The sequence below is a fragment of the Gigantopelta aegis genome, chromosome 7, assembly GCF_016097555.1.
Source record: "Gigantopelta aegis isolate Gae_Host chromosome 7, Gae_host_genome, whole genome shotgun sequence".
NCBI classification, from domain to species: domain Eukaryota; kingdom Metazoa; phylum Mollusca; class Gastropoda; order Neomphalida; family Peltospiridae; genus Gigantopelta; species Gigantopelta aegis.
Window position 1 is genome coordinate 31,562,330 of NC_054705.1, and position 60,948 is coordinate 31,623,277.

General features: G+C 37.1%; 2 protein-coding genes across 6 annotated transcripts in view; one reads left to right on the forward strand and one right to left on the reverse strand.

Moving 5' to 3' along the window:
• Positions 1–20,335, reverse strand: part of LOC121377345 (2-aminomuconic semialdehyde dehydrogenase-like) — a 25,783-nt gene extending 5,448 nt beyond the window's left edge. Inside the window, exons 1-8 of the mRNA XM_041505297.1 lie at positions 20,130–20,335; positions 15,144–15,344; positions 10,576–10,787; positions 8,814–8,980; positions 7,336–7,406; positions 4,768–4,872; positions 1,605–1,770; positions 5–118 (exon numbers count right to left, since the gene is read on the reverse strand). Coding sequence (XP_041361231.1) covers positions 5–118; positions 1,605–1,770; positions 4,768–4,872; positions 7,336–7,406; positions 8,814–8,980; positions 10,576–10,787; positions 15,144–15,344; positions 20,130–20,296 — 1,203 coding nt within the window. The 5' untranslated portion in view covers positions 20,297–20,335. The remainder of the gene's footprint in view (positions 1–4; positions 119–1,604; positions 1,771–4,767; positions 4,873–7,335; positions 7,407–8,813; positions 8,981–10,575; positions 10,788–15,143; positions 15,345–20,129) is intronic.
• A 6,246-nt stretch (positions 20,336–26,581) lies between these two features.
• On the forward strand, positions 26,582–60,707 carry LOC121376835 (ras-related GTP-binding protein C-like). Of its 5 annotated transcripts, XM_041504620.1 has the most exons (12): positions 26,582–26,593; positions 27,327–27,463; positions 29,793–29,887; positions 32,033–32,166; positions 33,704–33,903; positions 35,470–35,584; positions 36,510–36,652; positions 37,645–37,683; positions 41,538–41,561; positions 48,134–48,273; positions 51,066–51,218; positions 59,472–60,707. In XM_041504620.1, the coding sequence occupies exons 1-11, from the start codon at positions 26,591–26,593 to the stop codon at positions 51,206–51,208; spliced, it is 1,173 nt and encodes a 390-aa protein (XP_041360554.1). In that variant the 5' UTR covers positions 26,582–26,590; the 3' UTR covers positions 51,209–51,218; positions 59,472–60,707. The 5 variants fall into 5 exon arrangements, with proteins under 5 accessions (XP_041360554.1, XP_041360553.1, XP_041360556.1 ...); XM_041504619.1 differs by lacking the exon at positions 59,472–60,707 and having other exon boundaries at positions 51,066–51,947; XM_041504622.1 differs by lacking the exons at positions 41,538–41,561; positions 59,472–60,707 and having other exon boundaries at positions 51,066–51,947.
• The last annotated feature ends 241 nt before the right edge of the window (positions 60,708–60,948 follow it).

Below are 60,948 nucleotides of genomic sequence, written 5' to 3' on the forward strand. Positions count from 1 at the left end.
TTACTTCTTCCTCCGTGTCAAATGGAACTACACAGGTGACCGGTCCGAATATTTCTTCCTGCATAAGTCGTGATTCATCTGTGACCCCTGTTACAATGACCGGTTGCATGTAGTATCCCTGAAAGTAAATAAGTTGGTGATGGAATAATTTCTTACTTAAATACAAAATAAATACACAGTGAGTCTCCTCTAAACCAGACACCCTTGGGACAAAGTAAAATGTCTGGTTAAAAGAGGTATCCAGCTTAGAGAGGTTCTCTTCTGTACAGATATTTAAAAAGGGACTATGAAAAACATCCGGTTTTGAGGGAATTCCGGTTTACAGAGCGTCCGGTTTTGTGAGGTTTTATTGTATTATAAATACAATTTGAGGACACATTTAAAGTGCATCTTCATAATAAAATGTTGTTTTGTCTGATTAATACATGTCCATTTGTACTACTAGTATATGATTTTAAAGACTTTAGTATCATATATTATAGTAATAAAAAGTAATTTTCGTTCGAACCAGTGCACCACAACTGTTCATCAGCCGTGGTATGTGCTTACCCGTCTGTGGGAAAGTGCATATAAAAGATCCCTTGCTGCATTAAGAAAATATAGCGGCTTTTCTCTGATGACTATGTATCAGAATTACCAAATGTTTTACATCCAATAGCCGATGATTAAATAATCAATGTGTTCTAGTGGTGTCATTAAACAAAACAAACTTTAAAAGTAATTTTGTCTGTTTGTTCTATATGGTCTATACTAGTAAAGTATAGGCCTATTCTCATAACATAATAAAAACATGATGTAGAAAGAAGACAAACATATGGTTATGGACCACACAGATATTGAGAGAGGAAACCCGCTGTCGCCAGTTCAGAAGCTACTCTTTCTGATTAGCAGCAAGGGATCTTTTATATGCACCATCCCACAGACAGGGTAGTACATACTACGGCCTTTGATATACCAGTCGTGGTGCACTGGCTGGAACAAAATGGGCCCACCGACGGGGATTGATCCCACACTGACCACGTATCGAGTGAACGCTGTACCACTGGGCTACATGATGTAGAAAGCAAAGAAATATTTAACCACACCTCAGAACATTTTAAACTTCCGCATTTTAGGGTCTAACATATAGTTATTTTGACATTTCTCAATAGAGAGGATACCCGCAACCACCATGTAAGCTACTTCCATTGACAAACCAGCAAGGGATCTTTTATATACACTTTCCCAAAGACAGGACAGTACATACCACAGCCTTTGATGTACCAGCCATAGGGCACAGGTTCGGATGTTGGAACAGTGGTAAAGCGCTTGCCTGATGTACAGTCTCTCTGGGATCAAATCCCATCGGTGGCCCATTGGACTATTTTTCGTTCCAGCCAGTGCACCACGACTGGTATATCAAAGGCGGTGGTATGTGCTGCTACTCTGTCTGTGGGATGGTGCATATAAAAGATTCCTTGCCGCCAATGGAAAAATGTAGCAGGTTTCCTGTCTAAGACTATATGTCAAAATTACCAAATGACTGACATCCATTAGCCAATGATTGTTGTTAAACAAAACAAACTTTTGGTTGGAATGGGAACCAACATGATGTAGATGCCTACATTTTTATTTTTCTCCGGCAGCACTAGTTCCGCTTTGGCGTGGTGACAGGTGGCGCCCTCCTCAACTGCAATGCTGACGTACCGCTTCACTTTCTCCAGATGTTCCCGGCTGATCAACGCCCCAACAAACGTGTCTTTATCTGTCGGGTCACCAACCTTCAGCTTTCTGTCAAAAACATTTTTTTTTAAAAGAAGGAAAAGAGTACTGGTCAGAAATGTGATACACCCGTCAAAAGCAGGTCATGGTGACCTAGTTATGATACATGACCTAGTTATGGTTATTCCAAATTGCAAGCAAGGTTTGACTATCCTATGTGAATCAATAAGGGGGGGGGGGGGGAAGAGGTTTCACTGATAAGAGTACATATGCTAAAAGTAATATTTTTATTGGTGTAAAATGTGTGTAATCCCAAGTAATGCCAAGTACCTAATTGTGTCAGTGTGAAAGATCAATTTACACCTGTACTGGTGGATAATAATCAAATGTACAAAAGGTGCACACAGGTGGAGGGCGTGTGTGTTAAAAAAAAAACGGAGTTGGTGCGTGGATGACCCCAAATTAATATTTGTTATCTGACATCTGAAACATTTTAAACTACGGCTATTTTATAGCTAACATATGGTTATTTTGACATTTATTTGATAAGAGAGAATTGAGGAAAGCACATTGCCATATAGGTAGTACTAAACCAAATAACTTCCAGCTGGGTCAAAGTTCGAGGTGCACCCAACTTTTGATAGAGAAGTGAAAACTACAAGTCCTGTGATTGGTGATAAATGTGAGTGTGTTGGCTGTAAAAAAGAAATATATGCAATTTTATTTCATCTAGTACCACTGTGTTCATTTTCCCAGTCATGCAGCCCATAGAGACAGACGTGATCGACTGTGCTGTGCGTTTACCCCCCCACCTGGGGGGGCTTATGCAAACCTAAGGAGCTCTGCTGGAATATCGAGTCTCGTACACCGGGTCACGGGCAACCGTGACCTTGGTGTACGGAGACCGTATTCAGAAGAAAGGAAGGTGGAGGAAGAGGAGACGTGTGCCAGCGGCGGCGCAGGGGGGGTCAAAACCGGTGGCTAAACCGCCGGCGGCGACTCCTTCTGTTCGACCACCGAACATCGCTCACCCGAGCAAGAAGACGAGAGCAGAAGAGGTTCCGGCCCCGGATGTTCCAGCTTCTCGGCCAACGGAAGAGACGGATACGGAGTTCGACACAGAGATCTGCGTCACTCCGTACAACTGACCACCTGCACCACAGCCTTCGCAAGCGCTTCCGGACTTGTCGTCGATTAAACCGGCGACGTCCGTTGAGGCGCAGGCCCGGAAGGTGGCTGTTGTCAAGAGGAAGGCGACCACTCCCCCGAGTGCCATACCAGCCAAGCCAAGTCGCCCCTCTCAACCGCCGGAGACTGACGAACAACCAGTGGAGCAGTGGTCACTGCAGGCCAGCCGTCTCCCCCAGCGTTTCCAACAACTGGTTAAGAACAACATCCGAGATGAAAGCCAACTCATCAGCAGACCCAAGGCCCTAGCGTACCAACCATTGCCAGACAATCCAGACGAAGGGGAGTTCGCTGTACATCGACTCAAGATGCGGGAGGGACACAACGCAGTTTGCGTCACCATCTGCCGGGGCGGAATATTCAGCCAAGGACTGCTACTCTTGGAGATGGACAACCCGACACTACATCGCGTTCTGAAAACCGTCGCGGGGACTCACTACCGTACCATCACCAAGGCGCTAGCAGACTCCGCCTACTGGCAGTTCCTCCCGCAGCTTGAGACCACCGGGTACATCGGATCACCATAGACGCCAACCTTTGCTAGGACAGGTATCAACCTCCTTTATTGGGCTAGTTAGACTTTAAACGTTTTCGATTGAGTTCAAAATTCTTAAGTTTATTTTTTTTATAAGTAGTCTAACACATTTTATTTTGGCGCCCGATCAATCGCTCAAAATCACCTTAAAAACCTTTCGACTATTTTGGGTCAAATGTTAGAGTCCAGACATGTTTTTGGATGCAGTTACTCTTTGTAGACTTAGGTAAAATACAGGCTTCACTGAGGAATCGAAATTCAGCCAATCAGAGCACGGCTCCCACTCGGTGTTACTTCAAGTTTGCGAAGTGTCTGCTATTTGGTCCGCGCTCGCGTTGACTTTACTAAATGGCTTTTTTCCAAATTCCACCCACCTCAAACTTACCCCCCCCCCCCCCCCCCCCCCCTGCTCCGGAGTTAGTCACTGGCGAAGTCAGAGGCTAAATCCGTAGTGGGCATGCCTGAACCTTTGTGGATAGGGGCACGTAAATATAGTTGCCCATGCCCATGTGTTAAGTAGCCTTGTGCTTGAAACATGCATGGGGTACTTGTAAAGAAAAAGTACTCAAATTTTGTGTGGAACTAGGGTAGTCATAGACACTACCAGTTATCTCAGAAATGAGCAGCTTTACTCCAATTTTTTTCTGATTCATTTTAAAGGTAGTATTTAGATCTGTGGCGTTTACATTGATTGATACACTGCAGGTAGGAGTTTTACCCACACGTTACTATTGTCGTCTATGAGATTTGATTTGGTAGTATACACCCTAAAAAGACTACTATGATAAAACAACAAGGGATTTCAGTTATTCTACATGCTATGCCAACTTATTTTTGTGCTTATAGGTTTAAGCACGCTGTCTTGGACACACACCTCAACTGTCTGGGCTGTATGTCCAGGACAGTAGGTTAGTTGTTAATCATTAGTGGTTAGTGAGAGAGAAGAGGGTGTAGTGGTCTTACACCTACCCATTGAGTCGTTATAACTCGCACTAGCTGCGAAACCCTGTACCTACCAGCCTTATGTCTGATGGCTTAACCACAACACCACTGAGGCCGGTACAGTCAGGTCTAAAAAAAATTAAAAAATTCTCGAATTTCATTTTCAACCTGGGTCTTTACTTATAAAAAAGCTTCCATATCTACAATTACAGAATACAGAATCCGATGCTAATGTCAACCAAATTATATGTATTTGGGTTCTTTCAAAATCGGAGAGGGAAGCAGAACAAATTTAGTGGAGAAGTTTTGTTACTGGTTAGGCTCAATTTTTATTACAAAACATTTAAAATATTAGCCCCGTGCCTTCACCCTTCCCCATTCACAGTTGCACAGTTCCTTACTCCACTTCCTGAATGAACCGCTCCAAGAACTTGGGATACAGTTCCCTCTGAACGAAGACTCGACTTGTACACAGACAGATTTCTCCCTGGTTTGAAAACGATGACCTGTTTGAGAGACAAAATGACTTATTATATACACAAAATCAGCAAGGTTTATAAGTGCTAAATTATAGAATTAGCTCCTCTTACATAATATCAGTAAGGTTTTTAAATGCTGAATTATAGAATTAGCTCCCCTTACATAATATCAGCAAGGTTTTTAAATGCTGAATTATAGAATTAGCTCCCCTTACATAATATCAGCAAGGTTTTTAAATGCTGAATTATAGAATTAGCTCCCCTTACATAATATCAGCAAGATTTTTAAATGCTGAATTATAGAATTAGCTCCCTTTACATAATATCAGCAAGATTTTTAAATGCTGAATTATAGAATTAGCTCCCTTTACATAATATCAGCAAGGATTTTAAATGCTGAATTATAGAATTAGCTGCCCTTACATACATAATATCAGCAACGTTTTTAAGTGCTGATTTATGGAATTAGCTCCCTTACACGCATAATATTTTTAAACATGGAATTACAGAATTAGCTCCCCTTACATAATATCATTTTTTTTAAATGCTGAATTATAGAACTAGTTCCCATTAAATACATAATATCAGTAAGATTTTTAAATGCTGAAATATAGAATTAGTTAGTTGCCCTTACATAATATCAGCAAGATTTTTAAATACTGAATTATAGAATTAGCTCCCCTTACATTCATAATATCATATTTTTTAAATGCTGAATTATAAAATTAGCTCCCTTACATACATAATAGTATCAAGATTTTTAAACACTGAATGATAGAATTAGCTCCCCTTACATACATAATATCAACAAGATTTTTAAACAGTGAATTAATTAGCTCACATTTGCCTTGGAGTGGAAGGGGAACAGCAGACATTATACAGATAAACAATAATTGGTTTCTACAAACATATTTTTTTTTTAATGACACTACTAGATCTGATTAATTTATTAATCATCTGCAATTGGATTTCAAATATTTAATATTTCTAATATATAATATTAGAGGAAACCTGCTAAAAAAAACCCAAATCATTAACAACAAGGTATCTTTTATATGCACTTTCCCACAGAAAGGACAGCACATACCACAACCTTTGATATTGTTTATTCTGTGAAGGTAATAATGGGAAGTTTTGTTAGGCTTGCCTAGCAGAATTTCTCAATTTGGTCTGAACAGGCTAAAATAAACATGCTATGTCATTGACTAGATTTTTCTTTAATCATGTAATCTATCAATAACTAAGGAGAAACACTATTATTTCTGTTTATTTTTCTTTAATCCTGTAATCTATCAGTAACTAAGGAGAAACACTATTATTTCTGTTTATTTTTCTATAATCATGTAATCTATCAATATCTAAGGAGAAACACTATTATTTCTGTTTATTTTTCTTTAATCCTGTAATCTATCAATAACTAAGGAGAAACACTATTATTTCTCTTTATTTCAGCTACATTGCATGATGACTTAAGTCAAACAAATAATTCTGTAATGTATGTATGTATGTATGTATTGATGTATGAATATCTATATATTGTATGTATGTCGAGGTTGACTGTTACATACATAGATATTAACGCACTGGCGCAGGGGATAATTAAATCCTTTCTGGCCTCACAAATTGTCCCATGCCGTTGCTGGGACTCGAACCTGTGGCACCGAATCGCCCGCAAATTGCAAGACTAACCATGATACGCTCTGAGCTATCGAAGCTTCCATAAAAAGGAAGTTCTTTAACTCAACCATATGCATGGGGCCTACAATCTACGCGGTCGATTCCGCTTACGTGCATGAAACAGTGGGCAGACCTGGCACTGGCTAGTATGTATTGATGTATGAATATCTATATATTGTATGTATGTCGAGGTTGACTGTTACATACATAGATATGTATGTATGTATGTACGTATGTATGTATGTGAAGTGACATCAAAAGTAATAGATATGTATGTATGTATGTACGTATGTATGTATGTGAAGTGACATCAAAAGTCTTAATCTGCTAGTACACATTTCTGACTTTACTTTAATCTGTCATAATCAACCAGTAGAAACAGTGGTTGCATTCATTTCAACTTTTTTTCGTGCTTATATCCAATTACGGTTCAAGCACGCTGTCCTGGGCACACACCTCGGCTATCTGGGCTGTCTGTCCAGGACAGTGGGTTAGTTGTTAGTTGTTGGTGGTTAGTAACAAAAAAGAGGGTGTAGTGGTCTTACACCGAACTATAGAATCGTTAAAACTCGCTCCGGGTGGGAGCCGGTACCGGGCTGCGAACCCAATACCTACCAGTCTTATGTCCGATGGCTTAACCACGACACCACCAAGGCAAAGTGTTCACAGGATAAAAACCTGGGGCCTAATTCACTAGCAGAGCCTATGAAACCTGAGTGAATTAGGCCCCTGATAGTGTTGTATGATGGCAATGTTACCTCTACACCCATTATCCATTACGAAACATCCGAGTTAGATTGAACTGTAAATTACCTTACAACGCTTTGAACGCATGACTCCAGATCAACGTCACTAAATATAACGGCAGGGTTTTTCCCTCCCAGCTATAGAAAATAAAATAAACATGATTGCACATGAACTGAAAATGCAGAGTTCTTTCGTCCCAGCTATAGAAAATAAAAAAAACATGATTACACCTGAATTGAAAATGACAGGGTTCTCTCCCAGCTATAGAAAATAAAATAAACATGATTGCACATGAACTGAAAATGCAGAGTTCTTCCCTCCCAGCTATAGAAAATAAAAAAAACATGATTACACCTGAACTGAAAATGACAGGGTTCTTCTCTCCCAGCTATAGAAAATAAAATAAACATGATTGCACATGAACTGAAAATGCAGAGTTCTTCCCTCCCAGCTATAGAAAATAAACTAAACATGATTACACCTGAACTGAAAATGACAGGGTTCTTCTCTCCCAGCTATAGAAAATAAAAAAACCCATGATTACACCTGAACTGAAAATGACAGGGTTCTTCTCTCCCAGCTATAGAAAATAAAATAAACATGATTGCACATGAACTGAAAATGCAGAGTTCTTTCGTCCCAGCTATAGAAAATAAAAAAAACATGATTACACCTGAACTGAAAATGACAGGGTTCTCTCCCAGCTATAGAAAATAAAATAAACATGATTGCACATGAACTGAAAATGCAGAGTTCTTCCCTACCAGCTATAGAAAATAAAAAAAACATGATTACACCTGAACTGAAAATTACAGGGTTCTTCTCTCCCAGCTATAGAAAATAAAATAAACATGATTGCACATGAACTGAAAATGCAGAGTTCTTCCCTCCCAGCTATAGAAAATAAAAAAAACATGATTACACCTGAACTGAAAATGACAGGGTTCTTCTCTCCCAGCTATAGAAAATAAAATAAACATGATTGCACATGAACTGAAAATGCAGAGTTCTTCCCTCCCAGCTATAGAAAAAAAAAAAAACGTGATTACACCTGAACTGAAAATGACAGGGTTCTTCTCTCCCAGCTATAGAAAATAAAATAAACATGATTGCACATGAACTGAAAATGCAGAGTTCTTCCCTCCCAGCTATAGAAAATAAAAAAAACATGATTACACCTGAACTGAAAATGACAGGGTTCTTCTCTCCCAGCTATAGAAAATAAAATAAACATGATTGCACATGAACTGCAAATGCAGGGTTCTTCCCTCCCAGCTATAGAAAATAAAATAAACATGATTGCAAATGAACTAAAAATGGCTGGGTTATTCTCCCCCAGCTATAGAAAATAAGCTAAACATGATTACATATGAACTGAAAATGGCTGGCAACCAGTGAAACTACCAGCCTCAATTCGGATGGCTTAACTACTACACTACTGTTGCCAGTAATTACAGAAATAATTATCATCAAATGAATCTTTGTATGAATGTTTTGAAATTCTACAACTTGATTCTGTCTTGACAGATGGATTAAACTTTTACCTCGAGTGAGAACTTTTTACAGAACGGCGCTGCAGCGATGCGAAGTTTCTCGGCAGTGACGGTGCCTCCAGTGAATGAAATGAGGGGAACATTGGGGTGTTTGACCAAGGCTTCCCCCGCCCGCGGACCCACTCCAAACACCATGTTGACCACACCCGCCGGAAGACCTTAACAAACAACACAACGGTCAAAGTCAGAAGAAAGTCTGTATGAATTTTTTTTATTTTTTATTTCTTTTATTAATTGTATACATAGAGAATACTACATGAGCAGCCGTTAAGATACTGTTTATCTTACAACGAGTTGTTTAAAAACGTATCCAACGAGCAACATTTATAAACAACGAGTTGTAAGATAAATTGTATCTAATGGACACGAATGTAGTATTCTATTTCTTACATATCTTCAAAAAACAGTTTTAAATAAATTTAAATGCCTTTTCCAACTAAAACCTATGTAAGGCCCTAGCACTTATAGTTAACTTGTGCATCACAAGACAAGTCAATTTCAGGTTAACTTGTATGTCACAGTGATTCAACCATGCTTTTTTTTTTTTATTGGTGACCTGGTCATCACCTAGGAGCAGCCAGTTGTAGGTCTTTAAAATATTATCGCACGTTAACTCTACATGTGTTATCAAAAATATAGCAAATGATGTTCTCAGCAACAGGTGTGTAAGAAAGGGCTTTAGATCACACTACTTTGGGCACAACAGATGTTTTACGTCCAGGCTACAGATTATAGTAAAACCATTGTAGGCTATGACGTCAAACTCCATAGCCTATGACAGTTTTACGATATCGTAGCACGAAGATAGCTAAGAAAATCTAGGCTCAGGATTTTAAAGGCCGGTTTCATGGCTTTTGGAGTTATTTTCAATGATGACTACAAACTGTTATTCTTTTTTGTTATTTTAAAGTCTGCCATTTCTTCCAATATAGTACAAAAACAACTATATTAAGAAAGATAAAGTTTGTTTGTTTTAACGACACCACTCGGGCGCATTGATTAATTAATCATCAGCTATTGGATGTCAAACATTTGGTAATTTTGACATATAGTCTTAGAGAGGAAACCTGTTATATTTTTCCATTAGTAGCAAGGGATATTTTATATGCACCATCCAACAGACAGCACAGCACATACCAAGACCTTTGATATATCAAGTCATGATGCACAGGCTAGAACAAGAAATAGCCTAATGGGTCCACCGACGGGGATCGATCCCAAATAGACCCCGCATCAAGTGAACAGTTTACCACTGGACTATATCCCGCCACAACATTAACCTAAAGCATTATGGGAGTACTGCTAAAGCAATACATGTCCCATACCGAACCCAACGATTTTTCTTATCTCCTAAATTTAAGGGCCATAACTCCATCAAAAATGGGTAAATTGCCATGGAAGTCAAACTTGATCTGTAACAGTACATTATAAAGCAATGCACAAAATTTCAGCTCAATATCTCAAGGCCTTCTGAAAACAAAGTCTGGAAAACAAATGTTCACATCTCCTAAGTTCAAGGGCCATAACTCCATCACAAATGGGTAAATCTCCATGAAAGTCAAACTTGATCTGTAACAGTACATAATAATGCTATACAAAAAACAGTCAGCTCAATATCTCTACGCATTCTAAAAAACCCATCCGAAAAACTATATGTGGGACAGACAGACAGACAGACAGACAGGGACAGAAGGACGAATATAAAACCTGTAGTTCCCTCTAGTTGGACCGGTATAATAATAATAAGACGAACCTGCTTCATTGAAGATTTCACACAGCTTGAATGCCGACACTGACGTCATTTCACTCGGTTTAACGACGCACGTGTTGCCAAATGCTATTGCCGGAGCAACCTTGAATGTCAGGAGGTACAAGGGCAGATTCCAGGGGGTGATGAGCCCTGCCACCCCCACTGGCTTTGTGACTGTGTAATTGAAGGCATTAGCACTTTCCATCTGAGATGACCTACAAAGCAAAGTTTGTTTCGTTTAACAACACCACTAGAGCACATTGATTTATTAACTATTGTCTACTGAATATCAAACATTTGGTAGTTCTGACACAGAGTTGGAAGAAACCCGCAACATTTTTCCATTAGCACCGTTCTCGACTTCCCTGATGTCGTAACCTGAACGTCTGTTCTCAATTTATTTCAATGCCTGCAGATTTTGGATATTCCATAATAAATAAACAATTTAGGCCACAAAAACTCCTTTCAGAACACATCGACTTATTGCTTATCACATAAATCACCAATAATGGACATCAGACGAGGTGTTCCGAATGAATTTCACTTTGGTAGACTGGCGAGGTGGTGTTCATAATTTTCCAGCAGACACCAGTCAGTTTGAGCTGGGCTCCCTGTTCCATGGAGCGATTTTAGCGCTAAGATCACCTTAAATGCCCAAGGTAGCTATGCACTTAAGGTGATCTTAGCGCCAAGATGACATTAGGTGCACACAGTAGCTATGCACTTAAGGTGATCTTAGCGCTAAGATGACATTAGGTGCACACAGTAGCTATGCACTTAAGGAGATCTTAGCGCTAAGATGACATTAGGTGCACAACACAGTAGCTATGCACAGCACATAAGGTGATCTTAGGGCTAAGATCGTTTCATGGCACAGGGTCCTGAACTGTATATGATAGTTTTTCAAAAATTAAACTTGGACATATTATATGATAATATAATGTATATACATGAAATTTCAGGCAAATGAGGCAAATGAAATTGTAAGATTAAATTTTGACTGACATTACGCTATTTTCAGTCACCAGGAGGTGATCGAGTGACTGTTGGTAGTTCTGACACAGAGTTGGAAGAAACCCGCAACATTTTTCCATTAGCACCGTTCTCGACTTTCCTGATGTCGTAACCTGAACGTCTGTTCTCAATTTATTTCAATGCCTGCAGATTTTGGATATTCCATAATAAATAAACAATTTAGGCCACAAAAACTCCTTTCAGAACACATCGACTTATTGCTTATCACATAAATCACCAATAATGGACATCAGACGAGGTGTTCCGAATGAATTTCACTTTGGTAGACTGGCGAGGTGGTGTTCATAATTTTCCAGCAGACACCAGTCAGTTTGAGTTGGGCTCCCTGTTCCATGGAGCGATTTTAGCGCTAAGATCACCTTAAATGCCCAAGGTAGCTATGCACTTAAGGTGATCTTAGCGCCAAGATGACATTAGGTGCACACAGTAGCTATGCACTTAAGGTGATCTTAGCGCTAAGATGACATTAGGTGCACACAGTAGCTATGCACTTAAGGAGATCTTAGCGCTAAGATGACATTAGGTGCACAACACAGTAGCTATGCACAGCACATAAGGTGATCTTAGGGCTAAGATCGTTTCATGGCACAGGGTCCTGAACTGTATATGATAGTTTTTCAAAAATTAAACTTGGACATATTATATGATAATATAATGTATATACATGAAATTTCAGTCAAATGAGGCAAATGAAATTGTAAGATTAAATTTTGACTGACATTACGCTATTTTCAGTCACCAGGAGGTGATCGAGTGACTGTTATTAATAGACACCCTGTATTGGGTAACTCGCAGTATTGCAGGCATCGAAATAAGTCGAGAACTATCATTCAGGTTACCAGGAGGTTACTACATGTCAAGAAAGTCGAGAACGGTCATTGAGGTTATCACATGTCAAGAAAGTCGAGAACAGTCGTTCAGGTTACCTGGAGGTTACCACATGTCGAGAAAGTCGAGAATTGTCGTTCAGGTTACCAGGAGGTTACCACATGTTGAGAAAGTCGAGAACTATCGTTCAGGTTACCAAGAGGTTACTACATGTCGGAAAAGTCGAGAACAGCCGTTCAGGTTACCAGGAGGTTACCACATGTCTAGAAAGTCGAGAACTGTCGTTCAGGTTACCAGGAGGTTACCACTGTTGTTCAGGTTACCAGGAGGTTACTACATGTCAAGAAAGTCGAGAACGGTCATTGAGGTTATCAGGAGGTTATCACATGTCAAGAAAGTCGAGAACAGTCGTTCAGGTTACCTGGAGGTTACCACATGTCGAGAAAGTCGAGAATTGTCGTTCAGGTTACCAGGAGGTTACCACATGTTGAGAAAGTCGAGAACTATCGTTCAGGTTACCAAGAGGTTACTACATGTCGGAAAAGTCGAGAACAGCCGTTCAGGTTACCAGGAGGTTACCACATGTCTAGAAAGTCGAGAACTGTCGTTCAGGTTACCAGGAGGTTACCACTGTTGTTCAGGTTACCAGGAGGTTACTACATGTCAAGAAAGTCGAGAACGGTCATTGAGGTTATCAGGAGGTTATCACATGTCAAGAAAGTCGAGAACAGTCGTTCAGGTTACCAGGAGGTTACCACATGTCAAGAAAGTTGAGAACAGCCGGTCAGGTTACCAGGAGGTTACCATATGTCAAGAAAGTCAAGAACTATTATTCAGGTTACCACATGTCGAGAAAGTCGAGAACTATCGTTCAGGTTACCAGGAGGTTACCACCAGTCAAGAAAGTCGAGAACTATCGTTCAAGTTACCAGGGGGTTACCACATGTCAAAAAAGTTGAAAATGGTCATTCAGGTTACCAGGAGGTTACCACCTTTCAAGAAACTTGAAAACGGTACTTCATTCTGCACAATGTTTTAAAAACAAAATTAAAAACAACCTATATTTTGATCAACTGTGTGCTGTTTAAATACATTAGTGTTTTCCCTAGCTTGTTTTAGCATGGTGCAGCACCATGCCTCACTAGTCTAGCACCATCTTGCCTTAATCAGTGCCACGCTGCACTGAGATTAAAAAAGCCTTTTTCAATAATTAATTCTAAAATTGCCTTGATAAAACACTAAAAAACATGTATTATTAATTAATAAAAATATCTCTGTTATACATTTTGCCATTCATTTATTAAAGCAATAACATTAATTACATTTATGATTATTTCAATTATTGTTTTTGTCTTTAATGCAAAAAAAAGTGCCCTGAAAATGGTTCAAATTGCCCCCAAAGTGTTTTGTCTACCATGCCTTACCAAATTTCTAGGGAAAACACCATACATATTACACACAGATATACCAGTGCAACGAGAACAGTGATATGAACAAAGTATTAGTATACATGTATTTATGAAGCAATTATACTGTGAATTGTAAACTAGATAAATGTGTTGTAACCTAGTAATTTAGGTCTCACTACAGAGTTCACTTCTGGGTGAGAGTTCATTCATCACGGTCCACTATAGTTCCTAATTGTGACATATATTGAGGTTCACATATTCACTTCTAGGAATTGGGGAAGAATTAAAACAATATTTATGTTTAATGGTAAGCCTTCTGGCTGTATGTTGCCCATGTTATTTTGTAATATTGTACATTGACTTTTTGGGACATGGATGTATAGCGGAAGAGACAGCCGAAGTGAATCGGTTAATGAACCACCGGTACTACAGCCAGATGCGGTCATATAGCAAAAAACCAAGACGGAAATGTTCTCAATTTTGGAGTGAAAATAAATGCTTATATAATTTATGTTCGCAATGGTGTATGTTGTTATTGCCAATGAGAACCTGTTCTATTGACAATCTTCATTTGAAATTGGGCAATTTAACATAGATTTCAATGGCAGATGACATCTGTGTAGTGAGACCATACAGAAACCTGTACATGGGTTGCCAGGCACTCCAGGTCAAGGACTTCACTGATGACAGTTTTTTGCTGATGGATAAACATTATTGCTGTCTGTTTTGGTTTTATATTTGTTGCAAAAGTTACTGATTTCAAAATGCCGTAAACAGGCACAATATTGCTATCGGTGAGCTAAAAACAAAGAAAGAAATGTTTTATTTAACGACGCACTCAACACATTTTAGTTACGGTTATATGGCGTCAGACATATGGTTAAGGACCACACATATTTTTGAGAGGAAACCCGCTGTCACCACTACATGGGCTACTCTTTCCGATTAGCAGCAAGGGATCTTTTATTTGCGCTTCCCACAGGCAGGATAGCACAAGCCATGGCCTTTGTTGAACCAGTTATGGATCACTGGTCGGTGCAAGTGGTTTACACCTACCCACTGAGCCTTGTGGAGCACTCACTCAGGGTTTGGAGTCGGTATCTGGATTAAAAATCCCATGCCTCGACTGGGATCCGAACCCAATACCTACCAGCCTGTAGATCGATGGCCTAACCACGACGCCACCGAGGCCGGTATGAGCTAAAAACATTTCATAATGCTGTAGTTAACATATTCTTAAGTTTGAACGCTGCACTATCCTTATTTCAATGCCTGTATTGGGTAGAAAGTTATACGTACGTGGTAACTTCATACAAAATGCTGGATGCAAAGAATCTAAAGTTGTAAACTGCTCGGGGAATATCCACTGCCTTGGAGAGCCAAACCGGCTTGCCCTGGTCACGTGACTCGAGTTCGGCAAATTCATCAAGACGACGCTCCAATATATCAGCAATGCGGTTTAGGATTTTTGAGCGTTGGGCCGGGGGCGTAGATGACCAGCTAAACATAAACAAAGTTAAAAGTTAAAGTTTAATGACACCACTAGAGCACATTGATTATTTAAACATCAGCTATATTGGATGTCTCGTCCCAGCCAGTGCACCATAACTGGCATATCCAAAAACAAATAATTGTTTTGGTTAACAACACCACTAGAGCACACTGATTGTTTACTGATCGGCTATTGGATGTCAAACATTTGATAATGCTGACACGTAGTAATCAGAGGAAACACGCAAAAATTTTCCTTATGACGCAAGGGATCTTTTATATGCATTTTCCAGGGCTCGAACCTAACAGCGGCACCGACGGCACTTGCCGTCATTGAGATATAAATTGCCGTAGGTGGAAAGCATCACCGATGGCTTTTTTGTGCCGTCGGTAAAGCTCCTCAACAATGGCGAAATGTATACACCTGGTGTACATTATCTGCCAATATTTAACATTTGCACATTTAAAAGATGTCTACATATAACAAGATAGCCTTTCAGTCAGGTTTATTTGCTGCAAATGTCACTTTTAAAAAAATGGCCAAAGGCAGGTTAAAAATTGCCGTCGGAGGACTGTTTCGCCCATTGCAATTCTTTTTAAAATAATCGTGGGAGACAAATTCTTAACTTCGAGCCCTGATTTTTCCACAGACAGGAAAGCACATACCACGGTCTTTAACCAGTTGTGGTGCACTGGTTGGAATGGGAGAAATGAGTTGAATGGATCTACTTGAGGTGGTTTGATCCTGCGACGCAAGCACCTCAAGCTACAGAGCTAAATCCTGACCAAAACAAAGTCAAAGTTTAATGACACCACTAGAGCACATTGATTATTTAACCATCAGCTATATCAGATGTCTCATCCCAGCCAGTGTACCACGACTAGCATATCAAAGATTATGGTAGGTGCTATCCTGTCTGTGGGATGGTGCATATAAAAGATCCCCTGTTACTGATAGAAACATGTAGCAGGCTTCCTCTCTAAGACTATATCTAAAACATTATGAAACGTTTGAATTTTGACATCCAATAGCTGATGATTAATAAATCAATGTGCTCTAGTGGTGTCATTAAACAAAACAAACTTTAACAATATTATTTGTCAAACATTTAATAATTCCTACACTTAGTCTTAAAGGAAACCTGCTACACTTTCCCCACAGACAGGGCAGCACACACCTTGACCTTTGATATACCAGTCGAGAGGCACTGGTTGAGACAGGAACAAAACCCAAATCAGAGAATGGGTCCACCAAGGAGATTTAAAAACAACAAAGAAAACCAAATCCCAGATAAAACATGATATACCAGTCATGGTGCACTGGCTGGAACGAGAAACAGCCCAATGGGCCCACTGATGGAGATCGATCCCACACCGACCGCGTATCGAGCGAACGCTGTACCACTAGGTACAGTACATGATGAAACTACACACAAAATTTCAGCTCAATATCTCAAAGCCGCCTGCAAAAAACATCCGAAAAACATGTGGGACAGACGGATGGACGGACGGAGATGAAACCTATAGTCCCCTCCGGTTGGACTGGTAGGGAACTAATAAAATGTTCCCTGATAAATAAATGTTTTTGCTGGTTTTCTTTACTTAACCACTACACCACTGTTGCCAGTAATTATATATACTGAACAAAAAAAGAAACTTCCGATTTGTACATATAGTATTTGTTGTGTTCAAGAATTCATTGTGTAATGAAATTATATAGGTAGTATTAGCTTTGAGCTGTATTATCAGGATTCATGAATTTTATCGATTATTTTTGCACTGTTAATCGTCGACAACGTGAAATTCAATTTGCACGTGCATGCATGGTTCGACATGTCCCGTGTAGTATTCGGTCAATTTGTTTTACTTGTCTTACTGACATTGTTGTCAAGTGAACGAAAACGCTTCAAAATTTGTAAAAGAAATTAACGTTTTTTACATTGTAGCATTTTTAGTATGCCAAGAATACCCAATAATTTACGCGAACGGGCGATTGGCATGCTTGATGCTGGCATGTCGACAGAAGACGTTGCAAGGCATGTTGGGAGTTCTAGTCGAGCAATACGAAATCTTCGCGTAAGATTTCGAACGACAGGAAGCACCAACGACTTGCCACTTCGTGGACGTCCGCGTGTTACAACGCGTGGTCAAGACCGCTATATCATGAACACGCATTTGCGCAATCGATTCCAAACTGCCACTGCTACTGCTGCTAACACACCCGGGCTTCATAATAACCGAATCAGTGGGCAAACTGTTCGTAATCGTCTGCGGGAGAACGGTTTACATGCACGACGTCCTTACGTCGGATGCGTTTTAACGCAACGTCATCGTCTAAATCGTCTTAATTGGGCACGTGTACACACTCGTTGGATACGGCGACGCTGGAATACCGTTCTTTTTTCGGATGAATCCAAATTTTCTTTACAACGTGGTAATGGCAGGGTGCGCGTCTACCGTAGGAGAAATGAACACTATGCTGACTGTTGTGTTCTTGAACGAGATCGTTTCGGGGGTGGGGCTTCTGTCATGGTCAGGGCAGCCATTGTCCATGGTTATCGTTCACCACTAGTCGTCATTGATGACAATTTAAATGCTCAACGTTACCGCGATGACATTCTCGCTCATCACGTCATTCCTCTGAATGATCGCTTGACGAAGTTCGTTGACGTTAGCGGGTGGGTTGGGTATTAAGTGTTTTTGGGGTTTTTTTTAACCCCTACCACACTTGGTCAAAATTTCTCCCAGTTTCTGTTAACCTATGGCCATGATTTTTGCACCAAACGACGTATCGTGGAACACTCTTTAAACGCATATATAACAATTATTCACCCGGTTTGCTTTTATCAAGTTATGTTCAAGCAAAGTTAGTTGAAGTTTCTTATTTTGTTCAGTATATTTTAAGTATGTAATTCTCATCAAATGAAATAAATAAAGTTTGTTTTGTTTAACAACACCACTAAAGCACATTGATTAATTAATCATCGGCTATTGGATGTCAAACATTTGATAATTCTGACTCGTAGTCAACAGAGGAAATCCGCTACATTTTTTATAATGCATCAAGGGATCTTTTATATGCACTTGCCACATAGGATAGCACATACCACAACCTTTAATATACCAGTCGTGGTGCACTGGCTGGAACGAGAAATAGCCCAATGGCATCAGCAAGCGCTTTACCACTGGGCTACGTTCCACCACAAATTCTTGAAGAAGCCACTGTTTACAAGAAGTGATATCCTGCATATTATATTTATTTTCTTGAGTTATTTAATCAACTATTATGCTAGATTTATAAATTAGCTTGTGGTTATTGGTCATTTAAAAAAAAAAAATTAATTAAAAACAAAAATTATTTTTAAAAAAATGCTTGAAATATGACACTTGCAGCTGAGATAATGGGTAACCAGTCAATTCGTACCATAGTCATTTCGTACCAATTTTACCATTTCGTACCCAATTTTACCATTTCGTACCCTGGTCATTTCGTACCATAGTTATTTGGTCAATTCGTACCATAGTCATTTCGGTTATTTCATACCATGTCTGTTTGGTCATTTCGTACCTTAGTCATTTCGTACCTTGGTCATTTCGTACCTCAATCATTTATACTGATAGTAAAATATCGAATTAGTGATTTAAAAAATAAACATTAGGCTAATGCAGCTATATTGAATCCCCACCCTTAAAAAAGAAAGAAACAAATAACAAGAAAAAGATGATATATTACTTTTATTACTTTTATCTTCAAACGTTTCCGTCCATCATTATATTAATTACCAACTAGCACTTTGTGTTCGAATAACGTATCAAGATCTTCTGAGACAAGCTGATCTCAGAAAACCTTAATTACCCACGAAGAAGAAGGGTGCCAGAGTCACACAGAAGGTGCTCTTTGAAAATTGGGCACTTTATAGTGACGGGAAAATCAGTGTCGGCCGCCTGTTGAAAATCTGTTCCAGATTGGTGCATGTCGCTGATGACTGACACCGCAACGCTAGTGATTTCAAAAGTGTTTTAACTGTAGCTTGAGTATAGTGCTGTGTTTTGTTATGAAATGTGAAATAAAGTTATAATGATTTCAAGATCGTGTATATTTTGTTATACTTAATCATAGACTAGACCACACAGTAATATTCTACATCGATACTGACGTGACTGTTGATTATAACGATTGTTTATCCAACAGCAATAAGGCAAGCATAGGCAGCTGTCGACAGTGGGCTAAGGACGTAAGCCTGTATAAGATGTGGGGGGGGGGGGGGGGGCGACTCTCGTATCATATGAAATGATCATCAGTGGCAACATACATATTTTCATTTAAACCTTTGCTCACTTTACAAGGTATATTTACACGTCAACTTTTATTCGTGAACAATAAAAATAAGAAGTGGCATACCATGACAAAAATAAGATACCGAGTACGAAACCACTATGGTATGAAATAACCAAACATTATGGTACGAGATACGAAATGGCTATGGTACGTAATTACTGTGGTACGAAATGACAAAAACGACTATGGTACGAAACGACTATGGTACGAAATGGATGGTGCGAAATGACTTTGGTACGAAATGACTAGTAACCAGATAATGCACCTTTAATTAAGCTTAAAAGCCAATGGGGTCAATCTTGCCTTTGCCCTCCCCCCCCCCCCCAGCACCACGTAATATTTTTCTGTCAACACAACATGACTCCTAGACAATTTGCTTGCCCCTCCCCTACCCCACCCCACCCACCCCACTCCCAATGTAAATTCCTAGCCATGTCAATGTGACGTTTACGAACCCATCAAACGCCTGTGTTGCAGCTTTTACGGCCAAGTCAACTTCGGTTTGACCACTGTCCGGAATTTTTGCCCACACTTCGCCAGTGGACGGGTCATAGCTGTCGATATAAGTCGATGTCGCCTCATACTTGCCGTTGATAAAGTTGGACACAGTTACCTCTACCATCTTTCCAGATTCCACTACAATGCCGTGACCATTTTGCGATTTTTTCATTGGTTTATCAGTGGAGGCGTGTCTGTCGCTTTGTTGACGGGGGAAAAAACAGAACGAGCGTGAAAAGGGCAATTCCACAAGACCGTAGCAGGTGGTGCTAGGATGGGGATGGGGGGGGGGGGGGGGAGGGTGACATTGGGTTTGAAAACCCGTTTTAAAGGAGAAATATCATAGGATGTTTTTTTTTTAAAGTTTGTTTTGTTTAATGACAGCACTAAAGCACATTGATTAATTATTCATTAGCTATTGGATGTCAAACATTTGGTAATTACGACTCGTAGTCATCAGAGGAAACCCGATACATTTTTCCAAAGGTCAGGTCAGGTCAGGTCAGGTCATAGGGCTTTACGTGCACATTTAGAGCAAGTAATGGATCTTTTATAAGCACTTTCCCACAGACAGAAAATCACGTACCACGGCCTTTGACCAGTTGTGGTGTACGTACTGGTTGGAACGAGAAAAACCCCAATCAGCTGGATGGATCCGAGGTGGTTAAAGCTACAATATATATAAATAATTCAGGTTTAATATTTACATTTCAAAAGCAAAGTTAATAAATAATTTTGGCATGAAGCCATAATTTTAGTTAATTTATTATTTGCTTTCTCATAATTTAAATTATCTTTATCGTCCCGTTTCTATTTCAAATCTGTGAGCACATAGCTAGGAGTGTAACATTAAATTAAATTAAATTAAAGAGTTATTTATTTATTAATTTATTTATTAATTTATTTATTTATTTATTTTTAACATCTCCGCCAGAGAATACTCATTAGCCCTGATTAAAGGGACATACCCTAGATTTTAAACACTAAGGCATAGTTTTGACTATTAGAGCCGTTTTTTGATAACCGAAATCATACTTTACTTAGATTTTATTGTTTACATTATCCATTTCCGTACATTTGAAGTGTTTTTTGTCATCCTGGTGATTTTAATATCACAAAAGGCATTTCTCATATTTCTAAAAACGCACATGCGTCTGAGAAGTAACAGTTATGGAGTCGAGTTTTAGTCTATTTTCAGAGGGTATTTCACCATTTCAAAGTCACAGACTCACGTCTCATGCGACATTTTCCCATCAGTAGCAAGGGATCTTTTGTATGCACTTTCCCACAGACAGAACAGCACATACCATGTCCTTTGACACATCAGTAGTGTGGCACTAGTTGGAACGAGAAAAAAATAATCAGATATAGATTCACTGATGAGGTTTCATCTTTGGAGCTACTTTAAGTTCCGTTCTGAAATTAAACTAAAATGCCCACCCATACACCCACGAACGATCATTTGTGGAACAGCCCTTAGATATAAATGCTGTCAAACGAATGGCTATAATTCTTATGTGCATGACCCGTGGGACAAAGTTGATTCTTATGTAGGTCACGAAACCAAGCACCATGTATTACATCTGAAATATAGATATAGTATATTATCAGGGGTCGAAATTAGCTGAAATTCCTGCCTAACATCCGGCCCGAAAAGTTACAAATACTGCCGAACCGAATCAAAATCAAACGGACCAAACATGATTGTAATGTATGTACGCTTTTAAAGTTGGGGAGGGATTTAGGTCAGTCGGATGAGCTCGCCTGAGGTGCTTTCGTCGCAGGATCGAACCACCTCAGGGAATCCATTCAACTAATAGGCTTTTTTTTCTCGAGTCCTTATGCAATACGAGTCCACCACAACTGGTCAAAGACCGTGGTATGTGCTTTCCTGTCTGTGGTAAAGTGCATATAAAAGATACCTTGCTGCATTAGTAAAAATGTATCGAGTTTTCTCTGATGACTACGAATCGGAAATACCAAATGTTTGACATCCAATAGCCGATAATTAATTAATCAATGTGCACTAGTGGTGTCGTTAAACAAAACAATCTTTACTGTTTTAATTAGCTTACTGTATTTAAGATTGTTTGACATATAGCCGATGATTAAAAATCAATGCGCTCTAGTGGTGTCGTTAAACAAAACAAACTTTAATACTTTAGTATAAAATAATCCCGATGAAATCTATAGTGTAATGTATCAACCATATTTTGCCACAGCATTCAGTTTATATACATTTATTTCTATCTGTAACTTCATAAATTTAATTTAACATACCAGATTAATTAAACAGGACTGTTAAAAAAGCTTAAACATTTGCATAAAAACAGTTTACAGTTTAAAGTTTACAACTCTGTAGGCTAGTAGGCTAAATGAGAAGGTGCAAGCGTGTTTTACCAACAACCCTTAATGTCCTACCTTTATTACAGTTTTTTATTTTATTGTGTTATTATGACCTTGATATACACAACCTTTATAACACGAGTGTCTGTTATATAGAGCATAATAATTACCTCGATCGAACGTGAGCTGTAAAGCTATTACATGCACCTTAAAAATTCGCTTGACTCGCTAACCCATTTTAACGTAATGTCACCGAAATATAGGCCTACAGAGCCATTGTAGCGTTTCCTATTAAAGGGACATTCCTGAGTTTGCTACATTGTAAGATGTTTCCGACTAATAAAATATTTCTACGATTAAACTTACATATTAATTTTTTTTTTTTTTAGAATATCATTGTCTGCATATTCAATGTGTTTCTGGACGTCTTAATATTTGTAAGAAGCCCAAACTGGATTTTGTCTTCAAATAATTTCGCACGTACGAACAAATATTTTTTAGGAAATAAAATGAACATTAACCTAGTACAAATATTAGAACGATCAGAAACACGATTAATATACAGCCACTAATATTCTAAACAAGAAAATATATTTAATATGTAAGTTTAAACGTAGAAATATTTTATTAGTCGGAAACATCTTAAAACATTGCAGCAAACTCAGGAATGTCCCTTCTGAGCAATTCTTGTTAATTTGATTTGATTTTCTGTAGTGGGTGTTGTGCTCAACCATTTTTAGCTGGTCCTTGCTCCTGGACTATTAAATGCATTTTAAATACGTTTATTTCGTTTGAATGAGCATGCTATGATATTACTGGAGTATAGTTTACAATTAAATAGTACATACTCTAAATATGGATTAGAGCAGATAAATTTTTTTTAAAAGGAGTCAAAGTGAACATCATAGGTTATTCCCTTGGACCCTTCATTTTGTATCTATTCTAAAAAAAATAGATGCATGATAATAATGAGGGGCGGGACGTAGCCCAGTGGTAAGGCGCTCGCTCGATGCTCGGTTGGTGTGGGATCGATCCCCGTCGGTGGGACCATTGGTCTATTTCTCATTCCAGCCAGTACACCACGACTGGTACGTGTATATCAAAGGCCGTAGTATGTACTATCCTGCCTGTGGGATGGTGTATATAAAAGACCCCTTGCTGCTAATCGAAAAGAGTAGCCCATTAAGTGGCGACAGTGGGTTTCCTCTTTCAATATCTGTGTAGTTCTAAACCATATGGTCAACGCCATATAACCGTTCATAAAATGTGTTGAGTGCGTCGTTTAATTTAACATTTCTTTCTTTCTTTGATAATAATGAAGGAACTGGGAAGAAATGACAATCAACAGTTCATGTTGGCAGCAGATTCTATGGCTACAAACGACCTTGAAACAAAATAGGGCCTATGTATGATATGCAAATTGAACGTTCACGTCTTTTGATCAATAATGGGTAATAATACCCCCATTATTCGTCAAACATTCATTAATTCGACATGGCATGCTACGTATCAATCTCCCAGTGACAATTCGAGGAAGTATATCCCACTCCGCTTGCAGCGTCTGGCCAAGTTCAACTGAAGTAGCCGGCGGCCGTTGACGTCGCCGTACTCATCTCCCGATCAAGTCCCAGACGTTCTCTGGGGGAAAGGTCACGGCTCATTGCTGGCCATGGTATTCTGGTAACGTTTTGCTGCGTTCTTCACGATGTAGACGCTGCATCACTAATTCAAAGTCAAACAATGCATAACATACAAAGAACAAAGGTTAATTAACAATGAGATTCAGCAAAATTAACTGTACTAATAACTCAAACAGATTTATCGACCGCTCTGTAAAGTGGCAAAACAGCGAATGACTCCCGACCACACGTGTATGGGGCTACTGCGTTTTGCACGTGTACATTTCCAGCTGTTTTAGGTTGTGCAGCCATCAACATTAAGCTGATCTCTGTTCCAATCATTGGTAATGATACTTGCATTTTAAATACCCGGCAACCCCTATTGACAATGCCGTGGAGATTGCCACGGCAGTTTTTAATTCTCCACGGCACTTTTTTGCCTTGGACTATATTCATGTTTTTTTTTGCCGTGGACATATTCTTAATTGCAGGGGTTAAATATTATACACCTACTTTTTTTGAAGAGTATATAATACATACATGTTATACATGCACATACATACATATACATACATATAAATATTATACATGCACATGCCTTCATATACATATATACATATTATACATGCATACACATACATACATACATATAAATAGTAAATACGCTAACGGACAAAAGGGGCGGCATGTAGCTCACATGAGGTGCTTAGATCGGAGCGTCGAAATCCCTCACTGATTTGGTGTGTTTTCTCGTCATAGCCAGTGCCCCACGACTGGTATATCAAAATCCATAGAATGTATTGTCCTGCATGTGAAAATGTGCATGTACAAGACACTGTCTACCAGGGAAATAATGGGGGGGGGGGGTGTTGATTGGGTGGGGGTGGTGGTCTTAACATCTCTACGCCAGTGCTCTCCTTTAAGAACATTTATCACGACTGCAGTAACATTAATTTGTACATAAACGGTACTAATAGATTATGGGTTTATTCCATTAAAAAAAAAAATAAAAAAAATAATGCTGTGAAATTTTAAATGTAATAAATCATTTTCAAAACACGAATAAATCTGCGCTCGCCTGATGCGCGGTCGGACTAGGATTGATCCCCGTCGGTGAACCCATTTGACTATTTCCTGTTCCAGCCAGTGCACCACGACTGGTTTATCAAAGACTGGTATATGCTGTTCTGTTTGTGGAATGCATATAAAAGATCCCTTGCTACTAATGGAAAAATGTAGCGGATTTCCTCTCTAAGACTATAATATATATATATTATATCATAGGAGTTAGAACAAATTTAGGTATTAGTGGTCTTTTTTTGTTAGTAACCATGAAAACGCTTCTGTAAAAAAATAATTGCACCACTTTCAGACCCTACATCCACCCTGGTATTAACCCCTATAGACTCCCCTAACAGCTGGTACCATTGGCAATTTTTTACCCAACTTGTTGAATCCAGATTTGGCTGGTAGACTAATGATTAATAAAATTAAATAAAACAAATTCTAACTCTTTTCCAACACCGTACATAGCCCAGTGGTAAAGCGCTCACTTGATATGCGGTCGGTTTGGGATCGATCCCCGTCGGTGGACCCATTGGGCTGTTTCTCGTTCCAGCCAGTGCTTCACGACTGGAATATCAAAGGCCGTGGTATGTATCGTCCTGTCAGTGGGATGGTGCATATAAAAGATCCCTTGCTACTAATACAAAAATGTAGCGGGTTTCTTCTCTTAGACTATATGTCAAAATTACCAATTAGCCGATGATTAATAAATCGATGGGCTCTAGTGGTGTCGTTAAACAACACAAACTAACTTTTCCAACATAATACATATGTTTATACAATTAACCTACAACTATATACGTCCCATCATTCTATGAATTTAAAAAAAAAAAAAAATTGTATACAATTTCAGTTTTGTTTGACGTAAGAAGAAAAGTAAACGTGTTTTGGAAATAATAAAGAAATACAATTTGTGTGTGCAATTTACAAATCAGTCGACTCGGAAATAAAATAACTTGTAGTAAATTCCACTGTATGAAAAAGGCATTAGAAGGACTATAAATTTAATAATAACACAGACACCTTTGAAACACATTTAAAAAACCCAAAACAAAACAAATACCCCCCCACCCCAAAAAAAAACCCCAAAACACAACAAAAACAACAAACAAAACAACAACAATAAAATAAAAAAACCCCAAAACCCCCCACAAACAAATGTTTTCGGGTTTATTTCAACAGTTGGAATTTTAAAAAAAATACGTTGTTAAAAAAGGTGATCCTTATACCATATGAAGTATACTTTACGTTTAACTGATAACAAAACGCTGATCACTTTGACTCAAAGGTCAATGACCATGTCTGGTTTGCGGGCAATTTCCAACAGAACCTGTTAATAGAGGTGATTTCACTGTGACGAATGTCACATGATCTGTTAATGGAGGAAGATGGTGAGTAAAGTTTCGTAGTTAAAAGACACTTTTTGTATTTACAGTCATAGTTATTACTTTTATAATGTAACATTTGTTAAGTACCGACATGTGTTTATAACAATACCGTGTTTTTGAAAATCATTTCTTCTGAAACATGTTTTGTCGAACATTTAAGCATGAACTTTATAAAATAGTTTCTGTATTTTGACAACTTGAAAATGTGAATCTGAATGGGTCCCATCAGGTCAAGTCACCCCAAAACCAACTTGCCACTACTAAAGTCTATGACAGTCGCTTCTCGCACCCTTGTTTTAGCTTTGTACCCTTGTTTTAGCTTTGTACCGAAGGCAACACTTGTGGTGTGCCCCAAAAATTGAAATTCGACCCCTGACCCTAATCATAAACAAACCATGGCATAAATCTAACAGATGGGGGGGGGGGGGGGGGAGGAGGGTAATGTTGGATATTTGACCGACCACTTCAATATTAAAACCAGTTTTAATAAAAACAAGTTGTAATAGCGGAGTTTCACTCTAATATTAATAAATAAAATGACACAAGTAGGGGAGTGGGGTGGGGTGGGGGGAGTGGGGTGTCAAGACATGCTTCCTTGGAAATGTATTTGGGAAAAAAATTAGAGCAGGAGGTAGGGTTTTGATCCTCGAACACCCCCCACCCACCCCCGCACACATGCCTGGTATGTAAGTTTATTAAAGTCATACAGTAACAGTTTTTGCCTCTTACATTTCAGTCTTTTGATGATGATTCTGGTGGGGCGTTTGTAGGATCGTTTCCGAAGGGCTTTGGCTATGGACCTGACGATGAAGTGGTTGGAGCCAATGCCAGTTCTGAGGACAAACCAAGAATTTTGTTGATGGGTCTGAGAAGGTAAATAAATAACTGATGGCAAAAACATGTGGTTAGAGCCATTAAAGGGATGGTCAACTCAAATATGAGCCTGATGTGTTGAAAAGGTGCATACCCGGATGACCAAGACATACTGACACTTTAAGAAATAAAAAACACATAATTTTAGAGTTAATAAAAAAACATGATTATTCCTGCTAACTGGGGGCAGCCATTGTCTTTTGTTTCCGGTGTGTCAGGAATTCTAGCTTGGGGCTAAGTGATGTCAGCTCCAACCAACTTCGCTTTTATCAACCTGACTTGTGAAACAACATAAATGACTTTATAATATAATAAACTGTTTAACTAAATATATTTCAGTTTGCATTAATAGAACGAAAGTGGGTTATAGTATTTCTCTCTCTTAAAAATCCAAAGAAAAAATGCATATTATTAGGCCTATTTGTAGGGTACGTTGGAGTAAAAACAACCACTCAAGATACCCAAGTGATAATTTTCTTTTCTTTGGAACTATGTAATTGATCAGTTTTGTAATTTTAGATGGGAAAGTATACTTAATCAAAGGTTTCACTGAATTATTTACAGTAATAAAGCAGGACAGCTGATAATGTCCATTATCATTTTAGGGGTGGCCGCACGGCTACCCCACAATACTCTGTGATCTTTATAAAACATGCACATATTTTTGTGTGTCTAGACACCTTGACTTGGTGACCGTGACCGTCCAAAATATACACCTGCCAATCAGGAACCACAGGTACACTGTACTGGCCACGGAGAGAAAAGACCAATTAACTAAGAAAACACTCCGATTATCATTTCAGAACGTGGGTTAATGTAGGAACAAAACATAATACAGTTATTTTGACACTTTGACAATGATGGTTTATTTTGCATTGAAAAGTAATATATACTTATTGCTGGCTTACTGGGATGGATATTATTACAGAACATTGCGATGCTTGCGTAGCAGGATCGAACTACCTCAGTGGATCCATTCAACTGATTTGGTTTTTTCTCATTCCAACCAGTGCACCACGACTGCACAAAGGCCGTGGTATGTGCTTTCTTGTTTGTGGAAAAGTACATATAAAAGATCCCTTGCTGCATTAATTAGGAAAAATGTAGCGGGTTTCCTCTGATAACTACGAGTCAGAATTACCAAATATTGGACATCCAATAGCTGATGATGATTAATTAATCAATGTGCTCCAGTGGTGGTGTTAAACAAAACAACAACCCCCCCCCCCCCCCCCTTTCCCCTTCTTACATTCATTGAGAGTGATTGATCCTGCTACTTATGTTACTTCATGCGAGCACTGTACCACTTGGCTACATTCTGCCCAGAATATATGAAATAGTTTGGTTTATGGCCACTGTTGCTACATAATACCAGGGCTTCTAGATTATGGTAGCACCACTCCCATGGTTAGTGATATTCAATCTTGGGTTAGTAAATAACTACTACTGCCATGCCCGACGACTAGTGAAAAAAAAAGAGTCAAATGCTGCAGAAGTCTATTTTGTAAATATAAATATCCTGCCTCCCCATCCACCCAATGTTAGTGTTTTTAAGCTCTATCTCCCTCTTTAGGCCCCTGCGCATGCTGTAACCTCACCGTGGTGCAGGGGTGTAACATTCTCTTTGAGAATGGCCAATACAGCACAAATTGAAGTTTAGAGTAAAATTCGGTGTCCGTAAAATTCTGTGTTATTTGTATTTGTATTTTTGCACAGTTCTTTACACTGTTTTTGTTTAAACCTTGAATTTTTATATTGATGTTGATCATCACTTTATTTATTTGCATTACCATAGTTTGACACCCAATAGCTGATGTATTTTTCGTGCTGGGGTGTCGTTAAACATTCATTCATTCATTCATTCATTCATTCATTCATTCATTCATTCATTCATTCATTCATTCCCTCTTTAGGTGACATGTGATCGTTACTATTAATTAATAAAACTGTATTAACTTAAAGTAAAGTAGGGCTAATGAATTTTTAATTGTGGCTAGTACATTTTTTAAATCACTGATCCCATGGCTAGTGGAGTTTATAAAAATTCCAGAAGTCCCGTAATATCGATCGTTGTTTATATGTACATGTATTAGTCTTCTTATTTTATAGTGTACCAGTAAACATGTTAGAGCTAGCTTTGGCACTCACCAAATTCACGCATTTTCAAAGCACTTGGTGAATTTTATTTTAAGTTGGCAAAATAATTGCATGTAATAAATTTTGAAGGTTTAATAGAAAATTTGGTGAAATTTTCTGTACTGTTCATCCAGAGCTAACTAACCCTGGATTTTAATGATATTTATATCATACTGTACCTTTTATTTTTTAGAAGTGGAAAATCGTCGATTCAGAAAGTTGTTTTCCACAAAGTGTCGCCGAATGAAACTCTTTTCTTAGAGAGCTCCAATAAGATTGTCAAAGATGGTAAGTTAAAAAAGTCATGTTAAGTTGAAGAAGAAAGAGTAAGGAAAGGTTTATTTAATATGACACACACAACTTCTTTCAATTACAGTTATATGGACGTATGGTTAAGCAGGGCTCACCCTGCCCATTCTTTAATTAGCCAATTGCTAATTTTTATACAAAGAGAGAAAACCTGCTTCATTTTTCCATTAGTAGCAAGGGTCTTTTATATGCACCATCCCACAGACAGGATGGCACATACCATAGCCTATGATTTACCAGTTGTGGTGCACTGGCTGGAACGACAAATAGCTCAATGGGCCCACTGATGGGGATCGATCCTAGACCGACTGTGCATCAGGTGAGCGCTTTACCACTGGGCTACGTCACACATTTTATACAAAGTGCCTACAATATTCAGTATTTGACTTATAAAATGCTGTATAAATTGGCTGCATTTTAATAATTTTCAAACATACCCTACATATCTGAAAGTGGCTGAAACAATTTTTTCCAAGTGTGACCCCTAGTTAAAGGTAGACTAAACTCCAACAAGAGCCTTATGTGTTAGAAAGATGCATACCCGGCCCACCAACACATACTGACACTTTAACAAAAGAAAAACGCGTAATTTTAGAATTAATAAAAAACCATGTTTATTCCTGCTAACTAGGGGCAGCCATTTTGTTTCGTTTTTGTGACGTCTGGTGGTATAGCTTGGGGCGAAGTGACGTCAGCTCAGGTCCAACTTCTTTATTAGGCACAGTGTAAACAAATACTCTTAATTTACGACAAGGTGCTTCGCTTTCATCAAACTGACTTGTAAAACAACATAAATGACTTGTAGTAATAAACTATTTAACTAAATATATTTCAATTTGCATCAATATAATGAAATGGAGTTATAGTATTTTTTTTCTTTTAAGAAATCCAAAGAAAAAATGCATATTATTAAGCCTATTGGTAGGATACGTTCGAGCAAAAACGACCACTCACGATACCCAAGTAATACTTTTTTTTTCTCTCTGGGACTACATAATTGGTCAGTTTTGTGATTTTAGATGGGGAAAGTCTACTTAATCAAGGGTTTTACAGAATTACTTACAGTAATAAAGATGGTAAAGTCCATTACGATTTGTGGTTATCACACAATACCCTGTGATCTTAATAAAAGAGGCACATCTTTTTAGTGTGTCTGGACACAGTGTCTAGGGACCGTCTAAATATACACCTGCCAATCAAGAACCACAGGTACAGGCCACGGAAAGAAAAGACCAATTAACCAAGAAAACACCCCGACTATTATTTCAGTACGTGGGTTAATTTATATACAAAATATAATACAGTTATTTCAACACTGACAATGGTGGTTTATTTTGTATTGAAAAATAAACCACATATACACGTTGCTGTGTTACTGGGATGGATATTATTACAGAACATTGCGATGCATCTGCAAAAATCAGGTATGTTTTGTTTCTTCAGTTTGAAGACTAATTTCTGATGTGACACTATAGGTATTACGTAACCACCAGCTCGCCAGAGGGCATATTTACTGGGATGTTATATATAATAGCCGTCACATTTAACCATTTTATTAATTAACTATACGATTATACTTGTTGATATTAAGCAATAATGTGCATTGTGTATCGTTGAATATGCACACCAGTCCAAAAGCCTTGCTTTAGCATTCCTTTAAGGACCACATAGATAATGAGAGGAAACCCACTGCTGCCACACATTGGGATAATTGATCCGATTTGCAGCAAGGGATCTTTGATATGCATCATCCCACAGACAAGACAGTACATACCATGGCCTTTGTTAAACCAATTGTGGAGCACTGGGTGGAACAACAAATGGCCCAATGGGCCCACATTTGTGACGGTGTTAAAATAGTGTGTTTGTGTTAATATCGGGGATAAATCAGGAACAGACTGTTATAAATACATTTGTTTCAATATTTATCTATAAAATCCAATAATGGATGTATGCTTTAATGTGTAAAAAATATGCATCTTTTTTTCTTCTTTACTTATATCATTGCAGAGATGTAATAGCCTATAACACAGGCAGTAAAATTTGTTGTGTGCTCTTTAAGTAACAAATAGACCGTTAATATAGCTCACTTGTTTTTATTTGCAATTTGTATTTGTTTTTCAGATGTGTCTAACAGTTCATTTGTTCAGTTTCAAATCTGGGACTTGCCAGGTCATATTGATTTCTTCGACCCAACCTTTGACTCGGAAAACATTTTTGGTGGATGTGGGGCGTTAATATTTGTCATCGATGCACAGGTAACGTAAGCAGTCAGATGATGCAGTATTAACCCTTTAACTGCTCATGTAGTGTTGTAAATCATGAAATCAATGTAAGCAAGGTTTTAATGTCAAAAAATGCAACTGATGTACAAGAGCAGTAATTACTTATTTGAACATGAAGGTGAAAGGTATTTTTAATTTTCGGACCACATGTCTGGTTGCCCTGTAACAGTAACGAGTGCCAAAATTATCATCTATTTATGACCAATAAACCATAATTAAAAACGGTAAACTGTTGTAAAAATAAAAGAAATGTTAAAGGTTAATTTTATAATAAAGTTAGGGAGGCTGGATGTAACCCAGTGGTAAAGCGCTCGCTTGATGCGTTCTTGGTCTGGGATCGATCCCCATCGGTGGGCCCATTGGGCTATTTCTTGCTCCAGTCGGTGCACCACGACTGGTATATCAAAGGCCATGGTATGTGTTATCCTGTCTGTGGAATGGTGCATATGAAAGATCTTTTGCTGCTAATCGAAAAGAGTAGCCCATGAAGTGGAGACAGCGGGTTTCTTCTCTCAATATCTGTGTGGTCCTCAACCATATGTCCGATGCTATATAACTGTAAATAAAATGTGTTGGGTGTGTCGTTAAATAAAACATTTCCTTCATTATAATAAAGTAAAAACAAACTTTTTGCCAAGTATCAGGAGATGACGTTATGCTTGTTTTCATTTCCAATAAAGCTATTTCAATTTTATAAAAAAAATTGATAACATCCTGCATTAAAATTGCTTTTGGCTAAAAGGAAAAGAGACCAAGAGTTAACTCTCTTAAATAGTGACATAGTTTGTATGATTTTTTTTCTTGAATGGTGGTGTATTTGTTTGACCTGTGTAAAATTTACATACCGAAATAGTGTATGTACTGAAAACATCAAAATGACATCACAGGTAAACAGGGTCGGATTTAGACCGGGGGGGGGGGGGGGGGGGGGGGGCACTTCAGTTTCGGGGGCAACGTCAACATAGAAATTAAATTACGTGACAAATAAAAAATGAACTATGTACTTTTATAATTATTACACTTTTTTTTAATAAAGGAAGTCCTTAGTCTAGGGGTCTCTCTGGCAGGTGGGCCCAGAGCAGTTGCCCACTTTGCTCCCATATAAATCCGGCACTGCATATAGGGTGTCCTTGTTTTGGGATACAGTTTGGAACATTTAACAGAGGTTATTTTGTAAGACATACGTGATTGTAAAAGTAGAAGTAACCCTTTTTACTCAGTATTTGGAATTATACCTTTTATGACGCCCAATAGCTGATGTGTATTTTTGTGCTGGGGTGTCGTTAAACATTAAACATTCATTCATTAATTTATTTGGAATGCAAAGATTAAGTATACAGTAAAATAAATTTAAACCCTACAGCTCATAGTTTATAATATTATTAAATTAACCGTTAACAGTAATGAGTTAAATAATTTTCATGAAGTACTGACCGATAATTAAACGATAAACAATAATTAAACACAATTAATTGTTGTAAAACTAAAAGACATGTTTATGTTAACCTAGGATGATTACATGGAAGCACTGTCACGCCTTCACTCAACTGTGTCTCGAGCCTACAAGATTAACACCAACATCAAGTTTGAGGTTTTCATTCATAAAGTCGACGGCTTGTCGGACGATCACAAGATCGAGACGCAGAGAGACATCCACCAGAGGGCGTGCGATGATCTGGCCGACACAGGATTGGAGAAAATACATTTAAGGTGATTAACATTTCTCTTGAACTTTCTTAACAATCTTGACATGTTGGAGGAAACTTTCTTGTCTAAAGGTTATGCCAATGATATGAGTACCGTGTATAAAAGTAATCGATTGCAAAGCAACCAATGAAATCGTAATGTTGTTTTGTTATAATCAGCTATCTTTGTATGAGGCACTTATCTTGTGTTAGTGATGGTCCGATTAATTGGAATAATCGAAGGTTGGTTGGTAAAATCCTAATTCCAACTAATTGATTACAATTTCTGGTAATCGATTATATTTATAAGCAAACATATCCATACCTTATGCTACGAAAATTCCTGAAGTGGCCCGAATGGTATCTATAAAGACAGTAACTGTAAATTTCAACTCTGTATTATTTGCAGATTGATCTGCGAAATGTAATGTTTATATGGCATTACCATTTTGCCTAAACACATAATATACATTATACCCTACAATAAAAATAGTTAAATCAATTTTACATTAATTTATCTTAAATTTATTTGAGAGAGAAAATTTTCAGATAAAAATAAAAGTGACAACTTTACATGTTTAGTAGTTTTATTCTTCACTTTTATATCCACTAGCTCTGGGTCAGTTGAACATTTTGCCAAATTATCTATCAGACTTCAAGACCGGCCTCGGTGGCGTCGTGGTTAGGCCATCGGTCTACAGGCTGGTAGGTACTGGGTTCGGATCCCAGTCGAGGCATGGGATTTTTAATCCAGATACCGACTCCAAACCCTGAGTGAGTGCTCTGCAAGGCTCAATGGGTAGGTGTAAACCACTTGCACCGACCAGTGATCCATAACTGGTTCAACAATGCCATGGTTTGTGCTATCCTGCCTGTGGGAAGCACAACTAAAAGATCCCTTGCTGCTAATCGGAAAGAGTAGCCCATGTAGTGGCAACAGTGGGTTTCCTCTCAAAATCTGTGTGGTCCATAACCATATGTCTGACGCCATATAACCGTAAATAAAATGTATTGGATGTGTCGTTAAATAAAACATTTCTTTCTTTTTTTCAAAAATGGAAGAAACAGATATTTTTTAACAAAATATCAATTATTCCATAAAATGTTTTTGACAAATTAAAATAAATTCACCAATTGTTTTTGAAATTCGCAATTGGCGAATTTGGCGAGTGCCAGAACTAGCTGTGGATACCTTGAATAACAATATGCTTCAGTGGTATCAATAAGCAAAAAAAACAAATGAAAAAAAAGTTTAAAATTATTATAAATGATGATTGGTTGGTTCAACTAACCAATCATCAAACATGAAAATCCAACCAATTCCCACCACTATATTGTGTGGTGTCGCGTGATGGAGATGGAGAAGAAACATTAACAAAAGCATTCAAGGGAAGTAACTTTTGAAACATGTTTCTTTTTTCACTTTTTGTTTGTTTGTTGTATAGCCATTAGGGATGTTGTCAAAAAGACTAGAAGAAATGCTATTGTTTGGTAACTGAATAGATATACCTCTTTAAAATAGAAATTGTTATCTAACTATCACATGTTAAGTAATTGGTAAGATTATTAACATTTTAACTATTATTTTCAGTTTTCATCTGACCAGCATTTACGACCACTCCATCTTTGAGGCTTTCAGTAAAGTGGTTCAGAAATTAATACCACAGTTGCCTATTCTTGAAAATCTTCTCAACATATTAATATCGGTAAGTTAACATTTTGTAGCCCATTGGTAAAGCACTCCCCTGATGTGTAGTCGGTCTAGGATCGATTCCCATCTGTGTGACCATTGGGCTATTTCTCGTTCTAGCCAGTGCACCACAACTGGTATATCAAAGGCCGTGGTATATGCTATCCTGTCTGTGGAATGATGCATATATTAGATCCCTTGCTTCTAATGGAAAAATGTGTAGCATGTTTCTGCCGTAAGACTATATGTGGAAATTACCACATGTTTGACATTGATTAATAAATCTATGTACTTTAGTAGTGTCGATAAACAAAACAGACTTTAACTTTCAGTTTAAACTGAAAAATGATTGGTTTAAATTTACATAAAATTAGAGTAAAGTTTATACAAGTAAAAGTGGTATAAAATTGAAACTGCTCAATGTTTAGTATCTGCTTCCAAAATTTACAGTATTAAAGATCACGTCTGTATATTATTCATACATTATATAGAGAATACTACAATGTACATGAGTGGCCGTTAGATGCCATATGTCTTCACAACAAGTTGTTTTAAAACGGACGTGAATGCAGTGTTCTATTGCTTACATGTCTTTAAAAAACCAGTTTTAAAATAATATAATATTATGAAACATCTTTTCCAGCTAAAAAACTTATTTGCGAACCTAACTAATTAGTTAACATAATTCAACACAGAGAAATCAGTTTCACATTAACTTGTACTCACAGAGTAATCGATTTTGATGGTGCTTTTTTTTTTTTTCATTGGATGGTATGGCAATGATGACCTGGTCATCACCTTAGAGCAACCAGTCATATGTCTGTAAATTGTTATCACACATATTTGTGTTATTAATAAAGATGTTGTAAAGAGTTACAAAAAAAGATGAATGATGTTCTCTTCAACGTGTGTATGAAATTTTCTCTATTTCTCTATTTTAGAATTCTGGTATTGAGAAGGCGTTTTTATTTGATGTAGTCAGTAAGATCTACATAGCGACAGACAGCTCCCCGGTAGACATGCAGTGTTACGAGTTATGTTGTGACATGATCGACGTCGTTATTGACGTGTCCTGTATATATGGGTAGGTGGACGTTTAATACATAACAGTAAATCCTTGTCCGGACCATATCTTGCATACAGATACTTTGGGGCAGAACATGGCTCAGTGGTACAGTGCTCGTTTGATGCACGATCAATCTAGGATCAATCCCCGTCGGTGGGCCCATTGGGTTATTTCCCATTCCAGCCAGTAAAAATGTACAATGCAGTTTCTTTTTGAGCACTCAAAAACATCATCCTTGTACAGTTTTGTACTTTAATAAAACAAACCATATATACTACTCAAAAGTGAAAATATTGGTGAACAAATAGATTTCTAGATGTACTTGTCCGGTGGTGCTTATTTTTATCACTGCCTGTTGCATGGCGGGTTTCCTCTCATTATTTTTGCCATATAACCATAATTAAAATGTGTTGAGTGTGTCGTTAAATAAAACATTCCTTCCTTCCTTCTAAATCAGAAAAGTGTAAGGACATAATCATCAGCTATTTTTGGGGCAAGCTACTCAAGTGTACTTTTATTACTCTGGATTATATTCTTGACTACTTTGGTGATGAACCTGGCTTCTGGAGTTATAGCGTCAGATCTGCGTACGATTTATCTAGAGAGTGCGTGCAGTGTTTTAAACGAGGCACCTATGATATTCAAAATTATTACCCACCTGGTGAACATCAGTTGTCAAATTTTAAATTATTTGAAGGTGGGTAATAAATAAAATACCACACTCGTTTTCGCTAGGTACCATTTTTAATGGTATTTGAACTCACTTTCATTTGGACAGATACTAACATTGGAAATTCAGTGGTTTTGTAAAAATTACATCTAATGAAAACGAGTTTAGTATTTTATATGTACACTAACATGTAGAGCTTGCTCTGGGTAAGCAGATAAATTTGCCAAATTATCTATTAAACTTCAAAAACTCAGTTAATTTCTAACAAAATATAAACCATTACATAAATTTATTTTACCGACTTGAAATAAAATGTGACTATATCAATCTGTCTTGTTAGGGAGTCTGTTCGTCTGTCTTCCGTGACAAGGGAAAGCAGGTTTGTCATTTACATACAGGAGTACTTGGTGTAGAAGGACACTTTGTATATCAGCCACCTGGCTACAAAGGGCATTCAGTATTGTGTCTGCTGCATTCGAGTAAGAGCAGCATGCGTTTTAATCTCTATATAAAAAATATCATCACGAAGCTAAGTGAACCAGTTATTCAGGTGTTGAAATAAGCATAGTGTCTGATAACTTGTGACCAGATATCCACAAAATATGGGCCTGGTAACCTCAATGCATAGGTTATGACACATTAATGCTTACATTATCAGTACTGTAAAATCACATGACAGATACACCGATTGTAATGATACATGTTATTATTTTTTTAAATAACAAACAATTTATCAACATTTAGATGGTATTTCTATTTAATAAAAATTATGGAGAATGAAAATTACAGTTGTAAAATATTTTACCAACCTGAACGGCTGTTCTCAACATCCTTCGATGTACAACCAATTCTATTATAAACCACTCTTTGTTTACCAGTCACTTGTTTATAAAGGACACTTGAGATATCTTTATAACTGCTGACACACTAACTTCGGTTTCCTGAATGCGCAGTAATGTGCTGTGAAAGTTTGTTACATTTTGACACATCGGCAGCGAAAATGCATTGAAGCAAATAGGCATACATACACCAAATGTCTTAGGAGGTTTGCGTTGCTGTCATATAACATATCTGAGACTGTATCGTTGCTTTCGTATGACGTGACGTCATAACTGAAACCTAACTAAACCATATCTTTTGTCATTTATCGTTGTCACACCCAAAAAATTAAATTGAACAAGGCCCGTGCTTATTATCCTTTATAAAACTTTTAGAGTCCAGACTCAATCTCTAATGACGTCACGCATATACAATTTGTATGGCGTTATCATGGCATTAGTTAAGAGTTTTATAAGCACCAGGCATGAACTGGAAGTAAATTTTAACTTCTACATGTGGATGTGGAATGGATTGGAAACTCACAGAAGCTCTTTGTAACCTATGTTTGTGTAGCAACAACTGGAAATAGCCATACTCTATGCAGTGGTTGGTGTGACAACTATATATTAGTTTACAAAAATGTGGATAACGACCACCTGGTCACGTAAACATTAGCTGCACAGACTAGGATATGTGCCCAGGACAGACGTGCTAAAAAAAAAAATTCTCTGACAGCACATTAATATTTTTAGCTGCGGAACCGTTGTTTGTTATTTGTAACTGTCGGATGCCCTTTGTAGGTAGGCATAACTTTGTATAACTGCTTAGAAATATAGCTCAGGTCTTTAATTGCTTTCAGCTATTTCTCATTTTAATTAACAATTCAATACCTTTCTGACTAAAGTTTTTCTTTAGTTTAAGAAGATTAGTTAGGTTTTTTAATTTGTTTTCTTCTCACATTTTTGCTATCCCATTCCATATCTCAGTCCTTTTCTTAACAAGTAAATTTGAGTTATCTTCACCAGTTATGATGTGGATTGAGCAGTATTGATACTGATATAATTAAATTTCCGTCACATTTAGGGGGCGGGACGTAGCCCCGTGATAAAGCGCTCGCTTGATGCGCGGTCGGTTTAGGATTGATCCCCGTCGGTGCAATTTCCAGCATTCTACAAGTAAAATTCATCTCTGCCTTAAGGTAGTACTAAACCAAATAACTTCCAGCTGGGTCAAAGTTCGAGGTGCACCCAACTTTTGATAGAGAAGTGAACACCACAAGTCCTGTGATTGGTTATAAATGTGAGTGTGTTGGTTGTAAAAAATAATAGTTTCATCAGGGTAAAAAAAATATGCAATTTTATTTCATCTAGTACCAATGTGTCAAGTAGCCTTTTGCTTGAAACATGTATGGGGTACCTGTAAAAAAAAGTACTCGAATTTTGTGCGGAACTAGGGTAGTCATAGACGCTACCCGTTATCTCAGAAACGAGCAGCTTGACCCCCAATTTTTTCTGATTCACTTTAAGTGTGAGAGGTGGTAGTACCGGTATTTATATCCGTGGCGTTTATGTCGGTTGATACGTTGCAGGTAGGAGTTTTAGCCACATATGTTACTATTGTTGTCTATGGGATTTGATTTGGTAGTATACACCCTTAAGATTCACTATTTGAGGGGCGTGAGGGGCATGTTGTGTGCTTCGTATGCTTTTTATTAACTTGGTTATGTTGAACCATGTGGATAATACAGCTACATACCACTGGTTCTCTGAGTGTTCTCAGTCCTGTGTTGTATTGCACCTGAAGTGTGTGTGGGGTGGGATGTAGCCCAGTGGTAAAGCGCTTGCTCGATGCGCAGTCGGTCTAGGATCGATCCCCATCGGTGGCCCCTTTGGGCTATTTCTCATTCCAGCCAGTGCACCATGTCTGGTATATCAAAGGCCATAGTATGTACTAACCTGTCTGTGGGATGGTGCATATAAAAGATCCCTTGCTGCTAATCGAAAACAGTAGCGTATGAAGTGGCGACATCGGGTTTCCTCTCTCATTGTCTATGTGGTCCGTAACCATATGTCTGACGCCATATAACCGTAAATAAAATGCGTTGAGTGCGTCGTTAAATAAAACATTTCTTTCTTTTTTTCTTAAAGGTAGGGTCAACTCAAACAAGAGCCTTATGTGTTGGAAAGATGCATGCCCGGACCACCAACACATACTGACACTTTAGCAAATGAAAAACGCGTAATTTTAGAGTTAATAAAAAAACATGATTATTCCTGCTAACTGGGGGCAGCCATTTTGTTTCGTTTTTGTGACGTCAGGTGGGATAGCTTGGGGTGAAGTGACGTCAGCTCCTGACCATCTCCTGTATGTACAGTGTAAACAAAAGCAGTAATTTTCGACAAGCCGCTTCTCTTTGATCAACCTGACTTGTAAAACAGCATAAATGACTTAATAATATAATAAACTATTTAACTAAATATATTTCAAGTTGCATTAATGGAACAAAATGGGGTTATAGTATTTTTCTCTGTTAAATAATCCAAAGGAAAAATGTACACTATTAGGCCTATTGATATGCTACGTTGGAGCAAAAACGACAACCCACAATACCCAAGTGATAATTTTCTTTTCTTTGGGACTACGTAATTGGTTAGTTCTGTGGTTTTAGATGGAATAGTCTACTTAATCAATAGTTTTACAGCACTATTTACACTAATAAAACCATGTCCATTACAATTTTAGGGGCGACAGGTAATATTCCACAATACCGGTATGTATTTTTGTGTCTAGACAGCGTCAATTAATTGGCTCATCTGGTTACCAATCAAATACACACCTGCCAATTAGGAATCACAGGTAGAAGCGACTAACGGCATAGACCAATTAACTAAGAAAACACACTGTGTATCATTTCAGTACGTATGTTAATGCATGGGCAAAACATTGTTAATTGTTTCGACTTGTGTAGCCACTTTGACAATGGTATTTTATTTTGTATTGAAAAATAATATATGTATATATTGATATACTTATTGCTGGCTTACTGGGATGTGTATTATTACAGAACATTGCAATGCATGACTATTTATCATCCCGCAAAAAACAGGTAGATTGTGTTTCTCTAGTTCTAAGGCTCATTCCTGACGTTACGCGTTAAGTATTACATAACCACCAGCTCGCCAGAGGGCGTACTCACTGAGAAGGTACAAAATGGCTGCGCCCGTTATATATAATAGCCGTAACATTTAACCGTTTTATTAATTAACTATACGATTATACGTATTGATATTAAGCAATAATGTGCATTATATATCGTTGAATATGCATACCAAGCCAAATGCCTTAACTGTCCTCTCCTTTAAGTGTATGCACTGAACTGTGTGCTACTGGTTATAGTCGTGTTTTGTTTTTCAGTACGAATGACCTCGTTCTCACAAGGTAACCAGATCCATCGCACACAAGTAAAACAAAATTCCAGCAGTTCATTTCCATCACACACCTTCCCTTTGTTTTATTCTGTGTTTTGCTTCCTTTTTATTTTTTTTATTTTTTTTAAAATTATTTTGTTATTATTATTATTATTATTATTTCAGTTACTAATTTTTATAAAAAATTGTTATTATTGTTATTATTATTATATATTTATTATTATCACTGTAATTATATTTGATTATTTTACGTATTAATTTTAAAAAAATGAAATTAAAAAAAAATATTATAATAATTGCTAGTATTGATATTATTATTATTATTATTATTATTATTATTATTATTATTATCATTATTATTATTATTATTATTATCATTCCTATGTATTTTTAGTTTTATTATCTCACATCTTTCCTGCTGGCTGGCAATAATTTCACATGCCTTAAGTCTTTAATTCATGCAGATAGAAATATAAAATCAGTTTGCTTTAACTTTCATGTAGGTAGTTCCAAAATATTTTGCTTCGTCTGAAGTCATTTATAATATAAAGCTGATCCAGTGATGAGGTTTTCTTAATATTATATATCACATGGAGATTTGTAGTATAAATAGAGAATTCATCACGAGTATTTTTTAATATGGAAAGACGAGGTTGATAAGTTACATATTAAACAACACAAGTAGTGAATTCTATTTATCCTATAACACTTCTAAAGTAATATTTTAATTCAATTTTTAGTTAATCACAGTACTAAAGTCGCCGCCATCGGTAATATGATGTCATCACGATTAGCACAAATTAGTTTGACATTTTAACTAAATCTTTGAAAATGTTATGCTCAGATACACAGGTCTTATTGGCTTGTAAGCAAATGATCCATCCACAGCAACACATTACCTAGAGACCGTATAAATTTGCATACCATTATTAACCGGGTTAATACACTAAAATGATCACATGGATTTATGACATGGATATCATGGGTAAGTTGTAGGATAAATACAAATACAGATTTTTATATCAAAGTGTGTTCTACTAGCCGTGCCCTGTTTATATGTTTGGTCAGGGCTAGATATTACTCTGTGTAATAGGTGGTCAATTTTCCACTTTTTTCATTTTATTTCAACTTATTTTCGGGCTTATATCCAATTATGGTTCAAGCATGCTGTCCTGGGCACACACCTCAGCTATCTGGGCTGTCTGTCCAGGACAGTGGGTTAGATGGTTAGTGGTTAGTGAGAGAGGACGGTGTAGTGGCCTTATGCCGGTACTGGGCTGCGAAACCCTGTACCTACCAGCCTGTAAGTCAGATGGCTTAACCACTGTAACATCGAGGCCAGTCAATTGTAAACAAACAAATGGTTGCCAACTACTGCGTCATAAATACACACATTTTTCTACATCTGATGCTTCAGAGCTTTAGTTTGATATTTTTAAAGTTTATTTATAACATTAAACTAACATGTTAGTGACTAGTACAAAAGCTACACGAAGAAACCCGACATCCTTGTTAAAAACTGGTTGATGCTATCAGTCTGCTGGTATAGATCCCTGTCAGTGGGCACATTGGGCTGTTTCTCATTCTAGCTAATGCTGGTATATCAAAGGCTGTGGTATGTGTTACCCTATCTGTGGGATAGTGCATATAAAAGATCCCTTTCCACTAATGGAAAAATGTAGTGGGATTCCAGAAGCCAGTGGTTAATAAATCAGTGGTGTCATTAAACAAGACAAACTTTCTATCAGTCTGTATTTTAGATAGCGGTGTGGCGTTTCTTCTTGTAGTGGGGCACAATGTTGCCCACTGGCTGTGTATGTGTTGTTCTGTCTGTGAGCTGGTGCATATACAATTCCCTTGCTACTAATGGGAAAAGTATTGCAGATTTCCTTTTTAAGACTATATGTTAAAATGACTAAATGTTTAACAGTCGATGATTAATAAATCATTGTGCTCTAGTGGTGTCAAACTTTTTGTGGTCTTTGTACTAGTAGAGATACCAGTTTAATGTTGTAAGTGAGCTTTAAGATAATAAAACTAAAAGTTTTGTGCCATCAGATTTAAGAAATGTGTATTTTGGATACAGGTTCTTAAAGGGACATACCCTAGTTTTTAAACACTAACGCATATTTTTGACTATTATAACCATTTTTGATAACTAAAATCATATTTACTTAGATTTTATTGTTTAGATTACCAATTTCCGTACATTCGAAGTGTTTTTGGTCATCCTGGTGTTTTTAATATCACAAAATGCATTTCTCATATTTTTTAAAATGCATGTGTGTCTGAGAAGTAACAGTTATGGAGTCAAGTTTTAGTCTATTTTTAGAGGGTATTTCATCATTTCAAAGTCACAGACTCATGTTTCACTCAATTGTAACTTTATACAAATGTGTTACAGGTTTGTAGGTTAACTGAACTTGGTGTTAATTTTCACGGGTCGAAACTAGGATCTGTCCCTTTAATGACCTTTTAGTCTGAAAAAAAATGGACAGTTTTCAACACAGGCTGCACTCTAGATCTAACTCGTCATATAAACAGGGCAGGACTAGAGGACATCAAAGATGGAAAATTCTGAACATATGAATTAACAGAATTCTTATTATATAATATGTATTGGGATCAATATAACTTAAAAGTATTTTAAAAGTTTAATGCATTGAATTGTGATTTTGTTAAAAGAGTGATACAGAAGACGTGGCTTTGTATTGTGACAGGTCTGTGGAAAGGTAGTTAAGTATAGTTGTTATAAAGCTATTAACAAATAGCTGATTTCAGATATAATATTAATTCCAATTTCCAATAATCCATTGTTTTACACTTATTACCCAGGTATCCAGTGCTATAAATTCTGCTTTCTCCTTCAGTATCTTAATAATATATCTTTGCACCATTTTGACCTTGGCTATGCTAATACCTACTATTGCACTTTGAATATACTGGAAATGTAGCAATGTCAGTATAAGAATGCTGTTCGAGATATGCCAGACATTTAAGTTGTGCATGGAGAATGGCTAGTTGTATGATAAATAGTACCATATCTAATACTTTGTAATAGACACAAGTTTAGCACTCTGTTTCTTACACACCGGTCTCGGTGGCGTAGTGGTTAGGCCATCGGTCTACAGGCTGGTAGGTACTGGGTTCGGATCCCAGTCAAGGCATGGGATTTTTAATCCAGATACCGACTCCAAACCCTGAGTGAGTGCTCCGCAAGGCTCAATGGGTAGGTGTAAACCACTTGCACCGACCAGTGATCCATAACTGGTTCAACAAAGGCCATGGTTTGTGCTATCCTGCCTGTGGGAAGCGCAAATAAAAGATCCCTTGCTGCTAATCGGAAAGAGTAGCCCATGTAGTGGCGACAGCGGGTTTCCTCTCAAATTCTGTGTGGTCCTTAACCATATGTCTAACGTCATATAACCGTAAATAAAATGTGTTGAGTGCGTCGTTAAATAAAACATTTCTTTCTTTTTTTCTGTTTCTTACATATCCTCAAAAATGAGGTTGAAAAGAAAGTTAAACATCTTTTCCAACTAAAACATATTTACCGTGCTTGTTAAGAGAGCAGCCAATTTCATTCTTTAAGTTTAACTTCTACATCACAGAGCAATCAATTTTGATCATGCTTGTTCACTGGATTTTGGTATGGCTCTGAGCCATGTTCTTCAAAAGAACTGTAGCTAAGGTTAATTGTATTGACTTACGGTGAGTTTTACAACTGGCACTGTAAACTTTACAGCCGTTCCACAAAGCAACCTTACAGTAGTCATAAGTGCCCCTTTAATGATTAAAATATTTGCAAAGAAGTCTGAATTAGTTAAGTAATAAATTGGTTACCGACTTTTCAGAAAATCTTTGATGCATTCATTGGTATCGGACATCCATAAAGTAATTTTGTCAGTTTGTTTGCTAAACGATAATTGCTGAATCCATAAGACTTGAGAGTTATCTCCTGTATTTTTACGCCAAGTTTCATAAAAAGTATTTGTTATATATTAGATACATTTATACATAAAAAAGTTAGTAACCTTCTTAGAAAATGATCAAATCATCATCTAACAGCCATTTGACATCTACGTTAGTGGCTTACAACTATCTCATACCAATTATACATTTTCACAATAATTTAGGATGATAGTAAGCTACACCGTGTTGTGGAAAGGGCTGGTGATCGTAGAACAAAAATTCAGGTCGTGATGGTAGGTATTTACAGCGATAGTAGTCCTAAGATCGCTTTGTGGAATGGGGCCCTGGTGACCTGAGGCCTAATTCACAAAGGTCTCTTAGGCTCTGCTAGACAACAAAGCATCCTCTTTGCAAGTCTTTTAGCATTGCACTGCGAGATCGCAAAGTTGCGAGAGTTCACTGAATTAGGCCCCAAGTCATCATATGTCTTTAAATCGATAATGCATTATGTTCTCACTGATGGGTGTGATTAATAAATTTTGTACAGAATATGCTGTTGAGACAGTTTATCAAAACAAATCATTTTAATGACACGAGTTTAGCAGTCTATTGCTTCGAAAATAAGGTTGACAAGAAATTTAAATGTTTTTTCCAACTACAACTCAGGCTTGCAGTTAGCTTATATTATGGCTGTAGGTTTTAGCAAAGTCAAAGAAATAAACACTATCCAAATTATATATCTTCATAATAAAATCACTACCAAATTACAAACAAGCTTACCTCAAGACATATCACCTCATGAACCCACGGAAACATTCAACTTGAATTACATTAACATAATGTGCAATTCATTTCGGAATATCTACAAACCTTCAGTGGCTGTTAATAACATTATGGTGCCAAAACAAAACAGACCTTGAGTTCAGAATAGAAGCAAAACTATCCGTTGTACACAAAGTAGTGAGATCAAAAACAAGAAAACAAGCTGCAATGTCAAGTGTATTTTGTCATGAAATGTTTACAACATGAATTTTATTTAATATTTACGTCAATTTAATTTAATTTAATTTATTTTTAACCATTTAGATATTAATACTTAATAGGCACAAAGTACTTTAAGTACTCCCAAATAAATTTTTTTTTAAAGGCAAGACCTGTTTTATGCAAACTGGCCTCGGTGGTGTCGTGGCAGGCCATCGGTCTACAGGCTGGTAGGTACTGGGTTCGGATCCCAGTCGAGGCATGGGATTTTTAATCCAGATACCGACTCCAAACCCTGAGTGAGTGCTCCGCAAGGCTCAATGGGTAGGTGTAAACCACTTGCACCGACCAGTGATCCATAACTGGTTCAACAAAGGCCATGGTTTGTGCTATCCTGCCTGTGGGAAGCGCAAATAAAAGATCCCTTGCTGCTAATCGGAAGAGTAGCCCATATAGTGGCGACAGCGGGTTTCCTCTCAAAATCTGTGTGGTCCATAACCATATGTATGACGCCATATAACCGTAAATAAAATGTGTTGAGCCCGTCGTTAAATAAAACATTTCTTTCTTTTGTTTTATGCAGAAGGTAAGTTTAGTGAAAAACAAGTTCTACAAATGTACAATTCAAAGTGTTTGTTACTATTAGGCTTAACTGATAGGGGTTTTTTAAAGTCCGAAAATTAAAACTGAAAGCAGAAATAAGTCTTGAGCTGGTTTGGCTTTGTACATAATTATAAAGTATACTAATGGCTGGCATCATGAAATATTATTATCTAGTTTGGCTTTACTAAATTTATTATCATTTTATGCTTACTAAATTATGTATTTGTTGAAATGTGTGGGGCCAGATATACATGCTCACACTAGGGAAAATGTTACTGAAATTCAGTTTTTAAAATGTTAGCAAACCATCTACATATATGTATTTAGTATGAAATTAAAATAATTTTTCAAGAATAAACAATATTAAATTTTATGTAATCTGTTTTCAGGAGTAAGGAATGAAACAAAAAAACTTGATTTGTTTTCAGGAATAAGGAATATACAATTTTACCTGATTTGTTTTCAAGTGTAAGTGTAAGTAATAGGGAATTCAGTTTTACCTCATGGAATATGAAATATACAATATTCATTATCTGTTTTAGAATCATGAATGTACCATTTTACGTGATCTGTTTTAAGGAATAAAGATGTACAATTTTGCATTATCTGTTTTCAGGTGTAAGATTTAAAGAAACACTTTTACATAATAATTTTTTCAAAGCAAAGAATAAGGAACATGAGATTTTGAGGTCTGTGTGATGTTTTTTTTTTACGAATAAGGAATGTTGCATTTTATGTGATCTGTTTTCAGGAGTAAGGAATATACACTTCAGTTTTACATGATCGTTTTCAGGAAAAAGGAATACACAGTTTAACATATTTTGTTTTTATAAGAAATCTTACATGATATTCTTTCAGGGTAAGGACTAAAATATTTTGTATGATCTGTTTTCAGGAGTAAGAACTAACGAATTTTGTATGATCTATTTTCAGGAGTAAGGAATAAGGAATTTTGTGTGATCTGTTTTCAGGAGTAAGGAATAAAGAATTTTGTGTGATCTGTTTTCAGGAGTAAGGAATAAGGAATTTTGTATGATCTGTTTTTTAGAAATAAGAACTAAGGACATTTTTGTAATCTGTTTTCAGGAGTAAAGATGACGGAGCGTTTGACAACCAGTCTGCTTCGATCATCAAACTGAACACGAACACGATTCTGTATCTGCGTGAAGTGAACCGCTATCTGGCACTCGTCTGCATACTGCGAGAAGACAGTTTTAAAAAACAAGGTACTTGTCACCAATCAAAAAACTGCTTACATTTAAATACTAACAGTGCTTACGAAACAATTTTTCCAAGAAGACAGTAAAAAACAGTGGTACTTATCAGGCAAAACACTGGCCATTAGATACTCACGGTAACGGCAGGTTTCCGAAACGATTGTTTCCACAGAAGACAGTTTTAAAAAACAAGGTACTTATCACCAATCAAAACACTGCTTACATTTAGACTCTAACAGTGGTAGTCAGGCAGGCCCTTAGATTTCACGGAAACGATGGTTTCCACAGTACCGTGTGGATAAAATCACGGAACCGAACGTTCGTTTTAATTGATTATTATGTTGAGTACGACTATTCAACGAAAATAATATATATATATAAATAATTAGTTTTAAAAAACAGTTTCCGATGGGTTCCCATTATCACAAGGCACGGAACGGAAAAAGTGTTTCCCACGAAATTTAAAATCCTATGGCCTGTCATAGTCGATCACGGTTAGCTATGGCACTTGCCATTTTTGTCAGTAACGAACTTTAAAAACAATTGGCGATTTTTATTTTTATTTGACAAAATAGTTTTTGTCATAATTTATATTTTGTTACAAAATAACTGGGTTTCTGTAAAAAAGAATTATTTAATAGATAATTTGGTGAAATGTTCTACCTGTTCAGAGCTAGACCTGTCACTGGTAGTAGTGATGGTGATAATGGTGATGGTGGTAATCAAATTGCCATTTTAGCAAAATTCTGTATTTCCGAGATCCTAGATTCTGGGTGAGAAGCGTAAGATGAGATTGAATTCCATAATATCTTCTTCTTCTTCTGTGTTCGACCGGCCTCGGTGGCGTCGTGGCAGGCCATCGGTCTACAGGCTGGTAGGTACTGGGTTCGGATCCCAGTCGAGGCATGGGATTTTTAATCGAGATACCGACTCCAAACCCTGAGTGAGTGCTCCGTAAGGCTCAATGGGTAGGTGTAAACCACTTGCACCGACCAGTGATCCATAACTGGTTCAACAAAGGCCATGGTTTGTGCTATCCTGCCTGTGGGAAGCGGAAATAAAAGATCCCTTGCTGCCTGTCGTAAAAAGAGTAGCCTATGTGGCGACAGCGGGTTTCCTCTAAAAACAGTGTCAGAATGACCATATGTTTGACGTCCAATAGCCGATGATAAGATAAAAAAATCAATGTGCTCTAGCGGCGTCGTTAAATAAAACAAACTTTCCTTCTTCTGTGTTCAAGCTATAGTTGATCATGCTTTAGATTAGGAGTCCGATTGTGGTGATAAAAAACACTATTTCTGTCAAGTCTTCTTTGGAACCCCAAAGCTTGACAGCCAGTGTTGCTCCGATCGGCCAGTGCTTTATCCTGCCTTCATTGTAGAGGGGGCAGAATTGCAGGATGTGCTCTGGGGACTGTGGTCCTGTTTGACATGGACATTCATCAGTGTCTGCCACCATAATATTTACATCATATCATTTTTATAATTCCATCAATATCTTTCTTTTTTTTTTTTTCTTTTTTTTTTTTAATCCCCAAATTCAATGTTTGATGCATCAGGCCTTGACACCAGCATTGTTAATGGTAGCCCTATAATTTCAGTAAAAAGAAAAAAAAGTAATAAAAAAAAAAAATACCCAGACAAATAAAATCAATTCATATTGAAAAAAAGAGAAACTCACACATGAACATTAGCTCACACAAAACGATTTCTGCATGGGCAAAAACTACTCAACTCATAATATTGCTGATTTCATTCATTTAGTTTACTCAGAATTTCTGTAAATTTGACACTTGAGAGCAATTGCTCTCCTACATGATTTCAAGAGAGGAGTTTATTGCTCACCAATGCTTTTCAAATCATAAGTATTGGAATTGGTTCATCGTTTCATTTTAGTAGTCCATTATTTTCAATTGTGTTAAGTTCTAATTATAGCCGTCTTGGTTCTTGTCAATTAGCTGTTAATTACATAGTTTGGTGGATAGTTAGTTTTATTTGGGAGTTTCCCAGCCCTATTAGTTCTCTATGACTGGTATACATCAAAGACTATTGTGTGTGCATGTCTGTTTTGGTCACAATTGTATGTAATATAAGATAACTCTTGCTACTAATTCATAGGAAGACGGGTCATAGCCCAGTGGTAATACTCACTAGATGTGCAGTCAGTCTGGGATCGATCCCCGTCGGTGGGCCCATTGAACTATTTCTCGTTCCAGCCAGTGCACCACGACTGGTATATCAAAGGCTGTGGTATGTGCTATACTGCCTGTGGAATGGTGCATATAAAAGATCCTTTGTTACTAATGGGAAAATGTAGCGGGTTTTCTCTCTAAGACTGTCAAAATGACCATATGTTTGACATCCAATAGCTAATGATTAATAAATCAATGTGCTCTAGTGGTGTCGTTAAATAAAATAAACTTTTACTTTTAACTTTACTTGATATGAGTAGCTTATGTGTAGACAGTAATTTTCTTCCTTGATATTGTTGACCAAGTGAGGCAAGTGCCTTGTAGCTGACACTTAATAACCACCAATTAACAGTGTTCGAGATTAACGGTATCCCGATATCCCGGGGATACCAGAATTTAATTTTGGATACCAGACTTCAAGAACCCAGTATCCCACTGGGATGCCATATAATACAAAATTCTCAGGTGGGATACCAGATTTTGGAATGTTAGTATCCAATTGGGATACTGGCCAAGAAATTTAATCTCGAATACCAATTAAGCAATATACAGGAGTGTTATTAAACAAAATCTGCTTTTCTTGTTAAATGTAGCTTCCTTCTATTTGCAGGTTTAATAGACTACAACGTGCATTGTTTTCGAAATGCCATACAAGAAGTGTTTAGCATCAAAAAGAACAATTTACCAGCTTCTACATTAAACTCAACCAATTCAGAACTTATTCATTCCAACGGAATTGTAGAACAAAAATGATGACGGTTACATGTTGTAGGAAAGACCAAAAGATGACAAACAGTTCTTATTGGTTATCTGACTGGTTCTTCAGAGACGTCATTCTAATTGACTAACTGCAAGAAACAATAATTCTGGTTGGCTGAATTAAAGAAGTTAACTGCAAGAAAAATAATTCTGGTTGGCTGAAATAAAGGAGCTACTTCTGGATTGGTTATTTGATATATCCGTTTTGTAATATGGATCCTGATTGGTTGAATTATGAACTCTGACGTGGCAGGATTCTTTGGAATGTGTTCACTTTTGTAAAAATTGGTCTTGATTTGTTGAATTACCAACTGATAAGTAGCAAACTAATTGGATGGAAGATGCAAATATTGTTTATGTATATTCTTAATGAAAGAACTACAGCCTATAATGTTATAATGTAGCACGCTGATTGGATGGAAGATGTTAATTTGGTTTTGTAAATTCTAATTGGATGGACTACGAACTATGAAGCAGCTAGCTGAATGGTTTTGAATTTTGTTACGATCTTCTTGTTAAAGCTGTCTTAAAGAAGAATCACAGACAGTGGAATTTGGCAAGATAATGTTTTCTTGATGACTTAATTTATTTTGACTAATCATGTAAAATTCTGTCTGTTGACTTAATAAATTGTTTTTGGTGCCAAATTATGTATTCTATGGCACATAATATCTATATATGAGTTATGGTATAGTCACAACACAGATAATAATAAACAATTATAGTTAATGTATTAATGTGACATGTTATCATTCTTGTAGCTCGAGTCACTTCTAGCCCTCCCCTTATTGATATGTTGTAGGGGAGGGCTAAAGAGGACTATGTGTAATACTTCGGCAATTGTTGACGACCTAAATCTGATGCCACAGAACTTCAGTTTGATTATTCTCGAGTCCAGTCATGACATTAAAACTTGCGTGTTGTTACCCAGTACATCTGGGTATGGTGCCATACCAATTTTACCCTCTGGCAGAAACCCTGATTTAGTTATTATGTCTCTGTCAATAATGACAAGAAAAACATGGTTATTTTTACACTACGCGACATCGTTGCGTATCCGCTCCAAAAGCCATACCGCGAGGATATATATGCCAGTATTTTGGATGTTCACTATGAATTATTTAAACATTAGTATCACAAATTTATTTTAATCCTTTGATAGTCTTTTACCTGTAGGTCTCCGTAAACCTAAGTCTTTCATATATTCAGAATGGATGTAGTATTTACAATGTAATAATGATGCTTAGGTAAAAAAAATTATGTAGTTTTGCTTTTATGTAATATTTTCTTTGCCAAAGTTATTTTCATGAAATTTTACCATCCAGAGTAAGCTTGTACAAACGACATCTGGTGGGAGGGCACAGTCTCTAGTGGAGGTGGATGGTGGGGTACAAGCCAAATTTGTATCTGTATTTAGAAAGAAATAAATGTTTTATTTAACGACACACTCAACATTCATGGTCTACTCTTTTTCGATTAGCAGCAAGGGATCTTTTATATGCACCATCCCACAGACAGGGTAGTACATGCCGTGACCTTTGATATACCAGTTGTGGTGCACTGGCTGGAGTGAGAAATAGCCCAATGGGCACACCGACGGGGATCGATCCCAGACCAAACGTGCATCAAGCGAGCGCTGGAATGAGAAATGGCGCAATGGGGCCATCGACGGGGATCGAACTCACATTTTTTAACATGCATTAAGGTGAATGTCTTATAGATGTAACTGTGAGTGACACTGAATACATTTATGGAATGCGACGCACATAATTCTTTTACATATTCATTCATTTCAGCTTATTTTCATACTTTTGTTTCAGCAGTTCAAAGGAACAGTTTCTATAGTAACACTGGAATTTAATATATTTTTTAAATTAATAAATCAATGAAACTTAATTAAATTTTAATCTTTCTGTGCCAAAACTGTTTTTATGCAAATGTTTATGCTTTTTTAACAGTCCTGTTTAATTAATCTGGTATGTTAAATTAAATTTATAAAGCTACAAATAAAAATAAATTGAATGATGTGGCAAAATATAGTTAATACATTACACTACAACTTTCAGATTTCATCGGGATTATTTTATACTAAACTATTAAAGTTTGTTTTGTTTAATGACACCACCAGAGCACATTGATTTATTTAATCATTGGCTATTGGATGTCAAACAATCTTAAATACAGTAAGCTAATCAAAACAAAGTAAAGTTTGTTTTGTTTAACGACACCACTAGAGCACATTGATATGTTAATTATCGGCTATTGGATGTCAAACATTTGGTTATTGTGACTCATAGTCAATAGAGGAAACTCACTACATTTTCTAAATGCAGCAAGGGATCTTTTATATGCACTTTCTTACAGACAGGAAAGCACATACCACAGCCTTTGACCAGTTGTTGTGCACTGGTTGGAACGAGAAGAAACCCAATCAGTTGAACGAATCCACCAACGTGGTTCGATCCTGCGGTGCAAGTACCTCAAGCGAGCGCTCAACCAACTGAACTAAATCCCATCCCCCTAATCAAAACAATGCTATAACTGTTTAGTATTGTAACTAAAACATGTCTGTAACAAAGCACGCCTCTCACTTTTAACATTTAACAGTCACGTACTTGGAGAATACTCAACTCGCTATGAGGCAATACCGTTCAAAGCACGCCTCTCACTTTTAACATATAACAGTCACGTACTTGGAGAATACTCAACTCGCTATGAGGCAGTACCGTTCAAAGCACGCCTCTCACTTTTAACATTTAACAGTCACGTACTTGGAGAATACTCAACTCGCTATGAGGCAATACCGTTCAAAGCACGCCTCTCACTTTTAACATATAACAGTCACGTACTTGGAGAATACTCAACTCGCTGTGAGGCAATACCGTTCAAAGCACGCCTCTCACTTTTAACATTTAACAGTCACGTACTTAGAGAATACTCAACTCGCTATGAGGCAATACCGTTCAAAGCATGCCTCTCACTTTTAACATTTAACAGTCATGTACTTAGAGAATACTCAACTCGCTATGAGGCAATACACCAAATTAACTGCCTATATTGAAGCACTGTTTATGACGTCATAACGTATCTCGAGGGGAAAGATTTTTTTTCTTCTTTCCTTAGGGAAAGATCACTTTTCTTTTCCCACATTTATATGAACAATAAATGTACACGTGCAGTCATATCAGCATAAAATGATATCACACCTCTTTGTGTCAGTCACTCCAGCCAGTGCTCCACAACTGGTTTAACAAAGGCCGTGGTATGTACTACTCTGTCTGTGGGATGGTGCATATAAAATATCCCTTGCTTCGAATCGAAAAGAGTAGCCCATGAAGTGGCGACAGCGGGTTTCCTCTCTCAATATCTGTGTGGTCCATAACCATAAATCCGACGCCATATAACCATAAATAAAATGTGTTGAGTGTGTTGTTAAATAAAACATTTCCTTTCCTTAGGGAAAGATTACTTTTCTTTCCCCACTTCTCTCTGTCCATATGGACCGGCCTCGTGGTTAGGTCTACAGGCTGGTAGGTACTGGGTTCGGATCCCAGTCGAGGCATGGGATTTTTAATCCAGATACCGACTCCAAACCCTGAGTGAGTGCTCCGCAAGGCTCAATGGGTAGGTGTAAACCACTTGCACCGACCAGTGTTCCATAACTGGTCCAACAAAGGCCATGGTTGGTGCTATCCTGCCTGTGGGAAACGCAAATAAAAGATCCCTTGCTGGCTGTCGTAAAAGAGTAGCCTATGTGGCGACAGTGGGTTTCCTCTAAAAAAAACAGTGTCAGAATGACCATATGTTTGATGTCTAATAGCCGATGATAAGATAAAAAAAACTCAATGTGCTCTAGTAGCGTCGTTAAATAAAACACTTTACTGTCCATATGGGTAATAAATGAAGAGTTTGGGCGCAAAACGCGATATATCCATTTTTCATTTTTATTAAAAATGTTTTTTTTAATTGCCGTATATCGCATTTAAAAATTTTTTAAACCCGGGATTTACCCAATACAATTTCATCAGGATCAATCACGTTTTGCAGCAAACCAGTGGGCCTACGATTAGCCCTTACTGACATACAATAATGGCTTTAACTAAAAACTAGAAAGAAAATGGTTTATATCTCGTTTTGCGCCTGAACTCTTCAAATGTATATGTGCAGTAATAACAGCTTAAAATAATATCACACCTCTTTATGTCAGTTGCCAATCAGTTGTGTCAGTTTTGAACTGATTATGACATTGATTATAATGTAACATGAATTTGGAAGATTTTTTTTTTTAATGTGGTTGACTGAAAAGGTGGGTTTTTTCAGTCCATTATTACCAAGTATGAAACATAGATGTGCATATGAAACTTTACTTGTATAATTCAGGAAATTGTATTTCAGGAGATCTAGTTTTCAAAAGTTTACAGAAAACGTTTACCCCCAAACCCCCTAGAAACTTGTATCATATGAAGCCATTTTCTTTAATCTAGCCTAATTATCCCAGGTACAAGAAGCCACTCTACAAACCCACCCTAATCAATAAGTTTAACAAGTCCCCCTGCCTACTATGATGCCACTTTCTTTTAATTTAACCACATTCAGTACTCTGCAAACCCATACATTTTGCTATATTAAAATTGTGACCTTTTTCCTGTGATTTTTATTTTTTCCTATACTAAATTGTTACTTTTTTTTTTCTGTGATATTTTTCAGCCACCCCCCCCCTGGCCCCCCCCCCCCCCCCACTCAACCAGGGTCAGCAAATAAAAGTAGTTTATTCAAAGAAAATAAGAAAAACAGTTAAGACAAATGTACACATTAAGGTATCACTGTCTGGTTTGTAAATCATATTGATGCCACAATTATTTTATTAGAAGATGTATAGGTTTAAGTAATGGTTTCTTTTTATTGATTTAAGATAATAATATATATTACCTTAAATAAAATTTTATCATTAAGTCCGTTTGGTGTTATTGTTTGTAATTATTATATTCTCTTATAAGTTGATTTTCATCAGTTTGATAACTGCTCATTTGCATAAAATGAGAAATCTGAAATGGAATGATAACCGACATTAAAGTGGATGTTAATTATTGTTGTTTTTGGTAACCATAGAGGATAAATGAAGGAAATGTTTTTATTTTATGACAACTGAACACATTTTATTTACGGTTATATGGCGTTGGACATATGGTTAAGGACCACACAGATATTGAGAGAGAGGAAACCCACTGTCGCCACTTCATGGGCTACTCTTTTTTCGATTAGCAGGAAGGGATCTTTTATATGCACCATTCCATAGACAGGATAGCACATACCACGGCCTTTGATCTGGAGTGAGAAATAGCCCAATGAGCCGACAGGAATCGATCCCAGACCGACCGCGAATTAAGCGAACGCTTTACCACTGGGCTACATCCTGCCCCCAGCCTGATATCCTATTGGGTTATTTCTAGTTCCAGCCAGTGCACTACGACTGGTATATCATAAAGAATATTACATTAATTGACGTTGGATACCATTTCTTACACAAAGGGTTGGGACGTAGCCTGATGTCCTATTGAGTTATTTCTAGTTCCAGCCAGTGCACTACGACTGGTATATCATAAAGAATATTACATTAATTGACGTTGGATACCATTTCTTACACAAAGGGTTGGGACGTAGCCTGATGTCCTATTGGGTTATTTCTAGTTCCAGCCAGTGCACTACGACGTATATCATAAAGAATATTACATTAATTGACGTTGGATACCATTTCTTACACAAAGGGTTGGGACGTAGCCTGATGTCCTATTGGGTTATTTCTAGTTCCAGCCAGTGCACTACGACTGGTATATCATAAAGAATATTACATTAATTGTCGTTAGATACCATTTCTTACACAAAGGGTTGGGATGTAGCCTGATGTCCTATTGGGTTATTTCTAGTTCCAGCCAGTGCACTACGACTGGTATATCATAAAGAATATTACATTAATTGTCGTTAGATACCATTTCTTACACAAAGGGTTGGGATGTAGCCTGATGTCCTATTGGGTTATTTCTAGTTCCAGCCAGTGCACTACGACTGGTATATCATAAAGAATATTACATTAATTGACGTTGGATACCAGTTCTTACACAAAGGGTTGGGATGTAGCCTGATGTCCTATTGGGTTATTTCTAGTTCCAGTCAGTGCACTACGACTGGTATATCATAAAGAATATTACATTAATTGACGTTAGATACCATTTCTTACACAAAGGGTTGGGATGTAGCCTGATGTCCTATTGGGTTATTTCTAGTTCCAGCCAGTGCATTACGACTGGTATATCATAAAGAATATTACATTAATTGACGTTGGATACCATTTCTTACACAAAGGGTTGGGATGTAGCCTGATGTCCTATTGGGTTATTTCTAGTTCCAGCCAGTGCACTACGACTGGTATATCATAAAGAATATTACATTAATTGACGTTGGATACCATTTCTTACACAAAGGGTTGGGATGTAGCCTGATGTCCTATTGGGTTATTTCTAGTTCCAGCCAGTGCACTACGACTGGTATATCATAAAGAATATTACATTAATTGACGTTGGATACCAGTTCTTACACAAAGGGTTGGGACGTAGCCTGATGTCCTATTGGGTTATTTCTAGTTCCAGCCAGTGCACTACGACTGGTATATCAAAAGCCGTGGTATGTGCTGTTCTGTCTGTGGGATGTTGCATATAAAAGATCCCCTGCTACTAATAGAAACATGTAGCAGCCTTCATCTCTAAGACTTATCTAAAACATTATGAAATGTTTGAATTTTGACATCCAATAGCTGATGATTAATAAATCAATGTGCTCTAGTGGTGTCATTAAACAAAACAAACTTTAACAATATTATTTGTCAAACATTTAATAATTCCGACACATAGTCTTAAAGGAAACCTGCTACACTTTCCCCACAGACAGGGCAGCACACACCTTGACTTTTGATATACCAGTCGAGAGGCACTGGTTAAGACAGGAACAAAACCCAAATCAGAGAATGGGTCCACCAGGTAGTACTATACCAAATAACTTCCGGCTGGGTCATAGTTTGAGGTGCACCCAACTTTTGATAGAGAAGTGAACACCACAAGTCCTGTGATTGGTTATAAATGTGAGTGTGTTGGTTGTAAAAAATAATAGTTTCATCTGGGTAAAATAAATGTGCAATTTTATTTCATCTAGTACCAATGTGTCAAGTAGCCTTGTGCTTGAAACATGTATGGGGTACCTGTAAAAAAAAGTACTCAAATTTTGTGCGAAACTAGGGTAGTCATAGACGCTACCCGTTATCTCAGAAACGAGCAGATTGACCCCCATTTTTTTCTGATTCACTTTAAGTGTAAGGGGTGGTAGTATTTATATCCGTGGCGTTTATGTCGGTTGATACGTTGCAGGTAGGAGTTTTAGCCGCATATGTTACTATTGTCGTCTATGGGATTTGATTTGGTAGTATACACCCTATAGCACATATTCAGTGCATAATAAAAAATATTATGATTTTGTCATTTTATTTAATTAAACTATACTGGTTGATTAATTAGCCATCACTCGATCATGCAAGTTCACAATGACCTTGACCTTGACAATAATCTCTGTACATGGCTCTGAATGGAGTTTGAATCAAAGTTAGCACTGAAGAAAAGTTGGTTTTGGCCTATAATTCATACTGTAAAGATTTCAATAATTTCTTTTTACATGGTATTTGACTTGCCATATACAACTGCTCTTAAATATGGTATTATATATAGGCAACCTGAACTAAGATTTTAATAGCAATTTATTTTTATATTAAAAATAGCATGTGCCAATAGTGGGTTAATGTCTTTAGTTTCCATTAACATTGTTAATTTTTTATGTATGAAATTCTGAAAACTCAAATTTGTAAAGAAGTTGATTTTTATTGTCATTTTGACATATTTATAGGGTGCTAAGTTATATTTTAGACAAATTTGTAGTTTTATGCAAAATTTAAAGTAAATTTGAAGAAAAACTTTACCAAAAACATAATTAAATTTGTTGTCACTATTGTGCCTTCTGTTCTTATTTGTACATAACAATAAGATTGTTAAACATATACTTAGATCTCCAGATCATTTTTGTTTCTTAATAATCACTTAGTTAGCTCTCATGAAAAGCATTTTGAGTTTATACTAGATTCAGAACCAATTTTTTCAGATTTGATTATCTGCCTTGGATTAAGTTGATAATTTATTTTATTGTTAAAGATGACGGTTACATGTTGTAGGAAAGACCAAAAGATGACAAACAGTTCTTATTGGTTATCTGACTGGTTCTTCAGAGACGTCATTCTAATTGACTAACTGCAAGAAACAATAATTCTGGTTGGCTGAATTAAAGAAGTTAACTGCAAGAAAAATAATTCTGGTTGGCTGAAATAAAGGAGCTACTTCTGGATTGGTTATTTGATATATCCGTTTTGTAATATGGATCCTGATTGGTTGAATTATGAACTCTGACGTGGCAGGATTCTTTGGAATGTGTTCACTTTTGTAAAAATTGGTCTTGATTTGTTGAATTACCAACTGATAAGTAGCAAACTAATTGGATGGAAGATGCAAATATTGTTTATGTATATTCTTAATGAAAGAACTACAGCCTATAATGTTATAATGTAGCACGCTGATTGGATGGAAGATGTTAATTTGGTTTTGTAAATTCTAATTGGATGGACTACGAACTATGAAGCAGCTAGCTGAATGGTTTTGAATTTTGTTACGATCTTCTTGTTAAAGCTGTCTTAAAGAAGAATCACAGACAGTGGAATTTGGCAAGATAATGTTTTCTTGATGACTTAATTTATTTTGACTAATCATGTAAAATTCTGTCTGTTGACTTAATAAATTGTTTTTGGTGCCAAATTATGTATTCTATGGCACATATATCTATATATGAGTTATGGTATAGTCACAACACAGATAATAATAAACAATTATAGTTAATGTATTAATGTGACATGTTATCATTCTTGTAGCTCGAGTCACTTCTAGCTCTCCCCTTATTGATATGTTGTAGGGGAGGGCTAAAGGGGACTGTGTAATACTTCGGCAATTGTTGACGACCTAAATCTGATGCCACAGAACTTCAGTTTGATTATTCTCGAGTCCAGTCATGACATTAAAACTTGCGTGTTGTTACCCAGTACCAGTGCTTTAAAATAAATACTGCATCAAAAAAGTTAGAATATTACAAGATACACAAGTAAACTAAAACTAAAACTAAAATTAAAAATCTCACTATATATTGAACTTGATGTTTATATTTTATATATATATATATATATATATATTAGCAGTGTTTCTGCCAGAATGAAATTTTTGGGTGTGGCGCTATGGAATTTAATGCATCCACTATCAACCGGGGGTATGGGGGGCTTCCCATTAAAAAATTGGTTAAGTTTAGGATTAGGGTTAATGATAAAGAGTAATTAATTTTGTTAAAAGGTTAACTTTAATTTTTTTTTTTTAAATTGCCAAAACATCTGGGTATGGTGCCATACCAATTTTACCCTCTGGCAGAAACCCTGATTTAGTTATTATGTCTCTGTCAATAATGACAAGAAAAACATGGTTATTTTTACACTACGCGACATCGTTGCTTATCCGCACCAAAAGCCATACCGCGAGGATATATATGCCAGTATTTTGGATGTTCACTATGAATTATTTAAACATTAGTATCACAAATTTATTTTA

What these genes read in the sequence shown, in the direction of transcription:
- LOC121376835 (XM_041504620.1), top strand. An exon ending in GACGTGTCCTGTATATATGG is followed by an intron (nt 36,653 to 37,644) that starts GTAGGTGGACGT and finishes CTGTCTTGTTAG; the next exon opens with GGAGTCTGTTCGTCTGTCTT. An exon ending in TCCGTGACAAGGGAAAGCAG is followed by an intron (nt 37,684 to 41,537) that starts GTTTGTCATTTA and finishes TTTGTTTTTCAG; the next exon opens with TACGAATGACCTCGTTCTCA.